The sequence below is a fragment of the Rhinoderma darwinii genome, chromosome 1 (genome assembly GCF_050947455.1).
Source record: "Rhinoderma darwinii isolate aRhiDar2 chromosome 1, aRhiDar2.hap1, whole genome shotgun sequence".
In the NCBI taxonomy this organism is placed as follows: domain Eukaryota; kingdom Metazoa; phylum Chordata; class Amphibia; order Anura; family Rhinodermatidae; genus Rhinoderma; species Rhinoderma darwinii.
In genome coordinates this window covers 73,246,816-73,318,904 of record NC_134687.1, presented here as the reverse complement: position 1 = coordinate 73,318,904, position 72,089 = coordinate 73,246,816, and the positions used below count along the sequence as shown (strand labels likewise).

At 46.0% G+C, this 72,089-nt stretch overlaps 1 long non-coding RNA gene and 2 other non-coding genes across 6 annotated transcripts; all 3 read left to right on the top strand.

Annotated features, from left to right (window-relative positions):
- The first annotated feature begins 34,914 nt into the window (after nucleotides 1–34,914).
- On the top strand, nucleotides 34,915–42,249 carry LOC142750720 (uncharacterized). Of its 4 annotated transcripts, none has more exons than XR_012882602.1 (3): nucleotides 34,915–34,999; nucleotides 40,279–40,638; nucleotides 42,002–42,249. It is a non-coding gene; the product is annotated as an uncharacterized LOC142750720 (long non-coding RNA). The 4 variants fall into 4 exon arrangements; XR_012882604.1 differs by lacking the exon at nucleotides 34,915–34,999 and adding an exon at nucleotides 35,328–35,350; XR_012882605.1 differs by lacking the exon at nucleotides 34,915–34,999 and adding an exon at nucleotides 35,399–35,440.
- LOC142722909 (small nucleolar RNA SNORA26) lies at nucleotides 35,240–35,358 on the top strand. The gene has a single exon (XR_012875191.1). It is a non-coding gene; the product is annotated as a small nucleolar RNA SNORA26 (small nucleolar RNA).
- LOC142722897 (small nucleolar RNA SNORA26) lies at nucleotides 41,415–41,527 on the top strand. Its single transcript, XR_012875187.1, has one exon. It is a non-coding gene; the product is annotated as a small nucleolar RNA SNORA26 (small nucleolar RNA).
- Nucleotides 42,250–72,089: the final 29,840 nt, after the last annotated feature.

Here is a 72,089-nt window from a genome sequence, read left to right as displayed (position 1 = left end):
ACCGCTCGCAGGAGAAAACCGCCCCTGCCTCCCATTGAAATCAAAGGGAGGTATTTTCGGCCGGTTTTTGACGAGTTTTGCAGAGCGGTTTCCGCTCCAAACAGCACGTCAAAATACTCTGTGTAAACAGGCCATTAGGGTATGTTCACACGCTTAGCAAAAAACGTCAAAATACGGAGCTGTTTTCAGAGAAAACAGCCTCTCATTTTCAGGCTGGGTTCACACGACCTATTTTCAGACGTAAACGAGGCGTATTATGCCTCGTTTTACGCCTGAAAATAGGGCTACAATACGTCGGCAAACATCTGCCCATTAATTTGAATGGGTTTGCGGACGTATTGTGCAGACGACCTGTAATTTATGCGTCGTCGTTTGAAAGCTGTCAAACGACGACGCGTAAATTGACTGCCTCGGCAAAGAAGTGCAGGGCACTTCTTTGCAACGTAATTTGATTCGTTCTTCATTGAATTCAATGAAGAGCAGCTCAAGATATACGAGCGTCACAGACGCCTCGTATATTACGAGGAGCATTTACGGCTGAAACGACGCAGCTGTTTTCTTCTGAAAACAGTCTGTCATTTCAGCCGTAAATGACAGCTAGCGTGTGCACATACCCTCAGACCTTTTTGAAGCTGAAAATTAAGTGACATGCTACTTCTTTTTACGGAGCTTCTTTTTAAGCTTCGTTTTTTAAACAGAGGCGTAAAAAGACGCCACTTATGAACTAAATGCTGTTTTTCCCATTGATTTAAATGGGCAGATGTTTGTAGGCGTTCAGTTTCCGTTTTTTCAGGCGTAAACGCCCCAAAATACGCCTAAAACCACTACGTGTGAACATACCCTAACAATACATTTTGGTAAATAACTACTTTAGCCCCCCCTTCCTTTATAATCTGATTGCTGCCTCTGGATTGTAATCACAGAGGTAGTAATAGCAATGCTTAGGCCTCATGCAGACGACCGTAAAAACTCCCGTTATTAGGGGTCGTAATTACGACCCGTAATAACGGGCTCATAGACTTCTATTGGCCACGGGTACCTTCCCGTTTTCTTACGGGAAGGTGCCCGTGCCATGGAAAAAGATAGAACATGTCCTTTTTCAGGACGTAATAACGGCACGGGCAGCCCATAGAAGTCTATGGAGCTCCCGTAATGACGGGTGGCTACGTGTGCACCCGTCATTACGGCAGCGTTGCTAGGCGATGTCAGTAAATAGTCACTGTCCAGGGTGCTGAAAGAGTTAACTGATCGGCAGTAACTCTTTCAGCACCCAGGACAGTGAATTCAGATCAGAATATAGAGCAACCTGTAAAAAAAAAAAGACGTTCATACTTTCCGAGAACTTCCTGCTTCTTCCTCCAGTCCGGTCTCCCGGCCGTTGCCTTGGTGACGCGTCCCTCTCGACATCCGGCCCAACATCCCTGGATGACGTTTCAGCCCATATGACTGCTGCAGCCAATCACAGGCCAATCACATGCTGCAGCGGTCACATGGACTGCCGCGTCATCCAGGGATGTCGGGCTGGATGTCAAGAGAGGGACGCGTCACCAAGGCAACGGCCGGGTAAGTATGAATTTCTTTTACTTTTACCTCGGAAAGGGCTGCCCCTTCTCTCTATCCTGCACTGATAGAGAGAAGGGGCTGCCGATTAGTGCAGCGCAATTTTGCATCGAAAACGTGACCGTAAATACGGGTGGAATACTGGTGACACCGGAACCGTATTTACGGGCACGGGTCCGTAAATACTGGTGCAAAACGGGTGGAATACGTGTGACACCGGACCCGTATTTACGCCAGTACTTACGGGAGGGAAAAAATACGTTCGTGTGCATGAGGCCTAAGGCTGTGTTCACATCACCATCGCTTTCCACTGAGGGGTTCCATCGGAGGTTTCCGTCGGGTTAATCCCTCAGCGGAAAGGCAAACGAAAGCTTCCGTTTCACTCACCATTGAACTCAATGGAGATGGAAAACAAGCTAATGGTTTCCGTCTGTCACCGTTGTGACAGGGTTCCGTGATTTGTACGGAATCAATAGCGCAGTCGACTGCGCTATTGGTTCCGTCAAGAACAATGGAACCCTGTCACAACGGTGACAGACGGAACCATTAGCTAGTGATACTGTAAATCGCCACTACGAGTTTGTTGGCGATTCCAGTGAGAGGGAAGAAGGAGAAGTAGCGCTCGCACAAGCGCCTCGGCCCCTTCAAATTGGTGTAAGTGCCGATAGTCAGACCCCCACTAATCAGATATTGATGGCCTATCTTGTTGATAGGCCTTCAATTTTATCTTCCGGATAACCTCTCTAACTCACCCTAGACTTCCGGGGACATTAGGCATAAACCTATAACCACCCAAGAAACCATGGATATTAACCCCTTCCCGACATCCGCCGTATATATACGGCACTGTCGGCAAGGTGTTCCCGCAAACCGCAGTACAGTTACGTCGCGGTGATGGTGCGGGCTCAGAAACAGAGCCGGCATCATCACCGCAGGGTGACAGCTGTATTATACAGCTGGCACCCTCCTGTAACTGCCAGGACCGGATCTATTCTCCGATCCGGCTGATTAACCCCTCAGATGCTGCCCTCAATAGAGCGCAGCATCTGATGGGTTTTAACCCGACCGGCAACCTAGCAATGCAATCGCTGGGTTGCTATGGGAATCGGACGCCAAATAATGGCGTCCGAGTCTGCCTTGTACGGGAGTCCCCATAGGCTTGCTGTCAGTGAATAACTGACAGCGTTAATACACTGCACTACGTATGTAGTGCAGTGTATTAGAGTAGCGATCGGGGCATCAGGCCCTCATGTCCCCTAGTGGGACAAGTCAAAAAAGTTAATAAAAATGTCGTAAAACAAAAAAAACACAAGTTTCAAGTTAAAAAAAAAAGCTAAACTGCCTTTTTCCCATAGTAAGTCTTTTACTATGGGAAAAAACATAAAAAATTAAAAAACTATACATAATTGGTATCGCCGCGTCCGTAACGACCCAAACTACAAAACTATTATGTAAATTATCCCGCACGGTGAACGTTGTAAAAAAAAACATCTCCTTCCAAAAAATGCTATAAAAAATTATCAAAAAGTAACATTTACTCCAAAATAGTACCAATAAAAACGACAATCCGTGCCGCAAAAAATAATCCCTGACACAACTTTGTCCACGCAAAAATAAAAAAGTTATGGGTCTTAGAATATGGCGACACAGAAAACAAATGATTTAATAAAAAAAGTGATTTTATTGTGCGAAAGCTGCAATACATAAAAAAAACAATATAAATTTGGTATCGCCGTAATCGTATCGACCCGCAGAATAAAGCTAATATGTAATTTAGGGCGCACTGTGGATGCCGAAAAAAAAAACAATAAAAAACTATTCCAGAATTGCTTGTTTTTGGTAATTTCCTTTACCAAAAAATGAAATAAAAGGTGATCAAAAAGTCATATGTGTTCTAAAACGGTACCAATAAAATCGACAGCCCGTCTCGCAAAAAACAAGCCCGCACACCGCTCAATCAACTGAAAAATAAAAAAGTTATGGCACTAGTAATGCGGTGATGAAAAATCATCTCAATGCGCAGGCAGGAGGGGAACATTCCTTCAGTTTCAGGGCCCTAGTATTTAGGAACTAGGAAGGGAAGGGAGATAGCACATCCGCTGGAAGCGAGGGTGCCCGTATTATACCAGCGCAAAACTTTCCCAGCAATATTTCCCAAACTACGAAGGAGAAAACGTCCCCAAAAGGTGCAGAGCGTTACAAAAGGGGGATAAGAAAGAAAACCGTTTATCAGTGTGACACCGGCCTGTGCATAACGGATTTCTTCACAGCGTACCACACATCTATGGATAATTGTATTATTTACCCAATTATTCTACCCTCTTATTATGCCCTGATGAACTCCGCACAGATTACATATAGCCCCACATTATAAACTGAAATACCAGCAAAACCTCAAACAGAACTACTACCAAGCAAAATCCATGCTCAAAATGGCGGTCTTTCCCTTCTTAGCCATACAGTGTGCCCAAACAGCAATTTATGGCCCCAAGTAAGGCATTACCATACCCGGGAGAACCCGCTTAACAATTTATGGGGTAAGATTTTCTATGGGCACAACATATTGTGCGGTGAATAGGCAGATCAGTGGAAAAATTGCAATTTTCACTTTGCACCATCCACTGCGTATTGATTTCTGAAAAACACCTGTGGAGTCTAAATTCTCACTACACCCCTTGATAAATGCCTTTAGGGGTGTAGTTTCTAAAACGGGGTCACTTTTGTTTTGTACATCAGTGGTTTTGCAAATGCAACATGGCGTCCGCAAACCATTCCAGAGAAATCTACGCTAAAAAAGATAAATACCGCTCCTTTTCTTCTGAATGCTCCCATATATGTAAACAGCTGATTATAACCACATATGGGATGTTACCGTACTCGGGAGAAATTTCTTTACAAATGTTGGCATGCTTTTTCTTCTCTATTCCTTGTAAAAATGAAAAATGTTGATCTAAAACCACATCTTGTTGGAAAAAAAATATATTTTTCATTTTCATGGCTTAATTCTAATTAATTCAGCAAAAAACCTATCGGATCAAAATTTTCACTATACCCCTAGATGATTCCTCAGGGGGTGCAGTTTCCCAAATGGAGTCACTTTTGGGGTGTTTCCACTGTACTAGTACTACAGGAGCTCAGCAAATGTGACATGGCGCCCAGAAACCATTCCAAAATCCAAATGGTACTCCTTCCATTCTGAGCCCTACCGTGAGTCCAAACAGATGTTTATGACCATATGTGGGGCATTGTTTTACTCGGGAGAAATTGCTTTACAAATGTTGCGGTGCTTTTTCTCCTTCAGTACTTGTGGAAATGAAAATAAATACCTAAACCTACATTTTCTTTGAAAAAATGTAGATTTTCATTTTTACGGCCTACTTCCAATAAGTTCTGTAAAACACCTGTGGGGTCAAACTGCTCACTGTACCCCTAGATAATTTCCTCATGGGGTGTAGTTTCCAAAATGGGGTCACTTGTTGGGCGTTTCCACTGTTTTGTCCCCTCAGGGGCTTTGCAAATGCGACATCGCCACCGCAAACCATTCCTGCTAAATTTGAGTTCCAAAAGCCAAATGGCGCTCTTTCCCTTCTAAGCCCTGCCGTGTGTCCAAACAGCCATTTATTACCACATGTCGGGAGAAATTTCTTTACAAATTTTATGGTGCTTTTTCTCCTTTTAGTCCTTGTGGAAATGAAAAAAAATTAGCTAAACCTACATTTTATTTGAAAAAAAAAACAATTTTCAATTTCACAGTCTACTTCCAAAAATTTCTGCAAAAAACCTGTTGGGTCAAAATGCTCACTATACTGCTAGATAATTTCCTCAAGGGGTATAGTTTCCAAAATGAGGTCACGTGTTGGGGGTTTCCACTGTTTTGTCCCCTCAGGGGCTTTTCAAATGTGACATGGCCTCCGCAAACCATTCCTGCTAAATTTGAGTTCCAAAAGCCAAATGGCGCTCTTTCCCTTCTAAGCCCTGCCGTGTGTAAAGGATTTGCCTGACACAGCTTCTGCGTCGACGCCCATGGTTAATCAGTCTGCATCTGCTCCTAGGTCTGATAGAGTGACTCGATCTGCTACCACTCAGGCTGGTAGGCTAAGGAGTGGGAGAACCTATCACAGCCTGGCCAGACGGAGCTAGCTCCCGCCCTCGGTCTATTTATACCTTCATTTCCTGCTCTTCCTTTGCCTGTGATTCTATCTTGTTTCCTGGCTCTGCTGTCACAGCTATTACTATTGACCTATGCTTCATTTTGACCCTGGCTTTACTGACTACGCTCCTGCTCTGCGTTTGTTACCTCGTACACTCAGTGTTTGACTCGGCTCGTTCACTGCTCTTGTTGCTCACGGTGTTGCCGTGGGCAACTGCCCCATTTCCCTTAGCTTCTGTGTACCCTTGTCTGTTTGTTTGTCGTGCACGTATTAAGCGTAGTGAACGTCGCCCAGTTTTACGCCGTCGCCTAGGACGGGTCGTGCAAGTAGGCAGAGACTGAGTGGCGGGTAGATTAGGGCTCACCTGTCTGTCTCCCTACCCCGTCATTACATAATCACAGGCCCATATACCTAGTCTACCCTGGTCCCTGACTCTACTATGGACACCCTTGAGACCCTTGCTCAGCAAATGCAGGGTCTCTCCCTACAGGTCCAAGCCCTGGCTCAGAGTTGCGACCAGCGTGATGCTAACCAGCTAGTGCCCTCCACCTCACCTCTTGAACCCCATCTCAAGTTGCCTGACCGGTTCTCAGGGGACCGGAAGACTTTTTTCTCCTTTCGGGAGAGTTGTAGACTCTATTTCTGTCTAAGGCCCCACTCCTCAGGTTCTGAGAGCCAGCGAGAGGGTATTATCGTCTCCCGGCTCCAGGACGACCCCCAAGAATGGGCCTTCTCCTTGGCTCCTGACGCCCCTGAACTTTCCTCTGTTGACTTTTTTTTTTCCGCTCTCGGGCTCATCTATGACGAGACTGACAAGACTGCCTTTGCCGAGAATCAGCTGGTGACCTTACGTCAGGGTAAGAGACCCGTTGAAGAGTACTGTTCTGACTTTAGGAAGTGGTGTGTAGCTTCTCGCTGGAATGACCCTGCCTTGAGGTGCCAGTTTAGATTGGGTCTGTCGAACGCCCTGAAAGACCTGTTATTTAGCTATCCCTCTTCTGTGTAATGACGGGATAGGGAGACGGACAAGTGAGCCCTAATCTACCCGCAACACAGTCCCTGCCTACTTGCACGGCCCTTCCTAGGCGACGGCGTACAACTGGGCGACGGTCCCTACACTCAATATGTGCACGACAGACAACACAGAAGGGTACACAGAAGAGAGGGAAGTGGGACAGTTGCCCACGGCAACTCCGTGAGCAACAGGAGTAGTGAACGAGCCGAGTCAAACCAGGCGAGTACGTGGTAACAAAAGCAGAGCAGAAGAATAGTCAGTCAATCAAGCCTGGGTCGATATGAAGCAGGTCAATTGTAAGTAGCAGGAACAGCAGAGCCAGGAACCAGAGAGAATCACAGGCACAGGACAAGCAGCAAATGCAGGTATACATAGACCAAGGGTGGGAGCTAGAACCGTCTGGCCAGGCTGTGATAGGTTCTCCCACTTCTCAGCCTCCTAGCCAGAGTGGTAGCAGAACGAGTCATTCTAGCAGAGCTAGGCACAGATGCAGGCTGATTAACCACGGGCGTCGACACAGAAGCTGTGTCAGGCAAATTCTTTACAGTACCCCATCCCTTTATGAGGGGCTACTGGACCCGTCCTAGGTGGACCTGGCTTGTTGGGGAACCGAAGATGGAACTTCCTGAGCAATAACCCGGCGTGAACATCCCGGGCGGGTACCCAAGTCCTCTCCTCAGGTCCGTATCCTCTCCAATGGACCAGGTACTGGAGGGAGCCTTGGACCATCCTGCTGTTCACAATCTTGGCCACCTCGAATTCTACCCCTTCAGGGGTAAGAACAGGGACCGGAGGTTTCCTCGAGGTAGCCAAGGACGGGGAGCAGCGTTTCAGGAGGGGGTCATGGAACACGTTGTGTATTTGAAAAGACGGGGGTAACTCTAGCCGGAAGGAGACAGGGTTAAGGACCTCAATGACCTTGTATGGCCCTATATACCGGGGAGCAAATTTTTTGGACGGAACTTTAAGGCGCAAATTTTTTGAAGACAGCCACACCAGATCCCTGACCACAAACAGATAAAAGACGTTCTGCTAACCCCTTGTTAGCAGAACGTCTTTTATCTGCCTGAGTCTTTTGTATGCTCTGGGACGCCTCAAGGTTCTTTTGAACCTAGGCCCAGACTGTGCACGGTTCCCGATGAACGACATCTACCTCGGGATTGTTGGAACCACCAGGTGAAACGGAGGAGAACCGTGGATTAAATCCAAAATTACAGAAAAAGGTGGAGACCCCTGACGAGTTACTGACCCGGTTATTGAGGGAAAATTCGACGAGGGGAATGAAGGAGACCCAATCATCTTGGCAGTCAGAGATAAAACACCTTAAATATTGTTCTAGAGACTGATTAGTCCTCTCAGTTTGGCCATTAGTTTCAGGATGGAAGGCCGAGGAGAAGGACATATCAATCTCCAACTTCTTACAGAAAGCCCTCCAAAACAATGAAACAAACTGTACCCCTCTGTCAGAAACAATATTGACAGGAACCCCATGGAGACGCAGGATGTGTTTGACAAACAAGGTAGCTAACGTCATGGCATTGGGTAGTTTCTTGAGGGGCACAAAGCGGCACATCTTACTGAAGCGGTCTACTACAACCCACACCACAGTCTTGCCTTGGGATGGAGGCAGATTGGTGATAAAATCCATGGAGATATGGGTCCAAGGTCTCTGGGGAATGGTCAAAGACCATAGTAAGCCCGCTGGTCGGGACCTGGGAGTCTTGGACCTAGCACAAATTTCACAAGCGGCGACGTAGGCCTTAACGTCTTTAAGCAACCCAGGCCACCAATAGGTTCTAAAAATGAGGTGCTTGGTACCCAGGATGCCTGGATGGCCAGATAGTGCAGAGTCATGATTCGCCCTGAGTACGCTTAGCCGGAATTGCAGGGGAACAAACAGCTTGTTCTCAGGAAGGTTCTCGGGAGCTGTACCTTGATCAGCCGCACTTTCAGAGACTAAGTCAGAATCAATAGAGGATATGATTATACCTGGGGGCAAACACAAGCAGGATCCTCCTCCGGAGGAGGGCTGGCAATGAAGCTACGCGACAGCGCATCAGCTTTAATACTTTTAGACCCAGCCCTATAGGTGACCACAAAGTTGAATCTAGTAAAAAACAACGCCCATCGAGTTTGTCTCGGGTTTAACCTCCGGGCAGATTCTAGAAAAACCAGATTCTTGTGGTCAGTAAGGGCCGTTACCTGGTGCCTAGCCCCCTCCAGGAAGTTGCGCCACTTTTCAAATGCCCATTTAATGGCTAAGAGTTTGCGGTTGCCAACGTCATAGTTACTCTCAGTGGGGGAGAACTTCCTGGAGAAGTAGGCACAGGGACGGAGATGGGTGAGAGACGGCATCCACTCCCACCTCGGAGGCGTCAGCCTCCATGATGAATGGCTCCATCTGGTTAGGCTGAATCAGCACAGGGGCAGAGATAAAGCACCTCTTAAAGGCATGGTGTTGCCAGAAAAACATGTTTTTTTTTTTAAAAATTAAACATTTAGTGTGTGGGTGATTAAACATGGTTCAAATTTTTTTTATTTTTTTCACGAGTCAGGAAATAGTCAGGAAATATTATAAATTAATTCTAATTTATAATACTACCCATTTTTGGTCACTAGATGGAGCTAGTTCCCAAAATTGCAGCATTGCAACATTGGGTTAAAAGCCCTCGCTCTAGTGAGCTCTCAGCATCCCCCCTCCTTTATCCTGGCTAGTGCCGGGATAAACGAGGGGTTTGAAAGGTTTAACCTCCTACACTGTGTGTCGCCATTTTTTGAGGTAACCCACAGTGTAGTAGGTTTACATACAGTAGTAAACACACACAAACACTAACATACATTGAAATGTCTTACCTGCTCCTGCCGCCGCGGCTCCCTCCGGCCCGTCCGCTCCCTTTGCTGCCGCTGTTCCATGTGCACAAGTCCGGAAGCCGCGACCGGAAGTAGTAATATTACAGTCCGGCCGCGACTTCCGGTCCACAGGAAAATGGCGCCGGACGGCGCCAATTTCGAATAGGACTGTGTGGGAGCGGCGCATGCGCAGTTCCCACACAGACGCCGTACACGGACGTGAATGGGACGGGAGCCGTTCACAGTCCCTATGGGACTGTGGCTGCCGTACTCCATGTCTGTGTGTGTCGTTAATCGACACACACAGAAATGGAACAAAAAATGGCAGCCCCCATAGGGAAGAAAAAGTGTAAAAATAAGAAAAAGTAACACAAACACAAACACACAAATGAATAAAAACGTTTTTATTAAAGCACTAACATCTTTAACATATAAAAAAAATTATTTGCCATGACACTGTTCCTTTAAGGACCTCAAAAGCCTGGACCGCCTCCGGAGGCTACTGGAGGAGATCGGCACCTTTGCGAGTAAGGTCCGTAAGAGGCTTAGCGATGACCGAGAAGTTAGCAATAAATCTCCTATAATAATTAGCAAACCCCAGGAAGCACTGTAAAGCCTTCAGGGAGGGTCCATGCGGAATTCGTTAGGAGTGAGGATTTGACCCAAAAATGGTATCTCCTGCACCCCAAACACACGTTTTTCGGTTTTAGCAAAGAGTTTGTTTTCCCGAAGGGCCTGGAGCACCTTCCTGACATGCTCAATGTGGGAGGACCAGTCTTTGGAAAACACAAGTATATCATCAAGGTACACTACAAGAAATACCCCCAGGTAGTCTCTTAAAATCTCATTTATGAAATTCTGGAAGACCGCGGGAGCATTACACAACCCAAAGGGCATGACGAGGTATTCGAAATGACCTTCGGGCGTGTTAAACGCAGTCTTCCACTCATCCCCTTCTCTGATTCGGATAAGGTTGTAAGCCCCCCGAAAATCTAACTTAGAGAACCATTGGACCCCCTGAACCTGATTGAAGAGATCAGGAATCAGAGGAAGGGGATATTGGTTCCTTACAGCGACCTTATTCAAGTTTCGGTAATCGATGCACGGCCTAAGAGCACCACCTTTCTTCCCTACGAAGAAGAAGCCAGTACCTACCGGAGAAGTAGAGGGACGAATGTAACCATTGGCCAGGCTTTCCTGGATATATTCTCGCATGGCTTCACGTTCGGGACAAGAGAGATTAAATATCCTCCCTACCTTAGGGAGCTTAGCTCATGGTACCAAATCGATTGCGCAATCGTACTCTCTATGAGGAGGTAACTCTTCGGAAGCTTTTTTAGAAAAAACATCAGCAAAATCCTGAATAAACTCAGGTAGAGTGTTCATCTCCTCAGCGAGAGAAAGCAAATTAATAGAAAAACAGGACGTCATGCATTCATTACCCCATTTAGTAAGATCCCCGGTATTCCAGTTAAACGTGGGATTATGCATCTGCAACCAAGGAAGGCCTAAAACCAAATCGGACGATAATCCCTGCATCGCCAACACAGAACATTGCTCCGAATAAATGGAGCCCACAATGAGTTCAAATATAGGGGTATGCTGCGTAAAATAACCATTAGCAAGTGGGGTGGAGTCGATACCCACTACCGGGACAGGTTTAGGCAAATCAATCAATGGCATGGCTAGAGACATAGCAAATTCCACAGACATAATATTAGCAGAAGACCCTGAATCCACGAAGGCACTGCCGGTGGCAGACCTACAGTAAAAAGAGACCTGAAAGGGAAGCAAGATCTTATTAGGTTTCATGTATACGGGAAATACCTGTGCGCCCAAGCGACCTCCCCGATGGTCACTTAGGCGCGGAAGTTTTCCGGCTGCTTATTCTTACGTCTAGGACAGTCGTTCACTTGATGCTTGCCATCCCCACAGTAGAAGTAGAGACCATTCTTCCTGCGGAACTCTCTACGTTGTTGGGGAGACACGGAGGCCCCGAGTTGCATTGGTTCATCCAAGTTTTCCGTGGAAGAACGAAGCAACGGAACCTCGGGGGCCATCATAGGGGAGCCAGAGGAGAATGCACAAAAACGTTTAAGTCGTCGTTCCCTGAGACGTCGGTCAAGACGTACCGCTAAAGCCATAACCTGATCTAGAGAGTCAGAAGAGGGATAACTAACTAACAAGTCTTTCAGAGCGTTCGACAGACCCAATCTAAACTGGCACCTCAAGGCAGGGTCATTCCACCGAGAAGCTACACACCACTTCCTAAAGTCAGAACAGTACTCCTCAATGGGTATCTTACCCTGACGTAAGGTCACCAGCTGACTCTCGGCAAAGGCAGTCTTGTCAGTCTCGTCATAGATGAGTCCGAGAGCCGAAAAAAAAAGGTCAACAGAAGAGAGTTCAGGGAGCGTCAGGGGCCAAGGAGAAGGCCCATTCCTGGGCACCGTCCTGGAGCCGGGACATAATTATACCCACTCGCTGGCTCTCAGAACCTGAGGAGTGGGGCCTTAAACGGAAATAGAGCCTACAACTTTCCCAGAAGGAGAAAAAAGTCTTCCGGTCCCCTGAGAACCAGTCAGGCATCTTGAGGTGGGGTTCAAGAGGTGGGGTGGAGGGCACTACCTGGGTAGCATCACGCTGGTTGCACCTCTAAGCCAGGTCTTGGACCTGTAGGGAGAGACCCTGCATTTGCTGAGCCAGGGCCTCAAGGGGGTCCATAGTGTGTCAGGGACCAGAGTAGAAAAGGTATATGGGCCTGTATTTATGTAATGTCAGGGAAGGGGAGAAGACAGCTGAGCCCTAATCTACCCGCCACTCAGTCCCTGCCTACTTGCACAGCCCGCCCTAGGCGACGGCGTACAACTGGGCAACGGTCCCTACGCTCAATATGTGCACGACAGACAAACAAGACAAGGGTACACAAAAGCAAAGGGAAGTGGGGCAGTTGCCCACGGGAACACTGTGAGAAAAAGAGTAGTGGAGTCAAACCAGGAGTGTACGTGGTAACAAAATGCAGAGAAGGAGAATAGTCAGTCAAGCCAGGGTCAATATGAAGCAGAGGTCAATGGTAACAGCAGGAACAGCAGAGCCAGGAAACAGGAGAAGCACAGGCAAAGGACAAGCAGCAAATGAAGGTATAAGTAGACCAAGGGCGGGAGCTAGAACCATCTGGCCAGGCTGCGATAGGCTCTTACACTCCTCAGCCTACCAGCCTGAGTGGTAGCAGATCGAGTCACTCTAGCAGACCTAGGAACAGATGCAGGCTGATTAACCATGGGCGTCGACACAGAAGCTGTGTCAGGCAAATCCTTTACAGTAGGGGCCCGCTATGGGGGAAATGCTTTATGAGGAGCAATATGCTGTGTGAGGCAGCTATTAGGGGCATTATACTGTATGGGGCCTGCTATGGGGGCATTATACTGTATGGAGCAGCTATAGGGAGCATTATTCTGTGTGGGGTGAGCTATGGAGGGCATTATACTGTGTGGGGGCAGCTATGGGGGCATTATACTGTGTGAGGGCCAGCTATGTGGAACATTATACTGTGTGGGGGCAGCTATCAGGAGCATTATACTGTTTGGGGGCAGCTATGGGTGTATTATACTGTGTGGCAGCAACTATGGGGGGGCATTATACTGTGGGGCAGCTATGGGGGCATTATACTGTGTGGGGGCAGATATGGAGGGCATTATACTGTATGGGGGCAGCAATAAGGGCATTATACTATGTGGGGCAGCTATGGAGGCATTATACTGTGTTAGGCAGCTGTGTTAGGGGCGTTTTATTGTATGGGGGAAGCTATGGGAGCCATTATACTGTGTGGGGGCAGCTGTGGAGGGCATTATACTGTGTACTGATATTATGATGATCTATCGTAAGGGTAGCCGATCAATTTTTCAGTCCCAGAAACCCCCTTTAATTTCATTCTGTGGCTTTGCCAGAAATATCTGAGTTGGGAATAGCTCTCTCAGGGTATGTTCACACGATAGCAGGCATTTACGGCTGAAATGACAGCCTGTTTTCAGAAGAAAACAGCTGCGTTGTTTCAGCCGTAAATGCTCCTCCTCATAATATACGAGGCGTCTGTTACACTCGTATATCTTGAGCTGCTCTTCATTGAGTTCAATGAAGAACGGCTCAAATTACGTTGCAAAGAAGTGCCCGGCACTTCTTTGCCGAGGCAGTCAATTTACGCGTCGTCGTTTGACAGCTGTCAAACGACGACGCGTAAATTACTGGTCGTCTGCACAGTACGTCGGCAAACCCATTCAGATGAATGGGCAGATGTTTGCCGACGTATTGTAGCCGTATTTTCAGACATAAAACGAGGCATAATACGCCTCGTTTACGTCTGAAAATAGGTCGTGTGAACCCAGCCTAAGTGTCAATCATCATATTAGATGTTATCCCTATTATTATTATTATGATAATGCACTTATAGGATTAAAATATATTCCCCTGATAAGATTTTGGTCCTGCCGTTGGGCAAGGCGGCTGGGCAGAGGCGCGCGCAGGGGTTTGGTGGTGTTGGCGAGGGGTAGGGGTGTCCAAGCAGAATTCTTGCACCAGGGCCCATGAGCCTTTAGCTATGCCCCTGGCAACAACTTAATATAAATGTTATTTCTGTATTCGATACCCCATAGCAGCATGAGAAATAAAAAAAATTTGTGGTTTGTAAGGGTAATTGAAATGGCAAGCACAACAGTTGTATGAATTAAGACAAAAAAAAGTCTGTTCTATTTTTACAGAAACAGTGCCAAACTTGTCCATGGGATGCTTGTTGTCTTGCACTTAAATGAGGCTCAGTTTCAATACCAGACACAACCTACGAACAAGAGTGCCACTGTTTCTGTAAATAAAAAAAGCAGACCCTCTTTTCTAATCCAATACAACCCCTTTAACTGTCCATCTATGAGCAGGCTTATGATTTAATTCCTATTTATTTATTTATATGATTTTAATGAGAGTGCTGTATCCACTGGTCATACATAGTTTGTCGCTGGCAGCAGCTCCATATGCTCGACCATTCAAGAGTATTTCTACTTCTACTTCTCACGGCCCTATCCTTGGAAGTTCCAGCCAATGAAAAAGTTCTTCACTCACAGTCGCTTGCCAAAGATGATGATTAGACAGGCAGCTGATTGGTTATTTTGAGCGCGCTGCAGGACTGACTGCTTGTGAACCGTGTGGCGCTCCCTGCATAGTTTTCTCTGTGCAGCAGACTCCAGTTATTTGGCCTAATTCAGTATTTTGCTTCAGTATAGGGTCCATAACAGAAAATAGTTACACATATTTCCATTTTATTTCTCTGTGTAGATTCCACTCCTGGTTTTGGCTTCCAAATACTGAAACAAAATACTGACCAAAATACTGCCGTGTGAATGATACCTAGGCAGAGAACATCACAGTTTTATTCCTGTGTCAGTGTCCCCAGGAGACAGCTAAGGCAGGGGCCACTTCTTGCTATGCCAAGATAACCAGAGGGCAGAGGACAGTCAGGAGGATGAAGCGCCATCAGCAATTGGTGTGAAACCTGATCCGGTCCTTAACTGTCTGCTCCATGAAACTACATGTATTATATATGGGTATATACTGTGCCTATGTGTAATATATGTCATATATATATATGCATATACACCCACATACGGCATATACCCATACATATATGGGTATATGCCGTATATCACGGACCGAACACGCCAGTTTGTGGGAGGCCTAAGAAAGATAAAACCTCACTTTTACTTTCTTAAATAGTCAGGTTTGAGGTTTATTAACATTTTTGATTGACCGACATCACTGTAGTTGTCCAATAATAAAATTAATCCTCAAAAATACAACTTGCCTAATAATTGTGCACACGGTATATGGGTATACGCCGTAGGTGTGTGTATATGCATATACAGTGAGGCTGGGTTCACACGACCATATTACGTCCGTAATGTACGGAACGTATTTCGGCCGGAAGACCCGGACCGAACACACTGCAGGGAGCCGGGCTCCCAGCATCATAGTGATGTACGACGCTAGGAGTCCCTGCCTCTGCGTGGAACTACTGTCCCGTACTGTAATCATGATTTACAGTACGGGACAGTTGTCCTGCAGCGAGGCAGGGACTTCTAGCATCGTACATCACTATGATGCTAGGAGCCCGGCTCCCTGCACTGTGTTCGGTCCGGGTCTTCCGGCCGAAATACGTTCCGTACATTACGGACGTAACATGGTCGTGTGAACCCAGCCTGAAGGAAATAAGTATTTGATCCCTTGCTGATTTTGTAAGTTTGCCCACTGTCAAAGACATGAACAGTCTAGAATTTTTAGGCTAGGTTAATTTTACCAGTGAGAGATAGATTATATTTAAAAAAAAACCAGAAAATCATATAGTCAAAATTATATATATTTATTTGCATTGTGCACTGAGAAGTAAGTATTTGATCCCCTACCAACCATTAAGAGTTCAGCCTCCTCCAGACCAGTTACACGCTCCAAATCAACTTGGTGCCTGCATTAAAGACAGCTGTCTTAAATGGTCACCTGTATAAAAGACTCCTGTCCACAGACTCAATTAATCAGTCTGACTCTAACCTCTACAACATGGGCAAGGCCAAAGAGCTTTCTAAGGATGTCAGGGACAAGATCATAGACCTGCACAAGGTTGGAATGGGCTACAAAACCATAAGTAAGACGCTGGGTGAGAAGGAGACAACTGTTGGTGCAATAGTAAGAAAATGGAAGACATACAAAATGACTGTCAATCGACATCGATCTGGGGCTCCATGCAAAATCTCACCTCGTGGGGTATCCTTGATCCTGAGGAAGGTGAGAGCTCAGCCGAAAACTACACGGGGGGAACTTGTAAATGATCTCAAGGCAGCTGGGACCACAGTCACCAAGAAAACCATTGGTAACACATTACGCCGTAATGGATTAAAATCCTGCAGTGGCCGCAAGGTCCCCCTGCTCAAGAAGGGACATGTACAGGCCCGTCTGAAGTTTGCAAATGAACATCTGGATGATTCTGAGAGTGATTGGGAGAAGGTGCTGTGGTCAGATGAGACTAAAATTGAGCTCTTTGGCATTAACTCAACTGGAGGAAGAGAAATGCTGCCTATGACCCAAAGAACACCGTCCCCACTGTCAAGCATGGAGGTGGAAACATTATGTTTTGGGGGTGTCTCTCTGCTAAGGGCACAGGACTACTTCACCGCATCAATGGGAGAATGGATGGAGCCATGTACCGTCAAATCCTGAGTGGCAACCTCCTTCCCTCCACCAGGTCTTCCAGCACGACAATGACCCGAAACATACAGCCAAGGCAACAAAGGAGTGGCTCAAAAAGAAGCACATTAAGGTCATGGAGGGGCCTAGCCAGTCTCCAGACCTTAATCCCATCGAAAACTTATGGAGGGAGCTGAAGATCCGAGTTGCCAAGCGACAGCCTGGAAATCTTAATGATTTACAGATGATCTGCAAAGAGGAGTGGGCCAAAATTCCATCTAACATGTGTGCAAACCTCATAATCAACTACAAAAAACGTCTGACTGCTGTGCTTGCCAACCAGGGTTTTGCCACCAAGTATTAAGTCTTGTTTGCCAAAATGATCAAATACTTATTTCTCTGTGCAAAATGCAAATAAATATAATCTATCTCTCACTGGTAAAATTAAACTAGCCTAAGAATTCTAGACTGTTCATGTCTTTGACAGTGGGCAAACTTACAAAATCAGCAAGGGATCAAATACTTATTTCCTTCACTGTATATATCTATCTATATATATATATATATATATATATATATATATATGACATATATATATGGCTTTTCTGTCAGTGGAACCCATGAATGGAATCCACACTGAAACAAATGGAAACCATAGGTTTCCGTTTGCATCACCATTGATTTCATTGGTGCAAATGGTTTCCGTTTGTCACTGTTGTGTAAAGGTTCCGTTGTTTTGATGGAATCAATAGCGCAGTAACGGTGACAAACGGAAACCATTTGCACCGGTTCCCTCACCATTGAAATAAATCTTTATGCAAACGGAAACGTATGGTTTCCGTTTGTTTCAGTTTGAATTCCGTTCATGGGTTCCCCTGACGGAACGGTTCCACGGAACCCATGAACGGAGTCCTGACGCAGATGTGAACGAAGCCTAAATGAAAAAAGAAAATTTTCCCATCTCACTTATTTATTTTCATCTGTTAGGCCCCATGCACACGACCGTATTTTTGTCCACCCGTAAATACTGGCGTAAATACGGGTCCTTGGTCACACGTATTCGACCCGTATTGCACCAGTATTTACGGGCACGTTTTTGGCTGCAAAATTGCACTGCACTAATCGGCAGCCCTTCTCTCTATCAGTGCAGGATAGAGAGAAGGGACAGTCCTTTCCGTAATAAAAGTAAAATAAATTCATACTTACCCGGCCGTTGTCTTGGTGATGCGTCCCTCTCTTGACATCCAGTCCGACCTCCCTGGATGACGCGGCAGTCCATGTGACCGCTGCAGCCAGTGATTGGCCTGTGATTGGCTGCAGCGGTCACATGGGCTGTAACGTCATCCCAGGAGGCCGGACTAGAGAAAGAAGCAGGCAGTTCTGGGTAAGTATGAACGTCTTTTTTTTTTTTTACAGCTTTATCTATATTGTGATCGGTAGCCACTGTCCAGGGTGCTGAAACAGTTACTGCCGATTGTTTAACTCTTTCAGCACCCTGGACAGTGACTATTTACTGACGTCGCCTAGCAACGCTCCCGTAATTACGGGTGCACACACGTAGTCACCCGTAATTACGGGAGCACCATAAACTTCTATGGGCCTGCCCGTGCCGTAATTACAACCTGAAATAGGACATGTTCTATCTTTTTCAACGGCACGGGCACCTTCCGGTAAGCATACGGGGAGGTACCCGTGGCCAATAGAAGTCTATTGTAATTACTAATTACGGGAGTTTTTATGGTCGTGTGCATGGGGCCTTAAAGTGAGAATAATAGGGTGGGCGGAGCTTGCCAAGCTCAGTGATGGAAGCATAAATTCGGTGCTCCTTGCGTTACCGCTGTGTTCTCTTACTTACTGGGCATGGATTTCACCCAAAATAGTCCAATCTGCTAAGGACAGATCCAGAGGCACCCTGGGGACCACCCAACAATTGAAAAATCAATTTGAAAAGGATAAATACCTCCACAGAAAGCATTCCTTCCAGGCAATATATACACTACCGTTCAAAAGTTTGGGGTCACCCAGACAATTTTGTGTTTTCCATGAAAACTCACACTTATATTTATCAAATGAGTTGCAAAATGACTAGAAAATATAGTTAAGACATTGACAAGGTTAGAAATAATGATTTTTATTTGAAATAATAATTTTCTCCTTCAAACTTTGCTTTCGTCAAAGAATGCTCCATTTACAGCAATTACAGCATTGCAGATCTTTGGCATTCTAGCTGTTAATTTGCTGAGGTAATCGGGAGAGATTTCATGCTTCCAGAAGCCCCTCCCACAAGTTGGATTGGCTTGATGGGCACTTCTTGCATACCATACGGTCAAGCTGCTCCCACAACAGCTCTATGGGGTTGAGATCTGGTGACTGTGCTGGCCACTCCATTACAGATAGAATACCAGCTGCCTGCTTCTTCCCTAAATAGTTCTTGCATAATTTGGAGGTGTGCTTTGGGTCATTGTCTTGTTGTAGGATGAAATTGGCTCCAATCAAGTGCTGTCCACAGGGTATGGCATGGCATTGCAAAATGGAGTGATAGCCTTCCTAATTCAAAATCCCTTTTACCTTGTACAAATCTCCCACTTTACCAGCACCAAAGCAACCCCAGACCATCACATTACCTCCACCATGCTTGACAGATTGCGTCAGGCACTCTTCCAGCATCTTTTCAGTTGTTCTGCGTCTCACAAATGTTCTTCTGTGTGATCCAAACATCTCAAACTTCGATTCGTCTGTCCATAACACTTTTTTCCAATCTTCCTCTGTCCAATGTCTGTGTGCTTTGCCCATATTAATCTTTTCCTTTTATTAGTCAGTCTCAGATATGGCTATTTCTCAAACTAGAGACTCTAATGTACTTGTCTTGTTGCTCAGTTGTGCAGCGGGACCTCCCACTTCTCTTTCTACTCTGGTTAGAGCCTGTTTGTGCTGTCCTCTGAAGGGAGTAGTACACACCGTTGTAGGAAATCTTCAGTCTCTTTGCAATTTCTCGCATGGAATAGCCTTCATTTCTAAGAACAAGAATAGACTGTCGAGTTTCACATGAAAGCTCTCTTTTTCTAGCCATTTGGAGAGTTTAATCGAACCCACAAATGTAATGCTCCAGATTCTCAACTAGCTCAAAGGAAGGTCAGTTTTACAGCTCCTCTAAACAGCAAAACTGTTTACAGCGGTGCTAACATAATTGCACAAGGGTTTTCAAGTGTTTTCTAATCATCCATTAGCCTTCTAACACAGTTAGAAAACACAATGTACCATTAGAACACTGGAGTGATGGTTGCTGGAAATGGGCCTCTATACACCTATGTAGATATTGCATTAAAAAACAGACGTTTGCAGCTAGAATAGTCATTTACCACATAAACAATGTATAGAGTGTATTTCTGATTAATTTAATGTTATCTTCATTGAAAAAACTGTGCTTTTCTTTCAAAAATAAGGAAATTTCTAAACTTTTGAACGGTAGTGTAACAAGATGGAACAGGGTGACTGTCAGGAGGCCTCTAACACTGATGACTCAGGGGAAGAAAGTGATTCGGTCTGCTCAGACATGGCAAATAAGCGAGACACAAGCCTCATCTCCCGCTCCTTCATTAAGAAGCCACTCACCAAAGCTCTATCTCCGGTACTAAAAGAGCTGGCTGACATTAAAGCCGATATGAAGCATATTGGCCACAGAGTAGATTCACTGGAGGGCGCGCAGGCCGCCATTTTACAACACAGCGAAAACATGCAGTCGGTTCTAGCGTCACAACAGACACGTCTTAACAATGCTCACCTGATACTGGAGGACCAGGAGAAGGAAGAAAATCCGTATCAGAGGTGTTCCTGAGGTGGTGGCGGACATCTTGCTTCGAGTTGCACGCCAAATTTTCGCCTACCTCGTGGGCACAGAGGAAGCTGACAAAGTTATTATTGAGCGGGCTCACAGGGCTCTGCGGCCGAAACCTGCCTCATCAGAACCACCTAGGGAAAATATTTGTGGATTACTGAGATACCTAGACACGGCAGCTATCCTTAAGGCCGCCAGGGACACACCGGAGATCTTGTATGAGGGAAGAAAATCGCACTATATCAAGACCTCGCAGCCAGCGCATTGGCTAAGCAACGACTCTTGAAACCACTGATACTCTGAAAACGATAAAAATACCTTTTCGCTGGCTATTTCCCTTCGGCATTGCTATATCCAAAGATTGACGTCACTTGGTTGTACGCTCGCCTGATGACTTGTGTGTGGGATAAACTGGAGATTGCTCCGATTGATCTGCCTTTTTAGCTTCCAGTTCAGATGGAGACGGCTTTTCCAACTCTTCCTCCTCACCCGACTTGGCAGACATCCTCCAAGACCAAATGACCTAAGACCAGAAAGAATACGGCGACAGAGGCTATCACCTGAAGTTTTCTTTAGACTGTATACTGACAATCCCTTGTCTATTTTGCACATAACTGCCTTCCTGCGGATACGTGAGTGACTTTTTGTGTTGTGCCACCAAGAAGTTAGGGGGTACCCCCTCAGGTTTCTAACTACTTTCCATTTTTGAAGTGCCTTAATACTGATATCATGACGTATATACCTTGTAATAGCAGTTAACTTAACCCATTGCCATGTTTTGTTTTTCTCTCCATCATATTCCTATCCTTCCCTCTATTATTTTTATTTAAATTTATACCATTTCTCTTTACTTATTCCTTATTTTCTGTTTTCTTTACTTTTGACGCCCTTCTTTCTCCCTCCCATTTTTTTTTACTGTACTCTACTGCATCAATACATCTGCTTTTATTGCCCTTTAACGACATGTAATGTAACATTGCCATGAGAACCCAGTGAGTTTTCACAGATTAGCAGTAGTACCTTTGTCGTCGTCCCCTCCTTCCCTCCACTACCATCCGATTTGCTCCCATGACGATGGTTGTACTTCGATTTCTCACCATTCCGGGTTTATCGGGAGATATCCTATATAGATAGCACTTTACTTTTAGCGCTCTGTTTCCATTTTCTGATCTCTATGTCTCTAAGTAAGATGTCTATGACTACGTATGAATACAGATTTTGTTCGAGTTTAGTTTTTAAATGGCGTACGAGATGGATAACCGAAATGTTATATGTAATCCTTTACAGTTCTTTTCATGGCCTCACTTAGTTTTACAATGTTTAATGTCTGGGGTATGAATACGCCGCAGTAGAAAACACTCCTGGACGCGCTAGAAATCAGTGATGCAGTTTTCTGCACACCGCCTTATGAATTTAATGCATTATTGATACAGTAAGGGTGTGCTCACATCTGGATTCTGTTGATGGGTTCCGTCAGACCTTTCCGTCGGAGGAAGCCATCAACGAAAAGGCAAACGGAAACCAAAGCTTCCGTTTGCATTACCATTGATTTCAACCATAGTTTCCATATATCTCCGTTCCATGAGGTTTCCGTTTTTTCTGAAAAATCAATAGACTTTCTATGGAGACCATACACTGCTCGGAGGAATGTCGATCAGAAAGAAAGCGACACAGCACTAATCAAACCCTTTTCCCACTCCGGAGGGACGGAAGAGTCAACAGAACTCAGCCGGGACGTTTATCCGAATCTGCAGTGGCTGGAGGCGATGTCTGCTCAGTCTTCCATGGCTCCGCTGAAGACCTGTGGGAGGAAGTCCCGTCACAGCGTGATCTCGCGAGTTGTCCAAAAAACTTCTGAAAATCAGGAGCTGTTTTCCGTTGAAAACAGCTCAGTATTTTCAGACATTTTTGAGTTTGCGTGTGAACATACCCTTAGGTAGGAAGACTTTTTATGCAGGTTCCTGCGAATAAAAACACCTGGGCCAAATGGGGGTGGAGTGCTGGTAAATGTTTACTAAGAACCTCATGTTCGTACATTTTATTTTGCTGAGCCGCAATACATCAAGTATAGCAAGTGGATGTGCGGTCCAGGTTTTCTTTCTCCACTTGGATATAAAGAATAACCTAGAGGAATACTTCTGCTTTAATGATGATACTCAAATCTCACGTCCCATTTTATGGGAGGCTCATAAATCCTATGAAAGCGGGGAGTTTACTTCCTTAGGTATTCAATTTAAGAAATGTAGGACTGCACTTTTGAACTTTCTTCTGGCACAAATAGCAACACTGGAAAAATTACATAAACATTCTCAATTAGTTAGTACGTTGGGAGAGCTTACATCACTTAGGCAACAACTAAAGAATGGTTAAAATATTACATTTCAGTCCCAGAAGAATAAGTTTTACGCACATGGAGATAAGGGCTCTAAAATTGTATCTTGCCTTATTAAACAGCAAAATGATAAGGGCCTGTTCACATCACCGTTCATTTCCGTTCCGGGGTTCCGTCGGAGGGTTCCGTCGGGTGAACCCCGCAATGGAAAGTGAAACTGACAGCACAGCTTCCGTTTCAGTCACCATTGATCTCAATGGTGACGGAAACATCACTAATGCTTTCCGTTCATCACCATTCCATCTGGTTTCCGGTTTTCCGATGGAATCAATAGCGTAGTCGACTGCGTTATTGATTCCGTTGGAAAACCGGAAACCAGACAGAATGGTGACGAACGGAAAGCATTAGCGATGTTTCCGTCACAATTGAGATCAATGGTGACTGAAACGGAAGCTGTGCTGTCGGTTTCACTTTCCGTTGCGGGGTTCACCCGACGGAACCCTCCGACAGAACCCCGGAACGGAAATAAACGGTGATGTGAACAGGCCCTAAATCTTTCGTCACTGCTCTGAAAACAGAAGGGGGTCATAGGATCATCAATACTGCTCAAACTGCCAAGGAATTTCAGGATTTTTAATCCTCCCTATACAACTTACCCGGCCTTTCCCATTCCAACCGCACTCAATCGAATTCTGATTCTATTAGTACTTTTCTTGACTCTCTGAAGGTTTCCTCTTTGTCTTGCTTCAACCGTTTTCTTTATCAGAAATTGACAAAGGCCTCTCTTTCATACCATCAGGGAAGAGCCCGGGACCAGATGGGCTGCCTAGCTCGTACTACTGTTGCCACATTTTTTGCATTTGTGTAACGCACTGCTAAGTGGTGCTACTTTACCTGCACAGGCATTGGAGGCGCACATCACTATAATCCCCAAAGAGGGAAAAGATTTGGAGAAATCTGGGAGCTATAGGTCCATTTCCTTATTGAATGCTGATCTAAAGTGGTGGGCAAAGCTACTAGCCCAACGCATTAGCACTTTTCTTCCAGCTTTGATTGGAGAGGAACAAGTGGGTTTTGTCCCTCAAAGGGAGGGGAAACATTACACCATTAGGGTCATACATGCTATATAGTATGCAAGATCAAGGAAGATTCCTATGGTCCTTCTGGCAACTGATGCTGAAAAGGCCTTTCATAGGGTGAGCTGGCAATTCATGAGAGAAGTCCTCTTTAAGTTTAATTTTCCCTTTCCATTTATATTGGCTATTTTCTCTCTTTATTCTTCCCCATCAGCCAGAGTAAGGGTAAATGGCTCCCTGTCCGACCCTTTCGCAATATTTAACGGTACCAGACAGAGTTGTCCATTATCAGCCTACACTATTTGTATTGGTGATGGAAACCCTTCTATTCAAATTTAGAAATACCCCTCAAATTACAGGACTTAAAATAGGTCGGCACACGCATTCCACTGCTGCCTTTGCAGATGACTTCTTACTTTTTATCACCAACCCAGCTGTCGCCTTCCCAGATATCACAAATATTTTTGAAGAATTTGGACGCCGTCTCCAACTTTAAGATTAATTACCATAAATCTGAGGCTCTTAGTATCTCGGTACCCCCGGATCAACTCAAATCTATCATAGCTGGAACACCCTTCAAATGGCCTTCTCGGGCAATAAAATATTTGGGGATTATGATCCTTTCTGACCCCAAGTTACTCTACCAACTTAACTATACGACCCTATTTGAAAAAATGAAGGACTACTTATCGAAGCTCAAAATCACTTTTGTGTCTTGGATAGGAAGGAAAAATCTGCTCTCAACTTGTGTTCTACCCCAGATATTATGTTTTTCAGACACTCCCTCTAGATGTACGTAGGGTTTTTCTTCACTAAATTCAGGTCACTATTTATCCAGTTCTTATGGAATGGGAAACACTCGAGGTTGGCTTATACAAAATTGATCCAGAAGAGAGGACAAGGTGGTTTTGGTTTGCAAGGCCTGTATACATATTATAGGGCTATTCAACTTTCTAGGTGGTTTCAGCTTGCAGATATTAATTTAACTACACCACACGTGGATATTGAGAGATGCCTGATGGGGAAGCACCCATGGTTCTTTCCCTGGGTTAAAGCTACACTGAGTTTGAGATCTAATCTCCCAAGCGATCTGACCAAGGGCCCTGTGAAGGTTTGTTATAAGACAAAGGCCTTGAACATAGAAAGAGATATTTTATCCCCCCTGAGTTTTCTACCATCTCATTTAGATAAATCCTTATTAGATGTTCCTACATATTGGCTGAAACTTTCTCTGCTGCGGGTATTCAGGCTTCTTGACTCTAGACTGACCCCCAACTTATCTACTCTATGTGTCATCACCTTCCAATCTTCACACTTTTGATTTTAACGCCACATGTAAGAAATTACTGAAAAATTGTTCTCAAGCTAGAGGTGTTCCCATATTGGTTGTAGAATTATCTCCTATTACCATATCCACCAAAGCAAATTATGTCCGGAATATATTCTGGTTTGTTGTTGGACCAATCTATTGACTGCCCAGAATTTATTCTAGATTGGGAGAAAGAACTAAGCACTGGCTTCATAGCCTCAGAAATGGCTTTTGTCCTGGCACACTCCCATGGCTTTTCCAGATGTGTACGTTTTCAGGAAAACTCGTACAAATCTCTGGTTAGATGGTATAGAACCCCTGAAAACCTGCATAGGATTGGTTTGATCCCTTGTAATGCCTGCTGGAGATGCAAAGTAGAAGTAGGTAGTTTATCACATATTTGGTGGTCTTGCTCTCTCATTAGAGCCTTCTGGGTTGCAATTGAACAGCTTATCAATACAATTTTCTCCTCTTCCTACACACTGAGTGCGAGCGGACCTGGTCCTTTTATGGCGCCCACAATCTAATTTTACACCGTCAACTAAAAATCTACCTACCTTCGTGATTTCGGCCGCAAAATTGTTAATTCCTATAAAATGGAGGGATACGTCTTCCCCGACTGTCTAAAATGCACCAATTGTGCCGCATGGAAGAATTGGCATTATTGGAACATAATTCTAGATCCTCCTTGTCCATTTAGGGGCCATGGTTGGACTATGTTCGCACCTCCTGCATCTAGCTTATTGACCACGCATTCCATCACCTCCCATACTTCTATTCTTATTCTGGAACTCCTCTTTCATGTAGATGAGAACAATGACATCCCAGGCTCCTTTAACTTACCCCACCATTGCATTTGTAACTTAATATAACAACTCAGGCCTTAGGCTGTGTTCACTTCAGTATTGCTTTTCGTTGAGGGGTTCCGTCTGATCTTTCCGTCGGGGAAACCCTAAACGGAAAGGCAAAGGGAAACCTTAGATTCCATTTGCATCACCATTGATCTCAATGGTGACGGAAACTTTGCTAATGGTTTCCGTTTGTCACCGTTGTGAAAGGGTTCCGTTGTTTTGACAGAATCATATAGCGCAGTTGACTGCATAAAAGTCATGGCTTTCTTGAAAGAAACAGACTTTCCTGTACCACTGCTTGATGGAAGTGTCTTCTAAAAACTGGCAGTAGGTTTGGGAGTTGCTTTTTAGTCCATCTTCAACGTGAAAAGGTCCAACTAGCTCATCTTTAATAATACCAGCCCATAGCGGTACCCCACCTCCACCTTGCTGGTGTCTGAGTTGAAGTGGAGCTCTGTGCCCGTTACTGATCCAGCCACGGGCCTATCCATCCGATCTGTCAAGAGTCACTCTCATCTCATCAGTCCATAAAACCTTTCAAAAATCTGTCTTCAGATATTTCTTGGCCCAGTCTTGACGCTTCAACTTATGTGTCTTGTTCCGTGGTGGTCGGGTTTCAGGCTTCCTTACCTTGGCCATGTCTCTGAGCACTGAACACCTTGTACTTGTGGGCACTCCAGGGAGGTTGCAGTTCTTGAATATGACAGCACTGGAGGATAATGGGTTCTCGTTCGCTTCACGTTTGATTCTTCTCAAATCTTTTGGCAGTTAATTTGCGTTTCTTTTTTATCAACACGTTTCTTGCAACCCTGTTGACTATTTACAAGAAAACGTTTGATGGTTCTGTGATCACACCCCAATATCTTAGCAATTTCAAGAGTTCTGCATTCCTCTGAAAGACTTTTAACAATTTTGGACTTTTCAGAGTCAGTTAAATCTCTTTTATGGACCATTTTGCCAGAGTAAAACAAGCTGCCTAATAATTCTGCACACCTTGATATAGGGTCTTGATCTCCTTAGGCAACACCCTCCCCCATTACACAAATACACATCACCTGATATGCTTTATCCAGTAAGCAGTCAAGTTTATACAACTTGGAGTTGGAAAATATGCATAAAAATTATGATATGGTCAAAATACTCACTTGCGTAATAATTGTTCACACAATGTATATTGGGTGTACACTGATACATTACTATGGGCAACTATGCCACTTTATCCTTGCACCAGTCTTGAAAAATCTCCTCCATAATGTCTAAGGCCCCTTTCAGACGAGCGCTGTAAAACTAGTCCGTGTTTCATTAGGAAAAAAATTTACGATTTTCCATCCGTGTTGAATGAGTATTGTGTCTGAGTGCGTTCCGTTCGTCTAATTTTTACGTCCAAATAGCATCAGTTATCAGTTTTTCATGTCTGTTTCTGCTTTTCAGAGTCTCTCAGAAGCCCATCACTAACAGCATCCATGTGCTGTATGACTTTTTCACAGAACCATTGACTTGAATTGGAGAGTCTAGTGCAAGAATCCGATCAAGCCAGTGCATGGTGCGATTTTCCCTGCAGATAATCGGACATGTGAATTGCTCCATTGACTTTAATTTGTCAGTGTTCAACCTGTGTGCTGTCCGTTCTACGTTCAGACAGTACCAGGGTTGCCAACCATCCGTAAATTTACGGACAGTCCGCAAAAAATTTATGTTTCTTTCTGCCGTCTGTAGTTTCCGCCAGGAAAAAATAACGTCTGGGATTATTTCTCCTTCTCCCGAAAGTTTGCACTGCGCATGGACCAAAATTGAAATGTGCAGTGCAAACAAGACAAGGGAAGCGTAGGCCGCAGCATTTAAGCGAAGGAAGAGTGATGACGGAGTCTGTCTGACTGAGGTGGGGACCAGTCATCTCATGAGACCAGGCAGGGCGGTGGTGGTGGAGTGAGTCGGAATCACAGCCCCGCTTGTAGCTTTGTCACGCTAAGTTAGTGTGGGAAAGCTACACGTAATTGGTGAGCCCCAGCACAGGCAGCAGTGCCCCCGATCCCTAACCACACAGAAGACGCATTTGTGGCACCAGCTCACTCTGAGAGTCCGTGGCCGGCAGTCCTCCTGAGTCTCTCCAGTGTGGTATCCACTCCTCCTGAGTTTACCTTCTCTGAGAAACTGTCTGAGCCCTCCTTCTCCTGCACTTGCTGGCCTGGCTCCAGACAACTAAGGATGGTTCTGAACTTTTGTTCTGACCATGGGTTTATAGCTCAGTAGCCTGTCTTAGTTGGAACTTGCCTTGTTACTAAGTGTGCATTATAGTTTAGTTGCCTTTCTTGGATCCAGGTAATACAACACACCTACACTGACTGAGATTTACGATCACCACATTGTGTTTCTCCAACAACCAGTAACAATGAGCCACTGTCCCAGTCCCTTACATGCAATGTACTGGGTTCCTGTGCAGCTGCACGGTTTGCACATGTGGTGTACCTGCCCTTGGCCATAACATCTGTAAATGGGGGAGCTTTAAGCCTTGTCATCAGTGGATTCGTACACCAGATTTCTACATAACATGCTCTTGGTAAGGCTACTGCCAGACTTCACTCCCAAAGTTCCCTCATTTGTAACCTGTAATCAGGTCAGCTCCCTTCCTGTGTTCTGGCACGAGTCTTCCTATCATAAGAAATATTATCTCTATTCCTAGATCTGTCCAGTTGTCTTGAGATCTATTTGGCTTTGAGTAAGGGCCCTTTTACATAGGCCAATTATCGGGCAAACGAGTGTTCACAGAACGCTCGTTCCTGATAATTGCCCTATGCAAACAGGGCAAATGCTCGTTCATCGGCTGTTTGTATAGTTTTAAATGCCCAAAATATTACCGTTGTAGGCAGCACATCTCCCTGTGTACACAGGGAGACGTGCTGCCGACATGATAGAAATGTATGGGGACGAACGATCGCTCATCCCCTTACTAGCTCCTTGTGAAAGGAGCAAACGGGCGCCGATCAATGAGCTGTCTTGTTGATTGGTGCTCATTGTACCGGCCAAAATGGACCTGTGTAAATAGAAATCAGGAAGGTTGAGAAATTATTGTTTCCGAAAAGAAACAAAGGCTTAAAATCCACCAAACCTACCCTGGTTATAGTGAAGAGGCCATTAGACTGGCTTACATTGTTAGAACTCTGATCCACCTCATTTTTCTGGAGACCACTCCACTAGAGCAGAGTCCACCTTTTGGGTCGAATAAAGTCTGATCCAACTGGATCAGATTTGCCTAGCAGCTTGGAGCTCACGTGCCGAGCTGAGCTGCAGTAACCCAGCACGGCCGCTATACAATGGTCGGAGCCTTCTGCTTCCAACACTGACCCCTGCATAACTACCGATGCCCGGAGGCAGCCAGAACAACTGATCAGCCGGGGTCCGGGTGTCGGACCCCCACCACTCATGACTTAGGCCTTATTCAGACGAACGTGTATTACGTCCGTGCTACGCGCGTGGAAATCACGCACGTCGCACGGACTTATGTAAGTCAATGGGGCCGTTCTGACAGGTCATGATTTTCACGCAGGATATGTCCATTGCGTAAAACTCACGACATGTTCTATACTTGCCCGTGTTTCGTGCAGCACGCACCCATTGAAGTCAATGGGTGCGTGCAAATCGCACACGGAAGCACTTCCGGGTGATTCGCGCTTCGCACTACAGTTGTTAAAGAAGTGAAGGGAAACATAAAAGCCCCTCCTTCTTTATTATGTTGTAACATAAAAACAGTGTGTCATAATGATGCCGGCTGCGCGAAAATCACGCAGCCACGCACCATATACATATGCCACACTGAACTTTTGCGCGCGAAACGCAGCGTTTTTCGCTCGTGTGAATCCGGCCTTATACTGTGGATATGTCACCAGTACGAGAAACCGCCCCCTGCTTGGACAACCCCTTTAAGTCTCTTAAACAGTGCACAATTTGGACTTGGGAAGCAAAAATTATTTAGATAAAACTATTATTTTCTATTGTCAGACTTGTTTTCAATTCCATTCAATTATTTCTAGTTCTAGTGATAAATGCCTTAAAAATTACTATATTTTTAAGAATTTAAAATCAGTGAAATTAACTAAAATCCTGGTATTATACAAAGGCACTGATGCGACAAACCCATGAAAAACCGGATCCATGAAGCCAGGGCCGCCATCAGGGGGGTATTAAGGGTACTGATGTGAGGGGCCCGGCCAAACCTAATTGAAAGGGGGGCCCGGCAACTGGCGCGACTTGCCTTTGGTAGAAAAAAACAGGCCCCTACAATGGGGCCCGTTTTTTCCACCAAAAGAATGTCGTGAGCTGCGGGCCCCCCCCCCCTCTCGTCATGGGGGCCGTCAAACACCGCCCGCCCGCGCGACCGATCGCTCGCACCTGCAAACTCCCACGCGTGCGTACTCACGAGCGTCCGCGAGCGCGCACCCGCGAGCGCCCGCACTCGTGACAGCCCGCGCGCACCCGCGTAAGCACAGAAGCGCGCACACGCGACAGTCCGGGCGCGTACATCCGCGATCGCCCGCGCGCGCACCCGCGAACGAAGCGTGCGCAGCCGCGGACACACATGGACACAACTTACCTGGAGCCTGGCTGGAGGTGAAGGACTGGACGTCTGGACCGAAGACATCGCCTGGAAGACATCGCCTGACGACGACTGGAGTGGGAGCCAGCAGCTCTTCTGACACAGTGAGTAAAGTGTCTCAAAGTGCTGTTTAAGTATGGTCCTGTTCACACAGAGTATTTTGCAGGCAGAAAAAAAATCTGCCTCAAAATTCCTTAAAGAATTTTGAGGCAGATTTTGTCCTGCCCACACTATCTTGCCGCGTTTTTTTGCTGCGTTTTTTGCCCGCGGCGATTGAGGACAGCAGACAAAAAAAGCAGCGAAAAATGCATTTTCTTCCTCCCATTGATTTTGATGGAAGGTCAGAGGCGGAACCGCGGCAAGAAAGGACGTGCTGCTTTTTCTTTTTTCCGCGACTGGCTCCCATTGATTTCAGATTAAATCAATGGGAGGCGGTTTTGGAAGTTGTTTGGTGCTGATTCTGACGCAGTGTCCGAGTCAATATCAAGGCCCAAAAACTCTGTGAACTGGGCCTCATTGTTAGGGCTTTTTCAGACGAACGTGTAATACATCCGTGCAACGCGCGTGACTTTCACGCGCCTCGCACGGACCTATGTTACTCTATGGGGCCGTGCAGACTGTCAGTGATTTTCACGCAGCGTGAGTGCGCTGCGTAAAACTCACATGTCCTATATTTGTGCGTTGTTCGCGCATCACGCACCCATTGAAGTCAATGGGTGCGTGAAAATCACGCCCAGCACGTCCGCAGCAGTATAAACTATGAATGAAAGCAGAAAAGCACCGCGTGCTACAAACATACAAACAGGGTGTCATAATGATGGCGGCTGCGCAAAAATCACGCAAAAAGCACACGCTTGTGTAAATCCGGCCTTAGGGTAGGAACACACTAGGCATGAACACTGCGGATTTTATGCAACACATTTTATTGTGGAAAACCCACAGCTTATTACAGTCGCAGCAGAGTGGATGAGATTTGAACAAATCTCATTCACACGCTGCAAAAAAAATTGACCTGCAGTGTGGCCGCAGCATGTCAATTTATTCTGTGTAATCGCCGCTCCTCTGTTGCGGAAATGCTACGGTTCTGCCGCAAAAATCACAAATGAGAAAAAAAAAGGAATTTTTTTAAATTTATAAAAAAGTTTGGACTTACCCCGGCCGTAGTCCTGGTGACGCGATCCTCTATTCTTAGCGCAGCCCGGCCTCCTGTCATGACGTTTCATCCCATGTGACTGCTGCAGCGGTCACATGGTCTACAGCGTCATCCCAGGAGGCGGGGCTACGTTCAGAAGAGAGTGATGCGTCACCTAAATTACGGCCGGGGCAAGTCTAAACTTTTTTTTCCCTGCAGGATTCCCGCAGCGGACATGCCTCACGAAACCTGCGCCACTATTTGGTGCGGTTTTGCTGGCGGAATTCCCTGCGGCTACCGGGGCGGATAAGTTGTGTAGTTTTACTCAGCATATCCGCCTAGTGTGTTCCTATCCTTATGATGTCGCTCTTGGAGCTGCTGCCTGTCTCTAAATAGGTAGTTGGTCCAGTAGAATTTGGAATTCTTTTTTTTTGTGAACCAGCTTAAAAAAATACAAAACTTTTGTGTTAGTCGACTACGCTATTGATTCCATCGGAAAACCGAAAACCAGCGGGAATGGTGACGAACGGAAACCATTAGCAATGTTTCCGTCACCATTGAGATCAATGGTGACTGAAACGGAAGCTGTGCTGTCACTTTCACTTTCCGTTGCGGGGTTCACCCGACGGAAACCTAAGACGGTAAACCAGAACGGAAGCGAACGGTGATGTGAACAGGCCCTAACACAAAAGTTTTGTATTTTTTTAAGCTGGTTCACAAAAAAAAATAATTCCAAATTCTACTGGACCAACTGCCTATTTAGAGACCGGCAGCAGCTCCAGGAGCGACATCATAAGGGTAGGGACAAACTAGGCGGATATGCTGAGTAAGACTACACAGTTTATCCGCCCCGGTAGCCGCAGGGAATTCCGCCAGCAAAACCGCACCAAATAGTGGCGCAGGTTTCGTGAGGCATGTCCGCTGCGGGAATCCTGCAGGGAAAAAAAGTTTCGACTTGCCCCGGCCGTAGTTTAGGTGACGCATCTCTCTCTTCTGAACGTAGCCCCGCCTCCTGGGATGACGCTGTAGACCATGTGACCGCTGCAGCAGTCACATGGGATGAAACGTCATGACAGGAGGCCGGGCTGCGCTAAGAATAGAGGATCGCGTCACCAGGCCGGGGTAAGTATAAACTTTTTTATAAATTTAAAAAAGTACCTTTTTTTTTTCTCATTTGTGATTTTTGCAGCAGAACCGCAGCATTTCCGCAACAGAGGAGCAGCAATTCCACAGAATACATTGACACGCTGCGACTTAAAAAGCCAAAAGCCACACTGCAGGTCAATTTTTTTTGCAGCGTGTGGATGAGATTTGTTCAAATCCCACCCACTCTGCTGCGACTGTGATACGCTAAGGATTTTCCGCAATAAAATGTGTTGCATAAAATCCACAGTGTTCATGCCTAGTGTGTTCCTACCCTAAGGCCGGATTTACACAAGCGTGTGCTTTTTGCACGCGCAAAAAACATGGCGTTTTGCGCATGCAAAAGGTCCATAACAGCTCCGTGTGTCAGCAGCGTATGATGCGCGGCTGAGTGATTTTCGTGCAGCCGCCATCATTATGACACTCTGTTTGTATGTTTGTAGCACGTGGTGCTTTTCTGTTTTCATTCATAGTTTATACGGCTGCGGAAGTGCTGGGCGTGATTTTCACGCACCCATTGACTTCAATGGGTGCGTGATGCGCGAACAACGCACAAATATCGGACATGTCGTGAGTTTTACGCAGCGGACACACGCTGCATGAAAATCACTGACAGTCTGCACGGCCCCATAGACTAACATAGGTCCGTGCGAGGCGCGTGAAAATCACACGCGTTGCACGGACGTATTACACGTTCGTCTGAATAAGCCCTAACAATAAGGCCCAGTTCACAGAGTTTTTGGGCCTTGATATTGACTCGGACACTTCGTCAGAATCAGCACCAAACAACTTCCAAAACCGCCTCCCATTGATTTATTCTGAAATCAATGGGAGCCAGTCGCGGAAAAAAGAAAAAGCAGCACGTCCTTTCTTGCCGCGGTTCCGCCTCTGACCTCCCATCGAAATCAATGGGAGGCAGAAAATGCATTTTTCGCTGCGTTTTTTGTCTGTTGTCCTCACTCGCCGCGGGCAAAAAACTCGGCAAGATAGTGTGGGCAGGTCAAAATCTGCCTCAAAATTCTGTGCGCGGTTCTAGCCAGTCGCGGGTGTGCGGACGGACGCGGGTGCGTGCGGTCGCTGGTGCGCACGCGCAGGAGTTTGCGGGTGCTCGCGATCGGTCGCACTGGCGGTGTTTGACGGCCCCCAGCTCACGACATTCTTTTGGTCAAAAAAACGGGCCCCATTGCAGGGGCCTGTTTTTTTTTCTACCAAAGGCAAGTCGCGGCAGTTGCCGGGCCCCCCTTTCAATTAGGTTTGGCCGGGCCCCTCACATTAGTACCCCTAATACTCCCCTGATGGCGGCCCTGGGTAGCATGATATAGTGCTGGACGGAGTACCGTTAAAAGGCGGTGCCACGGTAGGGGGCCCCAGAAAATTTAGCTGTATGGGGCCCTGAAATTCCTGATGGCGGCCCTGCATGAAGCTAATGACAGCGTCTTATACTGTGAACACTATTTGTCGCTCCAACTCCAGGAATTACATTAACTGGTGAGATTTGGCGATTTTATGGATATTTCTCTGCTTTTACAAGTCTAAAATTGTGCTGCTTTTCAGGTTACTGAATTAATTTACTATTTATGTAGATTAAACCACTTCTCTTTTGCACGGTCGTCTGACAACCGGCTGAGCACAACTTGGGGTACAGAACCGGAGAAAGAAACGTGACGAACCTCTACTAGTCACTTAGCAAGACTGCAAATACCAGCTGACTACATTTCCCAACATGCACGACAGTGTAATGAACAGTACAGCATGCTGGGAATTGTAGTCTAAAAAAAGCGTTACCGGTCGTACGCCATACAGTACAGCTCTAGAGTAAATACCAGTCACGTGGCGTCTCGTAACATCGCGTCAATAGACAACTCTCGCGTGGGTTCATTCCTTTATTAGCTTGTGGCCGGCGCCTCCTCTTTCTTTCTGGATTTGGTTGTAGGTAAGTGGCGGTCTGAGTTGAGGGTTGTGTGCGGAGTATTATACTAGTGCGGGTGGTCTCCGCCGTGCTCACGGTACCATTATTTGCCGTCTATAGAGACGTCAGTAGTGGCCGTGGTTATCGCGCTCTTTCTGCCGTCTAGTCATGGTTTGTCATATCCCGTGGTTCTATTTGCCGCAGCAGGCCTCAGTCGTCTTGTCATGCGTTGTCGTTGCGCCTGCCATCTGTATCGCCCCTTCGTTGCCTACTCAGAGCTGTGCGTGCCCTGCAGTGGTAAACACGGGGGCAGAGTGTTTCCTCTCTAAAACACAGTGTGGAGCGTCTCCCCTCCTCCCTGTATCCTGTCGTGAGGTACAGCTGATCACTGGCCATTGTCTGCGGTGCAGGGCATTTACACGAGTACACGGATAGGGGGCAGTCATGAGCAGTCACCGATCACGCGTACGATTGCCTTATTTTTATACAGGCGTTTGCTATAATTTTTCTATGATAAACTTGCTTGTGTAGACGTTTTATATGGGGTTGGTTCTTGCCACGACGCTCTAATTACACGGTTGCCTTTTCTTATGAATGGCTGCCATGTTACCTCCGTACTGCGTGCTAGTTAAGCTTTAGGCTGCGTTCACACGCTGCTTTGTGTGCATTTAATGCAGATTTCTTCCTCTGGCATTACAAAGGGTGGAATCTGACTTTTTAACTCTGCCTTATGGTTTTCCATTTAGACAAACCATACTATTAAACAAAAACAATTTAGGGGCACATGCTTTTCATGAGTGATGCAGGATCACATGAATGAGTGAGGGGCTGCAATAACTCATCTGCAGATATTGACTTCTGTAAGGGCATCTGCACTCTGTATTCAGTCTTGTATATTTCACACATGTGGCCTCTCTTTTCTTGCTGGGGGGGGGTCCCTGGCAGCTCAGTAAAAAATTTACAGGAAGGACAATTTGTTCTCATAATGACTTGTGTCCCTATTTCTGCTCTGCTACTGGATGCCAGTGGCATTAAAGAGGCTCTGTCACCAGATTTTGCAACCCCTATCTGCTATTGCAGCAGATCGGCGCTGCAATGTAGATTACAGTAACGTTTTTATTTTTTAAAAACGAGCATTTTTGGCCAAGTTATGACCATTTTTGTAGTTATGCAAAAGTCCAAGCGGGTGTGTTTAAAAGTAAAAGTCCAACTGGGCGTGTATTATGTGCGTACATCTGGGCGTTTTTACTACTTTTACTAGCTGGGCGTTCTGACGAGAAGTATCATCCACTTCTCTTCAGAACGCCCAGCTTCTGGCAGTGCAGATCTGTGACGTCACTCACAGGTCCTGCATCGTGTCGGCACCAGAGGCTACAGTTGATTCTGCAGCAGCATCTGTAGCTACATCGACTTACCTGCAAATGCCGATGCTGCTGCAGAATCAACTGTAGCCTCTGGTGCCGATGTGTCCTCGCTCGTCTGACACGATGCAGGACCTGTGTGACGTCACAGCGTGATCTCTCGAACACGCTGTGTCTGCACTGCCAGAAGCTGGGCGTTCTGACGAGAAGTATCATCCACTTCTCTTCAGAACGCCCAGCTAGTAAAAGTAGTAAAAACGCCCCGATGTACGCACATAATACACGCCCACTTGGACTTTTACTTTTAAACACGCCCACGTGGACTTTTGCAAGCCTCATTTGCATAACTACAAAAATGGTCATAACTTGGCCAAAAATGCTAGTTTTTAAAAAATAAAAACGTTACTGTAATCTACATTGCAGCGCCTATCTGCTGCAATAGCAGATAGGGGTTGCAAAATCTGGTGACAGAGCCTCTTTAAGTGTACATTGCATGAGCCCCTAGCTGCTGCATACTGCAGCCGCCCAGCAGTCCTGCACTGGCCGCTCAGTAGGAGAATATAAGTAGGTATGGAGACAGCGCCTCACTTCACAACCGGACAGCACTCCAGATTATAAAGATACAAAAAGTGGTGGTCTCCAATGCACCGATGTTTTAGCCCTCCATTTGAGCAGCCACAGTGAGGGCTGAAATACTGCTGCATGGGTGAGTAAACTTATTGTATCTTCATAATCTGGCGTACAATATTGGGGCTCATTCAGACGAGTGTTCTGCGTCCATGTGCTGCCTGTTGAAATAACGGACAGCACATGGCCCAATTAATTAATGGGGCTTTTCAGATATGTATGATTTTTCACACATCGGATGTCTGTTGTGTGGAACTCGCTGCATGTCCTATTTTGGTCCTTTTTTGTAGACCTTGTCACCCATTAGTCTATGGGGGCACGAAAAACAGCCGACATCCGTGTGCTGTCCATGTTTCAAGCATCAGTTGCTAAAGTGCTTGGGATTAAAAAAAAGTGCTTGTAGGGGATAATTACGGATGTGAAAACTGAATGGCAGACATGAAATGCGGTCTGTTTTTTTGCGCATGCAAATCGGACATGCTTGTGTGAATGTAGCCTTAAAGAGACTGTCACCACATTATAAGTGCCCTGTCTCCTATATAAGGAGATGGGCGCTGTAATGTAGGTCACAGTAATTCGTTTTATTTAAAAAAAACGATCTATTTTCTCAAAGTTAGGAGCTTTCTTAATGCCCAAGTGGGCGTACTTTTACTTTCGACCAACTGGGCGTTGTACTGAGGAGTGCATGACGCTGACCAATCAGCATCATGCACTCCTCCATTCATTTACACTGCACTAGTGATATTGATATATCACTATGTGCAGCCTCATACACAAGCCCTAACATTACTACAGTGTCCTGATAATGAATACACATGACCATCCAGCCTGGACGTCATGTGTACTCAGAATCCTGACACTTCTGAATCTTTTCTGTGAGATTCCAGCAATGGATACGAAATCTCGCGAGATCTCGGAGCTAAACGAGATTTCGTATCCGTTACTGGAATCTCACAGAAAAGAGTCAGAAGTGTCAGGATTCTGAGTACACATGATGTCCAGGCTGGATTTCATGTGTATTCATTATCAGGACACTAGTAATGTTAGGGCTTGTGTATGAGGCTGCACATAGCGATTTATCTAGTGCAGTGTAAATGAATGGAGAGGAGTGCATGATGCTCCTTATATAGGAGATAGGGCACTTATAATGTGGTGACAGTCTCTTTAAAGGCATGGTGTCGCCCCAAAAACATGTTTTTTTTTTAAAATTTAAACATTTAGTGTGTGGGTGATTAAACATTGTTCAAATTTTTTTTATTTTTTTCGCGAGTCAGGAAATATTATAAATTTTTTCAAATTTATAATACTACCCATTTTTGGTCACTAGATGGAGCTGTTTGGAGCTAGTTCCCAAAATTGCAGCATTGCAACATTGGGTTAAAAGCTATCGCTCTAGTGAGCTCTCAGCAATCCCCCCTCCTTTATCCTGGCTAGTGCCGGGATAAACGAGGGGTTTGAAAGGTTTAACCTCCTACACTGTGTGTCGCCATTTTTTGAGGTAACCCACAGTGTAGTAGGTTTACATGCAGTAGTAAACACACACAAACACTAACATACATTGAAATCGCTTACCTGCTCCTGCCGCCGCGGCCCGTCCGCTCCCTTTGCTGCCGCTGTTCCATGTGCACTTGTCCGGAAGCCGCGACCGGAAGTAGTAATATTACTGTCCAGCCGCGACTTCCGGTCCACAGGAAAATGGCGCCGGACGGCGCCAATTTCGAATAGGACTGTGTGGGAGCGGCGCATGCGCAGTTCCCACACAGACGCCGTACACGGCAGTCAATGGGACGGGAGCCGTTCGCAGTCCCTATGGGACTGTGGCTGCCGTATTCCATGTCTGTGTGTGTCGTTAATCGACACACACAGAAATGGAACAAAAAATGGCAGCCCCCATAGGGAAGAAAAAGTGTGAAAATAAGAAACAGTAAAACACAAACACACAAATGAAAATAAACGTTTATATTACAGCACTAACATCTTTAACATATAAACAAATTATTTGTGATGACACTGTTCCTTTAAACTTCATTTGTTTACATTACAAGTTGGAATCAGGATTCAATGAGTTGTTCACCCAAACTGTATCTTTACTCATTGGTCTTGTTGGACTTTTGTTTTATCGCTTCACAACAAGACCCCACCCCCCCCCCCCCCCCCCACACATAAAAACATGTCTTGGGGCTTTTTCACAAAGCGCTCAAAAATATGTATTCACGCATCAAATATGCTAACATTTCTTGTGAAGCACTTTAAAATACAGGTATTTTTGACTTATTCCATTTTTATTTTTTTTGCACGCAATTCGGACTTCCATTAGCTATGGGAACACTTGGTGTGTTTTACACCAAAGAATTGACCTGCTACTTTAACTGTTTTTAAAATATGCTTGTGTAATAGGATACTTATGTTCTATCTGCATGTCTTCCCTTTTGATTTGAATAGAAAGCTTAATTAGGTGCTTTGACATGTGTTTCAGCACGTAAAACGTGCCAAAATCCCAGGTGAACAGGGTCCAGCAACACTAGACTGGCTACACCTTTGGTACTTAAAGCCTCTAATGCAGATGTGAACAGGCCCAAAGAGCCTTAGTCACAGATCTGGCTGAGAACACCAGAAATAATAGCGCAGCAATAGTGTTTCAGGTAAAACTAGACACCCTGAGGAAACCCATCAGTTGTTGTGCAACAGAATCTGTGCCTCTGGTAACTTCGTTCTGCTCCTGACTTAGGGCTCATTCAGATGAGCGTAAAACTCCACCGTGTGCTGTGTGAAAATCACAGCACACTGACCCATTGATTTCAATGGGGTCATTCACACATGCAGCAGTTTTCACGCCCATTGAAGGCAATGGGTGCGTGAAAATCACACACAGCATGCGGATGCATATCCATGTGCTGTGCATGATTTGTGCATCAATTCAATTGAAAATAAAAAAAAATAACAGATACCACCCTGACACATTCATTTCCATAGGGCCATGCACACCCATTCTCTACGGAACAGTGTGGCCGTTCTGTCAAATAGGACAGGTCCTAATCTTGTCTGTTTTTGATGTAGCAGTCTCTGCCTTTTCATTGATTTGGCCTATGAAACAACGGACTGCGCGTGGCAGGGTCCGGTCTGTTTCATGGATCAGTCATCAACAGCCGTACGACGGCCAATGGAAGTGTGCATGAGGCCTAAGTAGAACAGAAGCACCAACGCAGGTGTGAATTGGGCATTAGCTGGAATATGCATTAACTTGCTGCTTGTTCAGGGTCTGTAGACTATACTGTATGTACTAAACTATTTATCAATGGTTTTTTTCTTTTTCAGGATTCCTGGAAATCTTTGGGCCAGTGACTGAAGTGAACTTTCTGATAGTGAAGCTTTTATTTTCACATCTGACTGTTGGGTGTCTTTGGATTGTGTGCGTATTAATCTGATTTAAAATGGGGAAAATGAAAGAGTTGAATGAATTTGAGCGTGGCATGATAATTGGCACAATTCTTTCGGGCAAGAGTGTAGCAGAAGCTGCAAAACTGCTTGGCTATTCGCGTGCAACAGTATCACGTGTGTATCGAGAGTGGTCCAATTCCCAAACAACTGAAGACCAACCGCAGGCCAGTGCCCAGAAACAGACGGCTGAGTAAATGGTGCCGTGTACCCGAAAATCCTCCATGCTGAAAAACACAGGTGTGTTTGTATTTTTGTACACTTGAAGTCTGCTTTCTGCAGTGATAAAGGTTGCAGCGCAGTTGTCGGTGCTCTACATATTTGTGGTGTTGGCTCTAAATAATAGTATGCCCAGTCCAACAGTGTTGCATACGGCTGCATATGTGCTTACATTGCTGCCGAACTGATGCCTGTGATTAAATCTTCCGCTACATGTTACTTTGACTTTACACTAAAATTAAAATGCCCCTGTTGAGCAGTGGCACTTTAATAAGGTACGGTTCTCTTGTAAGTTACTGGATAGGGGGTCTGTGCTTGTGTGCTACCATTATGCAGCCCCCCTGCTGGGGACAAAATGACATCTTAAACAATATAGAGCCTTGCAGTCAGCATAAAGTCCAATACTTCTGTAACGCTGACCCATGCTCTGCAGAAGCTCACTGCTACAGAATGTGAGCGCAGGCGGCTTCTAATTTGTATGTAAAGAGTGGTAATAACCTGGTGGCGCTGCTCTGGTTTCTTTATTGGTGAAGTTGACAATTTGAAGATAAATCCCATGCATCGAACATCAGATCATCTTGACTGGATTTTCACCTCTTGATTTAAATTATATACATTTTTGTGATTTTTTTTTTTTTTTTTTTTTTTTTTTAAGTAAAATCATGGGATTATATTCACTCTGCACATTGTAAATTCATTATATGGAAATTTACTACATGTAAAGTCACCTTATACATGTTTGTTTTATTTAAAGTATTGAGACTAGTCGTTGGTCTAAACTCATCCCCTTTATAGCTTTGCCCACTTTAAGACCTATTCTTTAAGTGGCCAACATAGGGGGGAATAATAAAGCTCTCTTAAACTCAAGGTAAAAACGTTTTTGCTTTGTATCCTGTCGGGAGCAACATTTTATTGTATGACTTGCACAATTGTTTGCATAAGGCTTCGTTCACATCTGCGATAGGGTCCTGATCCGTCCGCTTTCCGTCGGAACGGGATCCTGACCTGAAACGGAAACCTTTGGTTTCAGTTTGTGTCAATCACCGTTAATTTCAATGGTGAGTGATCCGGTGCCAATGGTTGCAGTGTCTCAGTTGTGCGGGGGTTCTGTTTTGACGGAATCAATAGCGTAGTACACTACGCTATTGATTCCCTCAAAACAGAACCCCTGCACAACTGAGACAAACTGAAGACATTGGCACCGGATCATTCACCATTGAAATCAATGGTGATGGAAATCTTAGGTTTGTGAGGGTCCCATTCCGACGGAAAGCTGTGTCGGAATGGGACTCTAGAGCAGATGTGAACGAAGCCGTATTGGTGTGAAACTGCTTGCATTTGCTTTCTACTTGTGTCTAACTTAGACTATCTTATCCTCTTACAGGGAACTTGAGAATCCTCTACCTAAGGTCCACTTCCTATTACTTCTGGCTTACAATATGCAATCTTACCAACCTGGTGGCAACTGTAATGAAGTCCTATCTAACTATGAAGTACTGATACATCTGAATTGGTGGACGCTCCTGTGGATGCCCTTCTCTCATCTTACACATGTTTCCTGGATAGCTTGGTAAAATGTGCTTGGTATAATACTATGCAGTGCATAATTTTTTTTTTTTAGGTAAGTCTGTTATTTTTCCTACCCCAAACTTTATCTGCCTAACTCATGGAGTTGAAGCACTTGTAACCTGAAAATTTCAGATTCAAGAGTGTGTGGCTTAGGGGTACCATATGTTTAGGTGTGCAAAATTATTAGTTGTTGTGGTTTTACTTCCCTCCAGGTAAAATAGCCCAAAAATGTCTTGCACAGGCCCTGAGGAACCCTTGTTTGCATCTAGTGCCAACGTTTTCTAGATCTTTAAACCTTCCTTGAATCTTGCAGTATATGGTATTCATGTTAGGAAACAAACCCTCGAGCTGAAATGTCAGGCTAGAGCAACACTGCAAGATGAAGTCTCAGTGGCAAAATATCAGTTGTGAATTCACTTACTCCCTATGGGAAAGGGTCTCTTCACTTTGAAGCCCTCCAGAAGTCTGACTCTTAACACAATCCACATGCTGCTTCATGTTGTGGTGTAGCCCTAGCCTAAATTTCCATTTTTTTTTTGGACAGGGGAGAGGAGTGATTCTAGGTGAACCAGTGGTAGTCTTGTAGCTGGAACACTAATGGTTTTGGGTCACTATTATGAGTTGGATGCCCTCTATTTTGGGGGGCAGTACTAATGGACTTATTAATGAGTGTCTGGTTTGACTTCATGTTTCATATGCAGTGAAAATAAACTCAACTGTTCTATTCTGTTGCATGTATCAAAGTACTCTGAAATCTAGTCACTCAAGCAGCAAAGATGTCACATTTATGACCTTCTCCCCAACCTCCAAGTCCTTGACAGGTGAGATTGACAATGGATAAAAATTAAGCACTTAATTGGTCAGTATCTGAATCCGGAGAAATTGCTATGATTTTGGGGGGGGGGGGGGGGAGAAGAGTGTTTGATCATTAAAAATCTGCAGCTATATTGTCAACTGACCATGAAACTCAATCAATTGATATTTATTGATTCTGCACACCTATTTGTGATAAAGGTGGTAATTTCACCTGACAAATGCTAAATGTCACCTTGGTGTGATGTCAAATGATTCTGGGTTTACAGACTTGTCCACTAACGAACTGCCTGCAGTGTTCTGTTTTTACCTTGGTGTACTCTTGACACTGGTCTTCAAGCTACAAGAGTTTAGGAAGACTTCTATGGAGAATCAGGCTAAAAGGTTCCATACTAACATACATGTTACAAAGTGTCCTATGTATGCGGTAGCAGCTTGCAGAGGCTGGATATTTTAACACTATGTATATTAGTATTGCCACTTTATTTCCTGACTCTAACATATAACTACATTAGGGCAGAACTCCTTTAATGCAAATGTGTGCTATCCAATAGAAGGTTACAGGTTTAGGCCTAGTTTTCTAGCCTACATAGGTTTTTGGATGCCCATGTCTATTGAAGATGACTTTCACTGGGTAGCAGACTTCTGCCCTCTAAAACATACTTATAATATTCCTATAGAACTCATCTTGGTGTGGATGGTAACTATGCACCTCTGGGGCAGTAACAAATGGAATTGTTTTTAGTAATTTGATAGTAACACAATGCTAGATCAATAGTTTTAGTTATGTGGTGTTTGAACCATTGTTTTGTTTGTGGACCAAATGCTCTTCTATGTACCATTGTAATGCTGAATATTCATATTTTGCTTGGCAAAAACTGTTTTTGTATTCTTAAACTGACATGAATAATAAAGAATATTAAGAAAAACTGCGTGATTTGTGACTAAAGCACATTATTTGTTATATGGACCAGCTCACTCCTGTATGTATAGTGAGATGTATGTGCTTTATAGCAATAACCTTTGATGGGGTTTGTATTTTAAATGTCAATGTGTAACTTTGCTTAGTCTTAAGTTCACTTTACTTTTTGAAATACAGCTGCTCTGTATAGAGAATACAGAGCAGTTGTATCTCAAAGTAAAACATTTGGCAACATCGCCATCTCATGATAGTGTTGCGGTGACCATGGCATCTTAGTGGTTAAACGGCCGTGAACTCTGGTCCTGGCCGTTAGTGCGAGGTGTCAGCTGAGTATGTCAAACCCCCACTAGGACGTCCTGATGCATCAAGGGTTTAAATAAAATCACTATTTTTTTTTAATATACATTTCCTGTAATAGCTTAGTCCTACTCTTTGTGAATGAGAACCTCAGCTTAGACTTTCTATTTGTCACATTTTGCAGCATGATACATACATAATCATATAATGGGTATCAAGTGAAGTTGCAACAATGACACATGAATGAAACGTCCTCTGCTCTAGCGCTGTTCTAATCAGCGATGCAGCTTTCACCCACACGTTTTCAAGTACCAATTTCTCGATGACACTTGCTTTGTGACGGCTTTTAAGTGCTTCATCCTTAAACGTCTCTTGTGGGTAGCCCCCTTTATGACACAGCCACAGGATATGTCAGATGCAGGTCCTACCTCTGGGCCCCTAAACCCCATTCTACCCCTGTGTTGGCTGAATTCTGCCAATGAAGGTGAAAACTGTTTCTCCCGGAGCGATGTTGGGTATTCACCATAGAACTGAATGGTTGTTATGGAAACTGTGTAGCTGGCATTCTGCGTTTTTTTCTGTAACTACTGTTCACTACTATGGGAGTTCGAAAAACAGCGTAGCAACACTGTTTCTGTAACTCCTGACCGTAAAGTCAGGAAGTGGCTGGGAGTCAACGATAGCAGGCAAAGCTAGAATGGGGTTTACGGGGCCCCGTTCTAGAGACAGAACGGTGGATGGGACCTGCATCGATCTGACATCTATGACCTGTGAATTTGTCATATAAAGATTAAGGGGGTTTTCCCACGAGTGTCATTTATAGCACCAACCTATTCCGCAACACTTTACCATTTAGAGGGAATGTGTACTTTGGAATATGACCTTACGTAATGACCAAAATAACAAAACCTGAAAAGTGAGATCCCTGCTCCCATGAACTTGCTATCTATGAGATAGGGGTGATTCTAAATGTAAAGAGTTTGTTCAGTACAATGGTCCAGCCATCTTTGATAAAAAAAAAATAGGATAGTACACATAGAGCTGTATAAACAGGTCACTAGCCAATATCTGAGACAGAGGTAAATGCATTAGGGTGCACGGAGTGTGGGGGATACTGTTAAATAAAAGTCAGGTTGTGATGACTAATGCAATAGGGAGACAAAGGTAAGGAGTCAGATTAGGGAATGTTATAGGCCTGTAAGAATGTTTTCAGGGCACGCTTAAAACTGGATGAGAACTAATCCGATTGTCCAAGGTAGCGCATTCCAGAGAACTGGTGCAGCATGAGAGAAGTCTTGAAGGTGGGATTCAGATTTACCCTTATGAGATGTGCATTAATAAAGATGATGCATCCCAATTTAAGTGTAAATCCATTAATTCCCAAATTGGCCTATGAATAGGAATTTATTACCTCTAATGTGTAGATATGGTCTTATAAATCCTTGACTCGCCTTTCTCTGCTTTCTGTTCATGGATGTTCAAGCTGCTCCTAAGGCAGGGGTATCAAGCACGCGGCCCGCGGGACACAGTGCCGCTAGTATTGGCTCTGCTCCGAGACTCTGGAATTCCCTGACATCGCTGTCAACATATCAACAGCGATGTCTGGGGCTTCACCAGAGCCGGAGTCCCGGGCAGAGCGCTAGTATCGGCTCTGCTCTGGAACTCTGTCAATATGTTGACAGCGATGTCGGGGAATTCCAGTGTCAGGGTCTTCCCCAGAGCGGAGTCCCGTGCAGAGCGCTAGTATCGGCTCTGCTCCAGGACTCTGTGGAATTCCCTTGACATCGCTGCCCATATATGGACAGTGTGTCAGGGTCTTCCCCCAGAGCGGAATCCCGGGCAGAGCGCTAGTACAGGCTCTGCTCCGGGACTCGAATTCCCTGACATCGCTGTCCATGTTTGGACACATGATGTCTGGGGTTTCCCCAGAGCCGTAGTCCCGGGCAGAGCGCTAGTATCGGCTCTGCTCCGGGACTCTGGGGAAGCCTCTGACATCGCTGTCCATACATCGACCATGATATCGGGCTTCCCCAGAACAGGCGTCCCAGTGATGTCAGGAGCACAGCTGGATTCCTAGGAAGAGCCTACTAGCGCTCTGCCCGGGACTCCAGCTCTGGGGTTGCCCCTGACATCTCTGTCCATATATGGACAGTGATGTCGGGAGCAGAGCTGGAATCCCAGGCAGATTGCCAGAAGCGGCTCTACTCCGGGACTCCAGCTCTGGGCAAGCCCCTGACATTACTGTGGTAGCATCTGCGAAGGGCACTGTGACAGCATCTGCGGAGGGCACTGTAGATGCTGACATGGAGGGCACTGTGGCATTATCTATGGGTGTGTTGCATTATCTACAAGTGGCAGTATCTGCAGAGGACACTGGCATTATCTAGGGGTGTGTTGCATTATCTGCAGAGGGCCCTGTGGCCTCATCTGCAGAGGGCCCTGTGGCCTCATCTGCAGAGGGCCCTGTGGCCTCATCTGCAGAGGGCCCTGTGGCCTCATCTGCAGAGGGCCCTGTGGCCTCATCTGCAGAGGGCCCTGTGGCCTCATCTGCAGAGGGCCCTGTGGCCTCATCTGCAGAGGGCCCTGTGGCCTCATCTGCAGAGGGCCCTGTGGCCTCATCTGCAGAGGGCCCTGTGGCCTCATCTGCAGAGGGCCCTGTGGCCTCATCTGCAGAGGGCCCTGTGGCCTCATCTGCAGAGGGCCCTGTGGCCTCATCTGCAGAGGGCCCTGTGGCCTCATCTGCAGAGGGCCCTGTGGCCTCATCTGCAGAGGGCCCTGTGGCCTCATCTGCAGAGGGCCCTGTGGCCTCATCTGCAGAGGGCCCGCCCAATCTTGATGTGTGTCTGCCAAACACTGCTAACTGAGCCGCCAGACTGCATTTAGCGACACTTAGGCTGGCTTCACACGACCTATTTTCAGGCGTAATGGAGGCGTTTTACGCCTGAAAAGACTGCTCCAATACGTCAGCAAACATCTGCCCATTGCTTTCAATGGGTTTGCCGATGTACCGTGCAGACGACCTGTCATTTTACGCGTCGCTGTCAAAAGACGCGTAAAATTACAGCCTCTTCAAAAGAAGTGCAGGACTCTTCTTGGGACGTTTTTGGAGCAGTTTTCTCAGACTATTGAAAACAGCTCAAATAACGCAGCGAAAAACGAGAGTTGCTCAAAAAACGTCTGAAAATCAGGTGCGGTTTTCCCTTGAAAACAGCTCCGTATTTTCAGACGTTTTTGGCTCAGCGTGTGAACATACCCTTAAACTGGAAAGCTGGATTGTTGAAATAAGAATGTGGAGAAATATCTCAAATTTTAAACCTAGCGCTATTATAGTAATGTAGTAGTAATAGTGTTATAGTAGTTCAAATAACTAATTGATTAACAATAATTTTGTATTGTATCAAATTTGAAAGTAATGCGACCCGTCAACTTCCCATTTCTTCTATATGCGGCCCACTTACCCGGCCGAGTTTGAGACCCCTGTCCTAAGGCCACTTTCACTCTTGTGTATTTTGCATCAGTATTTGCAAGCTAAAACCAGGAGTGGGTCTAAAATATGAAAGTTACAAATCTTTATTTTCTAGTTTTTCTCTTTCATTCATGGTTTTTGCTTAAAAATACTGATGCAAAGTGCTGATTGAAATATGCAAGAGTGCAAAAGGCCTAAATCCCAGTCTGATACCTTTAGACCTTACTCGCGGTTTTGTATATTTCATCAGTATTTGTAGGCCAAAATTAGGAGGGGCACCTAGAGAAAAACATGGAAATATTTGTACTTCTGGGTGTTGAGCTGATCCTCTCTTTGTAATATAATCTGGTAAGGTTTTACTATAAAGTAGCAGTATTGAAAGAGACTAAGAACTATAGGTGTAAAAGACTCAGCGCTTAACCCCTTAATGACCTTTTCACGGCGGTCATTAATGGGCTTTATTCTAGGCCGCCACCTTTCCATGGCGGCCTAATCAACGTCCTGCACAGGTCTCCCGTGCAGGCTGGAGCCGGGGCTTGGCTGTCTGACAGCCGGGCTCCTGCTCCAACATAGCGATCGTAGTTTACTTAAATAACGGACATTTAACCCCTCAAATGCTGCGGTCAATAGCGACCGCTGCATTTGACTTGTTTACAGAGGGATTGAGCTTTCTTTCACCCATCGGCGTGCCCGCAAATGCAATTGCGGGCATCCGATGGGGTGCCATGGCAACTGGGGGCCTAACAAAGGCCCCCATGTCTGCCCTGGATATATACCTATTAGGATGTGCCAGAGGCACTTCCTAATAGATGCCTGTCTGTTTAAGGGTATGTGCACACGAGAACTGGCTTTTACGTCTGAAAAGACACTGTTTTCAGGAAAAAACAGCTGCGTCGTTTCAGATGTAAAAGCTCCTCGCATTTTGCGAGGAGTCTTTGACGCCCGTAATCTTGAGCTGTTCTTCAATGAAAAATGGCTCAAATTACGTTTCAAAGAAGTGTCCTGCACTTCTTTGACGAGGCAGTTATTTTACGCGTCGTCGTTTGACAGCTGTAAATTACTGGTCGTCGGCACAGTACGTCGGCAAACCCATTCAAATGAATGGGCAGATGTTTGCATAATACACCTCGTTTACGCCTGAAAATAGATCGTGTGAACCCAGCCTTATACTGACCGACAATAATGCTCTGGTATACCAAAGCATTATATTTGCGATCTAAAGATCGCATAGTGAAATCTAGTGAGACTAAAAAAAATAACGTGAAATTAAAATAAAAAGGTACACATTACCATTTTTTTGCCATAAAAAAATGTTTTATTTTGTAAAAGTGTAAAAATAAAAACTATGCATTTTGTTTCCCCGCAATCGTAATGACCAAAAACATTATTATTTAAATCGCAAGGTGAACCCCATACAAAAATGCAAAAAACTGCAAAATTGCTGTTTTTCCCATCCCCCCCAAATTTTTTTTATAAAAGGTTAATCAATAAGTCCCATGTACCCCACAACGGTAGCAATGAAGTCCTGCAAAAAAAAAACAAGTCCTCATATGGCAACATTGAATGAAAAGTAAAAAAAAGTTATGGCTCTTGGAAAGTGGCGATGCAAAATAAAATTATTTTAATTCATAAGTGTTTTAATTTTGCAAAAGTAGTAAAACCTAAAAATAACTATACGGATTTGGTATCGCCCTAATCGTACCGACCCATAGAACAAAGATAGCATGTTATTTACCGCGCACAGTAATCGGCGTAAATGTAAAACGCATAGAACAATGACTAAATTGCTGGTTTTTTTATATTCTTCCCCCCCCCCCCCAAAAAAAAAAAAAGTTTAAAAAAAAACTGCCATTGAAAAATACAACTCCTGCAAAAAAATAAGTCTTCATACAGCCATGTCCACGTGAAAATAAAGTTATAGCTTGAATGTGACAATGGAAAAACTAAAAAAAATTTGCTTGGTCATTAGGGCCCAGAATGGGGAAGGGGTTAAAGGCTATGTAAACCTTTGCAGCCTTTCTTTGTCTTTTTTGTTTTGTTTTTTTTACACTGTGTATTTCGTTAACATCTCCGCAGCGGTACTGACAGGAGGGTTCCCTCGCCTCTGAGGACAGGAAACAATGAGGAAGTATTTCCATAAGAGGGTCCCTCCTCTTACCTGCTAGTTGTTTCCTATACATATGGGACAGTATGAAGATGCGGTGGGAGGGCTGCGTAGTCCTTTGGCATAAGACCTCACATAAGAGGCAGCTCGGACCTCTTTCACCGCTCTCCTATGGTGGAAGGTGGGCAAAGGTTTAGCACGTGGGGAGTGCGAAGTCCGGGTCTCCCAGAGCTGGGATTTCTTGCTCCTCCAGCGTGAAGGGTGGGGGCAAGGCTGCATGTGATCGTCGCTGCATGCTCTCCAGGGACTTCATGGGGTGTGGCTATAGCGAGATTCTCGGTTTTTGATGCCAAATTCTGAATAAAGGAAAGTGCCACCCACCTGCTGTAACACGCTGGTACTATCCTGCAGCAGTATAGGACCACGGCATATCTGCCCCTGCTGAGTCTATGGCGCCACGTAAGAACATGGACCATGGAAAAGCCATTAGCCCGGTAAGGACCTTGCTCTGTTCCTTCTACCTTGTACATGTTATGTCACTGGCTCAGTTGTGGGTATAAGAGATGCCTGTTTTATTTTATATTTATATACCTTAGGGGAAAGATGTATCCACCAGGAAGCCCTCTTCTAAAAAGTGTGTGATTTGCAGGAAATCTTTGTCTATCCCCTACAAAAAAATCTCTCTAAGAAATGCATTGAGAAGATTGTGACAGAAGTTGCGTCTTCCTTCGTGTATAAATTTAAAAACACTAATTAGAGAAGAGGTTTCTTCCGCTATTGCCTCACCGGTATCACCGACTGATCCTGCACATCTTTCCCTACCCTCTACTTCGGCCACGGTGGGTTCTTCCTACCAACAAGTGGAGAGTGTACCAGATGAAAGGGAGGTCATTAACTGATGATACCTCAGGCTGGCCATTTTGTCTTCCTGATGGCACAGAAATTCTGCCTAAAGCTATCCGTGCGATCATGGGTATGGAAAAAGTTAAGGAGCCTTTGTCTATTCAGGATCAATTATTTTGGGGTCTGGAAGAAAAGAGGAGTCTTTCTTATTCATAAAATAGTTAGTAAACTTATTGGCAATGAATGGAAGGATCCAGAAAAAAAGAGCATCTCCAAAATATTTAAACACCAGTAGCCTGTGTCAGAAGAAGAGGTTGAGCATTGGGACAACATCCCTAAAGTTGATGCACCAATGGCAACAATTTTAAGGGCATGACCACACATGGCGGAATTCCTCCGCAACTGTCCGCATCAATGCCGCACAGAATCTGCGTTGCAGATTCTGCAGCGGATCTGCACAAAATGTGCAGAAAATTGATGCGGACTGGCCGCTGCGGACTGCAGGAAAAGTGCTTCTCTTCTCCCTATTCAGTGCAGGATAGAGAGAAGGGACAGCACTTTCCCTAGTGAAAGTCAAAGAAATTCATACTTACCGCCCGTTGTCTTGGTGACGCGTCCCTCTTTCGGCATCCGGCCCGACCTCCCTGGATGACGCTCCAGTCCATGTGACCGCTGCAGCCTGTGCTTGGCCTGTGATTGGCTGCAGCCGTCACTTACACTGAAACGTCATCCTGGGAGGCCGGACTGGAGACAGACGCAGGGAGTTCTCGGTAAGTATGAACTTATATTTTTTTAAACAGATACATGTATATTGAGATCGGTAGTCACTGTCCCGGGTGCAGAAACAGTTACTGCCGATCGCGTAACTCTTTCAGCACCCTGGACAGTGACTATTTACAGACGTCTCCTAGCAACGCTCCCGTCATTACGGGAGCCCCATTGACTTCCTCAGTCTGGCTGTAGACCTAGAAATACATAGGTCCAGCCAGAATGAAGAAATGTCATGGTAGTAAAAACAATACGCTCCGCAGCACACATAAGATCTGCGGACTTCATTGCGGAATTTTGACTCTCCATTGAAGTCAATGGAGAAATTCCGCCATGAGTCCGCAACCAGTCCGCCACTGCTCCGCAACAGACAGAGCATGCTGCGGACACCAAATTCCGCTCCGCAGCCTATGCTCCGCAGCGGAATTGTACGCATCGTGTAAATGAACACTGCTAAATTAAAGTGAAAGTCAATGGAGAAACGGCTCCGCTGCGGATTAACGCTGCGGAGTGTCCGCAGCGGAATTTAAGTGAAATTCCGCTATGTGTGAACCCGCCCTAAAGATCCTCTCTTCTATTTGAAGATATGGCTATGCTTAGAGACCTTATGGATAAGAGAGCAGAAGGCTTTCTAAAACGTTCTTGAGAAACCACAACTGCCATGTCGAGGTCAGGAATTGCGGCCACCTCCACTGCCAGATCTCTGAGCCTATGGCTTAACCAGCTAGAAAATGATGTTGCAGCTGGTACTCCAAGAGAATATATCTTATTTCATCTATGCCTATGCTTACACAAGCAGTAAATTCTATGGCAGATGCTTCAGCAGACATAGTAAAAATGTCTGCAACATCTGCAGGCTTGGCCAATGCAACAAGAAGAACTGTCTGGCTCAGGAATTACAGAGAAGATGCCAGCTCAAAAAAGTAATTGTGTGCCATTCCCTGTGAAGATGATAGCCTGTACGGATCAGGTGTGGACAATATTTTGGAGAAAGCTTCAGACAACAACAAAAAAGTTTCCCATTGTAGCTTACATTTTTTCATCAACGCGAATCCTTTCGGAACCAAAGGAGAGGTACAGACAGATCCCATCACCAATTCAGGGGAAGAGTAAAGGGGTTCCTCTTTAATTTATCCTCTACTGAGCATCGCTCCCAGTGACACCAGGTATCTGGAAGGAGGCAGATTAAAAAATTGTCAACCTGTCTGGAAGGGCATCACATAGTCTCCGTCACAGTGCGGGGTGTTGACCCACTGGGACGTACTGCGTAGCAGGATAGCAGCTGGCCAAACAGGTACATATGCAATGTCTATAGTTCTGAAAGGGTACCTGAGGCAATGCAGACAGCAAAGGTAGTTTCAGGCTAAGATGAGGCTCCGGCAGTAGACAGACACCCGGTGGGGTGCGGCACAGTAGATACAGCAGAGGGCACAACACGACTCCAACTCTAGAAGGCACAGAGGTACGGGATACAGGCGGCAGGAATGGGAAATACTGGGAACTGGAAAACTCTTAGGAGACCATTTGCAAGGACAAACTAGGGTAACACAACAACGCTCAAGCAGTGATTGAGAGGGCAGAGCCCCTTTTATAGTCCAGAGGCATTCTGGGCTAATTGCAGCTATTCTGCAAATGTGGGCATACTGGCCCGTGGGAGACAGTGTCCGAAGGAGGCAGTGAATGCCGACATCTCCTAGGAGGGGGATGCCGCCCGGAACTCACTCGTCCATGGCGGTCAGAGGATAAGTCAGGACGACGGTCCTCGGCCATAGACGTTACAGTATCCCCCCTCTTACACCCCCTCTTCTTGGGGCCAGAGCGGGAGAGAAACTTCTTCACGAGGGCAGGAGCATTGATGTTCTCCTCTGGCTCCCAAGACCTCTCCTCTGGACCAAATCCCCTCCAATCCACCAAATAAAACGTTCTTCCTCCTACTCTCTTGGTGTGCAAGATCTCCCACACCTCGAAAGTCCCAGACGAACCGCTAGGAGCCACTGCGGAACTAGTAGTCTTGGAGTAGCGGTTCAGGACCACAGGCTTTAGCAGAGAGACGTGAAAGGAGTTTGGGATCTTGAGGGTGGAAGGCAGTCTAAGCTTGTAGGAGACATGATTGATCTGCAGCAGAATCTCGAAGGGTCTGTGGAACCTGGGAGCAAACTTGCAAGATGGCACCTTCAGTCGGATATTCTTAGAAGACAGCCAGACCTTAGTGCCTGGAAGAAACTGGAGAGGCTCTCGTCTTCTTGTGTCTGCCTTTCTCTTCATGCGGTCGACCGCCAGCAGAATAGAAGTTCGGGTCTGCTGCCATATCTTTAGAAAGTCCCTGAAAGTAGAGTCAGCTGCAGGCACCTGGGACATAGTAGAAATAGGAAGAGGTATTCGTGGATGTTGACCGTAGACAATGAAGAATGGGCTTGAGGTGGTGGACTCACTAGTATGGTTGTTGTAGGAGAACTGAGCTCAAGGAAGCAGCTGCACCCAGTCATCATGCTGCCTGGAGATAAACTGCCGCAGATTGTTCTCCATAATCTGATTAATCTGCTTGACTTCACCATTGGACTGGGGATGGTAGGCTGAGGAAAAGTCCAACTTCACACAGAGGAGACCGCAGAGGGCTCTCCAGAACTTTGAGGTGAACTGAACCCCCCGATCCAACACTATGCAGAGGCAAGCCGTGCAGACGGAAGATGTGTTGGATGAAGAGGCCAGCCAGTCGGGAAGCAGAAGGCAGACCAGTCAGTGGAACAAAATGAGCCATTTTGGAGAATCGATCCACCACCACCCAGACAGTACTGCATCCAGCAGTGGGAGGCAGGTCCATGACAAAGTCCATAGCAATATGTTGCCAGGGGGCATCGGGCACAGGTAGCGGCTGGAGCAGACCAGCTGGTCTGGAGTGGACAACTTTATTTGATGCGCACACCGTGCAGAAGAAGACAAAATCGGTGACGTCTTTGGGCAGCGTGGGCCACCAGAACTGACGGGCAATTAGGTCTCGGGTCTTACGGGCACCCGCGTAACCTGCCAGCTTGGAAATGTATCCCCAGCTGAGGATTCTTCCTCTGTCTGCCAGACGCACAAAGGTCATCCCTGGAGGAATGTCTCTAACTTGCAGAGGGTTGACAGAGATGATGCAGGAAGGGTCAATGATATTCTGTGGGGACTCCACAGTGTCTTCTGTCATTCTGAGACCCTGATCGGAGATGATGTAGCCCAGGAAGGGTAGAGACTTTCTCTTGAACACGCACTTTTCCAGCTTGGCATATAGGTGATTCTCCCTTAATCGAAGCAAAACTTGGCGGACATGTCACGTTATTTTTTTTAGTCTCACTAGATTTCACTATGCGATCTTTAGATCGCAAATATAATGCTTTGGTATACCAGAGCATTATTGTCGGTCAGTATAAGGCTGGGTTCACACGATCTATTTTCAGGCGTAAACGAGGTGTATTATGCAAACATTATGCAAACGCGAATCCTTTCGGAACCAAAGGAGAGGTACAGACAGATCCCATCACCAATTCAGGGGAAGAGTAAAGGGGTTCCTCTTTAATTTATCCTCTACTGAGCATCGCTCCCAGTGACACCAGATATCTGGAAGGAGGCAGATTAAAAAATTGTCAACCTGTCTGGAAGGGCATCACATAGTCTCCGTCACAGTGCGGGGTGTTGACCCACTGGGACGTACTGCGTAGCAGGATAGCAGCTGGCCAAACAGGTACATATGCAATGTCTATAGTTCTGAAAGGGTACCTGAGGCAATGCAGACAGCAAAGGTAGTTTCAGGCTAAGATGAGGCTCCGGCAGTAGACAGACACCCGGTGGGGTGCGGCACAGTAGATACAGCAGAGGGCACAACACGACTCCAACTCTAGAAGGCACAGAGGTACGGGATACAGGCGGCAGGAATGGGAAATACTGGGAACTGGAAAACTCTTAGGAGACCATTTGCAAGGACAAACTAGGGTAACACAACAACGCTCAAGCAGTGATTGAGAGGGCAGAGCCCCTTTTATAGTCCAGAGGCATTCTGGGCTAATTGCAGCTATTCTGCAAATGTGGGCATACTGGCCCGTGGGAGACAGTGTCCGAAGGAGGCAGTGAATGCCGACATCTCCTAGGAGGGGGATGCCGCCCGGAACTCACTCGTCCATGGCGGTCAGAGGATAAGTCAGGACGACGGTCCTCGGCCATAGACGTTACAGTATCCCCCCTCTTACACCCCCTCTTCTTGGGGCCAGAGCGGGAGAGAAACTTCTTCACGAGGGCAGGAGCATTGATGTTCTCCTCTGGCTCCCAAGACCTCTCCTCTGGACCAAATCCCCTCCAATCCACCAAATAAAACGTTCTTCCTCCTACTCTCTTGGTGTGCAAGATCTCCCACACCTCGAAAGTCCCAGACGAACCGCTAGGAGCCACTGCGGAACTAGTAGTCTTGGAGTAGCGGTTCAGGACCACAGGCTTTAGCAGAGAGACGTGAAAGGAGTTTGGGATCTTGAGGGTGGAAGGCAGTCTAAGCTTGTAGGAGACATGATTGATCTGCAGCAGAATCTCGAAGGGTCTGTGGAACCTGGGAGCAAACTTGCAAGATGGCACCTTCAGTCGGATATTCTTAGAAGACAGCCAGACCTTAGTGCCTGGAAGAAACTGGAGAGGCTCTCGTCTTCTTGTGTCTGCCTTTCTCTTCATGCGGTCGACCGCCAGCAGAATAGAAGTTCGGGTCTGCTGCCATATCTTTAGAAAGTCCCTGAAAGTAGAGTCAGCTGCAGGCACCTGGGACATAGTAGAAATAGGAAGAGGTATTCGTGGATGTTGACCGTAGACAATGAAGAATGGGCTTGAGGTGGTGGACTCACTAGTATGGTTGTTGTAGGAGAACTGAGCTCAAGGAAGCAGCTGCACCCAGTCATCATGCTGCCTGGAGATAAACTGCCGCAGATTGTTCTCCATAATCTGATTAATCTGCTTGACTTCACCATTGGACTGGGGATGGTAGGCTGAGGAAAAGTCCAACTTCACACAGAGGAGACCGCAGAGGGCTCTCCAGAACTTTGAGGTGAACTGAACCCCCCGATCCAACACTATGCAGAGGCAAGCCGTGCAGACGGAAGATGTGTTGGATGAAGAGGCCAGCCAGTCGGGAAGCAGAAGGCAGACCAGTCAGTGGAACAAAATGAGCCATTTTGGAGAATCGATCCACCACCACCCAGACAGTACTGCATCCAGCAGTGGGAGGCAGGTCCATGACAAAGTCCATAGCAATATGTTGCCAGGGGGCATCGGGCACAGGTAGCGGCTGGAGCAGACCAGCTGGTCTGGAGTGGACAACTTTATTTGATGCGCACACCGTGCAGAAGAAGACAAAATCGGTGACGTCTTTGGGCAGCGTGGGCCACCAGAACTGACGGGCAATTAGGTCTCGGGTCTTACGGGCACCCGCGTAACCTGCCAGCTTGGAAATGTATCCCCAGCTGAGGATTCTTCCTCTGTCTGCCAGACGCACAAAGGTCATCCCTGGAGGAATGTCTCTAACTTGCAGAGGGTTGACAGAGATGATGCAGGAAGGGTCAATGATATTCTGTGGGGACTCCACAGTGTCTTCTGTCATTCTGAGACCCTGATCGGAGATGATGTAGCCCAGGAAGGGTAGAGACTTTCTCTTGAACACGCACTTTTCCAGCTTGGCATATAGGTGATTCTCCCTTAATCGAAGCAAAACTTGGCGGACATGTCACGTTATTTTTTTTAGTCTCACTAGATTTCACTATGCGATCTTTAGATCGCAAATATAATGCTTTGGTATACCAGAGCATTATTGTCGGTCAGTATAAGGCTGGGTTCACACGATCTATTTTCAGGCGTAAACGAGGTGTATTATGCAAACATTATGCAAACGCGAATCCTTTCGGAACCAAAGGAGAGGTACAGACAGATCCCATCACCAATTCAGGGGAAGAGTAAAGGGGTTCCTCTTTAATTTATCCTCTACTGAGCATCGCTCCCAGTGACACCAGATATCTGGAAGGAGGCAGATTAAAAAATTGTCAACCTGTCTGGAAGGGCATCACATAGTCTCCGTCACAGTGCGGGGTGTTGACCCACTGGGACGTACTGCGTAGCAGGATAGCAGCTGGCCAAACAGGTACATATGCAATGTCTATAGTTCTGAAAGGGTACCTGAGGCAATGCAGACAGCAAAGGTAGTTTCAGGCTAAGATGAGGCTCCGGCAGTAGACAGACACCCGGTGGGGTGCGGCACAGTAGATACAGCAGAGGGCACAACACGACTCCAACTCTAGAAGGCACAGAGGTACGGGATACAGGCGGCAGGAATGGGAAATACTGGGAACTGGAAAACTCTTAGGAGACCATTTGCAAGGACAAACTAGGGTAACACAACAACGCTCAAGCAGTGATTGAGAGGGCAGAGCCCCTTTTATAGTCCAGAGGCATTCTGGGCTAATTGCAGCTATTCTGCAAATGTGGGCATACTGGCCCGTGGGAGACAGTGTCCGAAGGAGGCAGTGAATGCCGACATCTCCTAGGAGGGGGATGCCGCCCGGAACTCACTCGTCCATGGCGGTCAGAGGATAAGTCAGGACGACGGTCCTCGGCCATAGACGTTACAGTATCCCCCCTCTTACACCCCCTCTTCTTGGGGCCAGAGCGGGAGAGAAACTTCTTCACGAGGGCAGGAGCATTGATGTTCTCCTCTGGCTCCCAAGACCTCTCCTCTGGACCAAATCCCCTCCAATCCACCAAATAAAACGTTCTTCCTCCTACTCTCTTGGTGTGCAAGATCTCCCACACCTCGAAAGTCCCAGACGAACCGCTAGGAGCCACTGCGGAACTAGTAGTCTTGGAGTAGCGGTTCAGGACCACAGGCTTTAGCAGAGAGACGTGAAAGGAGTTTGGGATCTTGAGGGTGGAAGGCAGTCTAAGCTTGTAGGAGACATGATTGATCTGCAGCAGAATCTCGAAGGGTCTGTGGAACCTGGGAGCAAACTTGCAAGATGGCACCTTCAGTCGGATATTCTTAGAAGACAGCCAGACCTTAGTGCCTGGAAGAAACTGGAGAGGCTCTCGTCTTCTTGTGTCTGCCTTTCTCTTCATGCGGTCGACCGCCAGCAGAATAGAAGTTCGGGTCTGCTGCCATATCTTTAGAAAGTCCCTGAAAGTAGAGTCAGCTGCAGGCACCTGGGACATAGTAGAAATAGGAAGAGGTATTCGTGGATGTTGACCGTAGACAATGAAGAATGGGCTTGAGGTGGTGGACTCACTAGTATGGTTGTTGTAGGAGAACTGAGCTCAAGGAAGCAGCTGCACCCAGTCATCATGCTGCCTGGAGATAAACTGCCGCAGATTGTTCTCCATAATCTGATTAATCTGCTTGACTTCACCATTGGACTGGGGATGGTAGGCTGAGGAAAAGTCCAACTTCACACAGAGGAGACCGCAGAGGGCTCTCCAGAACTTTGAGGTGAACTGAACCCCCCGATCCAACACTATGCAGAGGCAAGCCGTGCAGACGGAAGATGTGTTGGATGAAGAGGCCAGCCAGTCGGGAAGCAGAAGGCAGACCAGTCAGTGGAACAAAATGAGCCATTTTGGAGAATCGATCCACCACCACCCAGACAGTACTGCATCCAGCAGTGGGAGGCAGGTCCATGACAAAGTCCATAGCAATATGTTGCCAGGGTGCATCGGGCACAGGTAGCGGCTGGAGCAGACCAGCTGGTCTGGAGTGGACAACTTTATTTGATGCGCACACCGTGCAGAAGAAGACAAAATCGGTGACGTCTTTGGGCAGCGTGGGCCACCAGAACTGACGGGCAATTAGGTCTCGGGTCTTACGGGCACCCGCGTAACCTGCCAGCTTGGAAATGTATCCCCAGCTGAGGATTCTTCCTCTGTCTGCCAGACGCACAAAGGTCATCCCTGGAGGAATGTCTCTAACTTGCAGAGGGTTGACAGAGATGATGCAGGAAGGGTCAATGATATTCTGTGGGGACTCCACAGTGTCTTCTGTCATTCTGAGACCCTGATCGGAGATGATGTAGCCCAGGAAGGGTAGAGACTTTCTCTTGAACACGCACTTTTCCAGCTTGGCATATAGGTGATTCTCCCTTAATCGAAGCAAAACTTGGCGGACATGTCTCTGATGAGTCGCTGGATCTGGGAAAAAAAAAATCAAAATGTCATCGAGATACACCACAACACAGACATAGAGGAGATCACGGAAGATGTCATTGACGAACTCTTGATAGACCGCGGGGGCGTTACACAGACCAAAGGGCATAACCAGGTAATCATAGTGCCTATCACCAGTATTAAATGCCGTCTTCCATTCGTCACCCTGACTAATCCGGATTAGATTGTAGGCCCCCAGCAGGTCTAGTTTTGAAAAAAAAATTGCTCTCCGTATGCAATCAAACAGTTCAGAGATTAAAGGCAATGGGTATCTGTTCTTTACCGTGATCTGGTTGAGACCTCGGTAGTCAATGCAGGGTCAGAGGGATCCGTCCTTTCTTAACAAAGAAAACCCCGGCCCCAGCCGGGGATGAGGATTTGCGTATGAAGCCCCTCTCTAAATTCTCCTTGATATAGGCAGACATCGACTGGGTCTCAGGTAAGGAGAGAGGGTATACTCTACCACGAGGAGGAGACGAGTCAGGGACCAAGTAAATAGGACAATCATACGCCCGGTGTGGCGGCAACGTCTCTGCCTCCTTCTTGGTGAAGACATCCGAGAACTGAGAGTAGCAAGAGGGCAACCCTGCCAATGACTGATGCAGAGGAGGTTGGATATGCCACACACAGCGGTTGACGTGCTTGTGACCCCACTGGAGAACCTCTCCGGAGTTCCAATCCAGGACTGGGGCGTGTAGACGGAGCCAAGGCAAACCCAGCAGCATGGGGTTGACGACCTTGGGCAGGACAAAAAAGGAGATGAGCTCAGAATGAAGGGCTCCCACCTGAAGCCTCAGCAGTTTGGTCACAGATAATATTGGGTCGAGCAGCGGCAGTCCATCTACTGAGGCAATGATAAACGGCTTATCCAGAAGGGTAGTGGGCAAGTGAAGAAGTTCCACAAGGTCTCCGCGTATAAAATTGGCTGCAGAGCCAGAGTCCAGATAGGCAGAGGCCAGGTGGATCCTCTCACCAGCGACAATAGTCACAGGGATGGACAGCTTGGAGGAGAGTTCTCTGTCAAATGCTGTGTCGCCCAGGGTTGTCTCCCCAGCCAATCCTAGGCGTTGGAGTTTTTTGGCTTCTGGGGACACAGACGTACGACATGGCCAGCGAGGCCGCAATATAGATAAAGTCCAGAATTGCGCCTGCGCTGTTTCTCCTGGACAGATAGTCTAAGCCAATCCACTTGCATCGGGACCTCGGACGGAGCAACAGATGATGACAAGAGGGGTTGCTGGAGGTTGGGAGCCAACCTAGGAAGCTATCTTTCTCTGAGCCTCATATCAACGCAGGTAGCAAGTAAAATTAGGTTGTCCAAGGTAGGTGGTAGATCACGAGCAGCCAGTCCGTCCTTGAGCTTCGATGACAGACCATGCCAGAAGGAAGCTACTAACGCCTCATTGTTCCAGGACAGCTCCCCTGCCAGGGTCCAGAACTGGATGGTGTACTCGCCCATGGAGGTGTCCTCCTGACGAAGGTTTAGTAGAGAAGTTGCTGCCGACGAGGCTCGTCCAGGCTCCTCAAACACAGTGCGGAATAACCGCAGGAACCCCTGGAAGTTTCGGGTTCCTGTCGTTCCCAGATAGGGTTCGCCCACGCCAGGGCTTGGCCGGCAAGCAGAGAAACAATGAAGGCGATCCTGGCGCCATCCGAGGGAAATGTTCTGGCATGCAGGGTGAAGTGGATATGACACTGGTTGAGAAATCCCCTGCATGCGCTTGCGTCTCCGTTAAAGCGTGGCAGCGAGAGCCGAGGATAAGTACTGGTGCTGACAGGAGGTGTAGCAGGAGGATCAGCCGGAGAAGCTGGAACCGGAGAGGAGGAAGCAGCTAGCGCCCCTAGCTGTAGTGCCATGGAGTTTACTGCCACAAGGAGTTGATCCTGTCATGTTCGCAGGTCCGCTTGCATGGCTTGAGAAGGTGACAGGCCCTTGAATTGACCAGTGGGGTACATGGCCTGAGCGTACTGTCACGACGTGGGGTGTGGACCCACTTGTCCGTACCGCGTAGCGGGATAGCAGCTTGCCAAACAGGTATATATGCAATGTCTATAGATCTGAATGGGTACCTGAGGAAATGTAGACAGTAGCGGTGGTTTCAGGCTAAGATGAGGCTCCAGCAGTAGACAGACACCCGGCGAGGTGCGGCATAGTAGATGCAGTGGAGGGCACAACACGGTTCCAACTCTTGAAGGCACAGTAGCACGGGATACAGGGTACAGGCGGAAGGAACGAGAAACACTGGGAACTGGAAAACACTTAGGGTATGTTCACACGATTAACAAAATACCTCTGAAAATACGGAGCTGTTTTCAAGGGAAAACAGCTCCTAATTTTCAGATGTTTTTTGAGCAACTCACGTTAATCGCAGCGTTTTCGCTGCGTTTTTTACGGCCGTTTTTGGAGCTGTTTTCAATAGAGAGTCTATGAGAAAACGGCTCCAAAAACGTCCCAAGAATTGTCCTGCACTTCTTTTGACGAGTCATCATTTTACGCGCCGTATTTTGACAGCGACGCGTAAAATGACAGCTCGTCTGCACAGAACATCGTAAGACCCATTACAAGCAATGTGTAGATGTTTGCCGACGTATTGGAGCCGTCTTTTCAGGTGTAATTCGAGGCGTAAAACGCCTACATTACGTCTGAAAAGAGGTTGTGTGCACATACCCTTAGGAGACCATTTGCAAGGACAAACTAGGGTAACACAACAATGCTCAGGCAATGATTGAGAGGGCAGAGCCCCTTTTATAGTCCAGAGGAATTCTGGGCTAATTGCAGCTATTCTGCAAATGTGCGCGCATTGGCCCTGCGGGAGACAGTGTCCGAAGGAGGAAGTGAGTGTCGGCGTCTCCCAGGAGGGGGATGCTGCCCGGAACTCACTCGTCCGCGGCCGTCAGAGGGTAAGTCAGGACGACGGTCCGCGGCCATAGACGTTACAGTCTCCTTGGACCCGAGGAGTGATCCATGCCGGCTACAGATTGGAGTTCAAAAATCATCCTCCATCAAGATTCATGACAATAAAAAAATCTATCCTCCTTGGATCAAGCAGCTCTGGTGAAGGAAATTTACATCCTCCTAACAAAATAGGTCCTAATTCCAGTCCCAACTTGTCATCAAAAAGAGGGCTTCTATTCTCCAATGTTCTTGGTGAAAAAAACAAATGGCTCAGTCAGGGCAATTATAAATATATAAAATACAAGAAATTCAAAATGGTGACTATTCGGTCGATGGTAAACATCTTATTTTAGGACTCCTTCATTGCATCGCTGGACCTGAACAATGCATATTACCACATGCCAATTTACCAAAACTCTCAAAACTTTCTCTGGATCGCAGTATTCAGCAATGGTGCTGGTCCCAGAGTATACCTCGAAGATCATGGCCAAAGTGACTGCCTACTTACATCTGAGAGCCATCCAGATTGTACCATACCTGGACAATTTCTTAATCATCTGTAGTTCTTCTACTATCTCATCTTCAGTTCGCTCAACAGACCTTCACCAACTTGGGATGGCTAATAAACGTAGAAAAACAAAGTCTGTCTCGGGAATATTATTAGACTCTCAGAAAATGATGTTATTTCTTCCAGAACAAAAGCGACAATCTCTGATCAACCAGATTTTACGTTTTCGCTCCATCTCTTCAGTTACCATCAGAGAGGTAATTAAAGCGTAACTAAACGTTCGATCAACTTTTTATTTTCTAGCAGCATGTGTAATATAAATATATGTTGTAATATACTTTATTAATGAATTTGGGCTCCTTTTTGTGTTATACAGTAAAGGAAATAAGTATTTGATCCCTTGCTGATTTTGTAAGTTTGCCCACTTTCAAAGTTATGAACAGTCTAGAATTTTTAGGCTAGGTTAATTTTACCAGTGAGAGATAGATTATATAAAAAAAAACACAGAAAATCACATAGTCAAAATTATATATATTTATTTGCATTGTGCACAGAGAAATAAGTATTTGATCCCCTACCAACCATTAAGAGTTCAGCCTCCTCCAGACCAGTTACACGCTCCAAATCAACTTGGTGCCTGCATTAAAGACAGCTGTCTTGAATGGTCACCTGTATAAAAGACTCCTGTCCACAGACTCAATTAATCAGTCTGACTCTAACCTCTACAACATGGGCAAGACCAAAGAGCTTTCTAAGGATGTCAGGGACAAGATCATAGACCTGCACAAGGCTGGAATGGGCTGCAAAACCATAAGTAAGACGCTGGGTGAGAAGGAGACAACTGTTGGTGCAATAGTAAGAAAATGGAAGGCATACAAAATGACTCAATCGACATCGATCTGGGGCTCCATGCAAAATCTCACCTCGTGAGGTATCCTTGATCCTGAGGAAGGTGAGAGCTCAGCCGAAAACTACACGGGGGGAACTTGTTAATGATCTCAAGGCATCTGGGACCACAGTCACCAAGAAAACCATTGGTAACACATTACGCGTTAATGGATTAAAATCCTGCAGTGCCCGCAAGGTCCCACTGCTCAAGAAGGCACATGTACAGGCCCGTCTGAAGTTTGCAAATGAACATCTGGATGATTCCGAGAGTGATTGGGAGAAGGTGCTGTGGTCAGATGAGACTAAAATTGAGCTCTTTGGCATTAACTCAACTCGCCGTGTTTGGAGGAAGAGAAATGTTGCCTATGACCCAAAGAACACCGTCCCCACTGTCAAGCATGGAGGGGGAAACATTATGTTTTGGGGGTGTTTCTCTGCTAAGGGCACAGGACTACTTCACCGCATCAATGGGAGAATGGATGGAGCCATGTACCGTCAAATCCTGAGTGACAACCTCCTTCCCTCCACCAGGACATTAAAAATGGCTCGTGGCTGGGTCTTCCAGCACGACAATGACCCGAAACATACAGACAAGGCAACAAAGGAGTGGCTCAAAAAGAAGCACATTAAGGTCATGGAGTGGCCTAGCCAGTCTCCAGACCTTAATCCCATCGAAAACTTATGGAGGGAGCTGAAGATCCGAGTTGCCAAGCGACAGCCTCGAAATCTTAATGATTTACAGATGATCTGCAAAGAGGAGTGGGCCAAAATTCCAACTAACATGTGTGCAAACCTCATCATCAACTACAACAAACGTCTGACTGTTGTGCTTGCCAACAAGGGTTTTGCCTCCAAGTATTAAGTCTTGTTTGCCAAAGGGATCAAATACTTATTCCTCTGTGCACAATGCAAATACATTTATATAATGTTGACAATGTGATTTTCTGTTTTTTTTTTAAATATAATCTATCTCTCACTGGTAAAATTAACCTAGCCTAAAAATTCTAGACTGTTCATGTCTTTGACAGTGGGCAAACTTACAAAATCAGCAAGGGATCAAATACTTATTTCCTTCACTGTATGTGTTTTAAATGGCCACTCTGACACTTTTTTACTACATTTTATCTCTTGTATTTCTCCTGTTGCTAGCAGAAATCCGTACACCGTTTGAATGTATCGGTGTACGGATTCTGCTGCCTATGAGTGCGGGTGGGTGGTGGCCCCATCCTGATGTCAGATGTGCACGCCCCCAACGTGACGTCAGGAAGGTCTCTCTGCCTCTATGTGCTATACAGTTCTTTATAGAGTAACCGACAGCAGCAGAGCGCAGGGAGGAGAATAACAGCTCTGCAGCTGTCCGGACTATAGTATGCGTGAGAGGCGCTTCCGTAGCTGAAGCGCAGGTCTGGCGTCCCCTCCCTGTCCTCTCTTTCCCCTGTCCACTGTACTGTAACCGGCAGGGAGGAGAATGACAGCTCTGCTACTGTCCGGTCTATGGTATGTGTGAGTGGCGCTTCTGTAGCAGAAGTGCAGGTCTAGCGGCGGCTCCCTCGCTAGGCCTGCACTTCTGCTACGGGAGCGCCTCTCACACATACCATAGACCGGACAGTAGCAGAGTGGTCATTCTCCTCCCTGCGCTCTGCTACTGCCGGTTACAGTATTGTGGTCAGGGGGAAGTGGGGACAGGGAGGGGGCGCCAGACCTGCACCTAGTGGCGTAGCTATAGGGGTCGCACTTGCGACCGGGCCCCTAAGCCACACTAACGCTGACTGGGCTGTACTAAGGAGGAGGAGGAGCCAGGATAATCACAGTGCCGCATTCTGCGCTGTATCAGGCTGCAGTGATGGACTTGCATGCACTGCTGTTCTCTTACTTCCCCATCATTAGGATGAATCTTGTGCGCGCATTGGTCTCTGTGCCTGGGTGATTCTCCCCCTTCCCTCCGGCAAAGAGTCTCAGGACACTGTAATCTGGGCTGCTAATTAGGATCAGATAAGAAGACTAGGACTGCTCTGTCTCCCCCCCCCCCCCCCGCAAGCACCGTGCTGTCCGGTCTTATCTTCCCTGCACTTGCCAGGGAAAGTGAAAAAGAAAAACTCTGATTCCTTTCTTCTGGAGTGTGCAGATATTTACATCTCTGTATATAATGTGTTGTGCTGCTGTGCATAGCTCTGTGCACGCTCAGAGTGTTGTAGTTATCACCTCAAAGTTAAAGAGGCTCTGTCACCAGATTCTGAAATCCCTATCTCCTATTGCATGTGATCGGCGCTGTAATGTGGATAACAGTAACGTTTTTTTTTTTTAAAAACCAATCAGTGACCAGTCAGCATCATACACTCATCTCCATTGATTTACACAGCAGCGATGTGCAGCCACATAAACAGAGATTAACGTTACTGCAGTGTCCTGATAATGAATACACATGATCATCCAGCCTGGACGTCATGTGTATTCAGAATCCTGACAGTTCTTAATCTTTTCTTTGAGATTTCTAGCAAGGGAAACAAAATCTCGCGAGATTACGGAGATAAACGAGATTTCGTTTCCCTTGCTTCAAATCTCACAGAAAAGATTCAGAAGTGTCCTAATAATGAATACACCTAACGTCCAGGCTGGATAATCATGTGTATTCATTATCAGGACACTGCAGTAACGTTAATCTCTGTTTATGTGGCTGCACATCGCTGCTGTGTAAATCAATGGAGATGAGTGTATGATGCTGACTGGTCACTGATTGGTCAGCGTCATACACGTAAACACGCCCAGTTAAAAACACAATACACGCCCAGTTGGACATAACGAAAAAAAAAACGCCCAGTTGTCCATTTCAAACCTCATTTGCATATATATAAAATAGCTCATAACTTGGCCAAAAATGAAAGTTTTAAAAAAAACAAAAAACGTTACTGTTCTCTACAGGGTGGGCCATTTATATGGATACACCTAAATAAAATGGGAATGGTTGGTGATATTAACTTCCTGTTTGTGGCACATTAGTATATGGGAGGGGGGAAACATCAATCTGGGTGTTGACCATGGCGGCCATTTTGAAGTCGGCCATTTTGTATCCAACTTTAGTTTTTTCAATGGGAAGAGGGTCATGTGACACATCAAACTTATCGAGAATTTCACAAGAAAAACAATGGTGTGCTTGGTTTTAACGTTACTTTATTCTTTCATGAGTTATTTACAAGTTTCTGACCACTTATAAAATGTGTTCAAAGTGCTGCCCATTGTGTTGGATTGTCAATGCAACCTTCTTCTCCCACTCTTCACACACTGATAGCAACACCGCAGAAGAAATGCCTCCCGATCTGACCCCCTTAGACTTTTATCTTTGGGGTCATCTGAAGGCAATTGTCTATGCTGTGAAAATACGAGATGTGCAGCAACTGAAACTACGGATACTGGAAGCCTGTGCTAGCATTTCTTCTGCGGTGTTGCTATCAGTTTGTGAAGAGTGGGAGAAGAGGGTTGCATTGACAATCCAACACAATGGGCAGCACTTTGAACACATTTTATAAGTGGTCAGAAACTTGTAAATAACCCATGAAAGAATAAAGTAACGTTAAAAACAAGCACACCATTGTTTTTCTTGTGAAATTCTCGATAAGTTTGATGTGTCACATGACCCTCTTCCCTTTGACAAAACTAAAGTTGGATACAAAATGGCCGACTTCAATATGGCCGCCATAGTCAACACCCAGCTTGAAAAGTTTCCCCCCTCTCATATACTAATGTGCCACAAACAGGAAGTTAATATCACCAACCATTCCCATTTTATTTAAATGTATCCATATAAATGGCCCACCCTGTACATTGCAGTGCCGATCACATGCAATAGGAGATAGGGATTTGAGAATCTGGTGACAGAGCCTCTTTAACTGCCCATGAAAGATACAGACAAATCGTAACATCACACACAGTAAGACACGCCCCTAGCAACTGGCCAGAATCAGGAAGTGTGAGAAAATAGATGTGGACGGTTTCACAAGAAAACAAGCTGCAAAAAAGGAACTTTGAAGTGAAAAAAATTGCTAGGAGTAATGTATTCACATAGAGGGACATAATAGCAGTTTAAATATTTTTTTTTTTTTGCAAAAGTTTAGCTACGCTTTAAGTTATTAGGAGTGCTGACATCCACAATACCAGCTGTATTGTGGGCCCAGGTCCACTCAAGAGTTCTCCAGAATTTTCTTCTTTCCTCTTGGAACAAAAAGCAGACCACCTTGGACAAAAAAAACTGATTCCATCAAGAGTGAAAAACTCTGAGCTGGTGGATAATCACAAAAAATATCTCCAGATGGGAGTACCATGGACATCCCAGATTTAAATGCTAATAACCACGAATGCCCGCAAGCGGGGTTGGGGAGCTTTTTAGTTGTATATAAATAAATTCTAAGATGTACCTTAGAACATAGAAAACGTTTTTAACATTCTCCAAGGACAAATGGGACTACTCTACCTTTTCAGATGTTTCACTTGTGTTAGCTTTTTAGCAGGCTGGTTTAGACAAAGGGTCTAAAACAAGCACTCTAAAAGGTTCATGTGGTTGCTCTTTAGTGTCTTTTCTGGACACTAAACTAGCTGATCTCCCTTTAGTAAAAAGATTTGTGAAAGGGGCTTTTAGACTTCGTCCATCTTTACACTTCTGTCACTCCATGGGACCTAAATTTGGTACTATCAGTACTTACCAGTTCTTCTTTTGAGCCCCTTGAATACATCAGGTTACTACAGAAGGTTAAAACAACCTTCTTACTGGCCCTAACTACTGCCAGATGTGTGGGAGAAATACAGGCCTTTTCTTGTAAGACCCCTTACCTCTTTATACTGGAGTACAGAATAATCTTAAAACATCATCCATCTTTCTTACCTAAGATGGTTTCGAAGTTCACTGTCATCAGGAGATATGTCTACCATCCCTTTGTCAAAACCCAGCTAATAAGAAGGAAGAAGAATTCCACATGTTGGATGTCCGGAGATGTGTGTTATCTTATCTACAGAGAACACAGGAATTTTGAAGGTCGGGTCATCTACTTCTTTAGTTCCAGGGGAAGAATAGAGGTTGTGGTGATAGTAAGATCACTATTGCACGATGGATACAATTGGCTATCTCAACTTGCAATCAGTGTAGATCTTCCTGTTTCTGAGGAACTCAAAGCCCATTCCACCAGGGCAATGGCAGCATCCTGGGCTCCCTTGAACAGATTTGTAAAGCAGTAACTTCAGTGAATCCATCCACCTTCTTTCACCACTATAAACTAGACGTTGGTGCTTACAGTGAACTTGCCTTTGGGTGTAAGCTTCTGTCTGCTGCTGTCTCACCCTAATGTTTTCTCTGTTAATCCTCCTGTCAGTGCCGCTGTGGAGGTGTAAGAGAAAGAGTATAATTACTCTTACCGGTAATTTGATTTCCCGTTAACCTCCTACGGTAATGCCCCCCTGTATTATTTGTTGCCTATGTTGCACTTAAAAATTTTCTTTTGCATGACGGTATGTGCATGATACATCTTCCATAAGGTTCTCGGTTATTAACTGAAGCAGGTAAGAGGAGGGACCCTTTTATGGAAATACTTCCTCGTTGTTTCCTGTCCCTGGGGGTTGGGGGAACCCTCCTGTCAGTGCCGCTGTAGAGGTTAACGGGAAATTAAATTACCACTAAACAGTGTTCCTATAAGGTGCATGGCCACGCACCTTTCGCAGTTCCCCCACTCCCTAATTTTTACTGCACGGGTGGCGGGCAGATGCAGTGCCATCGCTAGCACTGGTGGGAGCCCCGGTGAAAGGGACAGCCACATTCATTTGTATCTGCGTCCTCAGGACGCAGATACAAATGAATACTATAGGCTGCAGGCCACGTTAGGCCTGCAGCCTATAAGGTGCTGGGAAGACTCCCTGCGCATGCCGGCATGATGACATCACTGCATCACGCTGTTCAGCGCATGCGTCCTGCCCGCAAGACTGTGCAGCGCTCCGTCCGTTGCGGGAATGGGGCAAGGTCAGTAAAAAAAATTTTTTTGGGGGGGAGCTATGTGACACTATACACGGGGGGATTGCTGTGTAGCACTATATACTGGAGAGGGGGCTGTGTGGCACTATATACAAGAGAGGGGGCTCCGTGGCACTATATACAAAGGGTGGCAAGGGCACTATATACACGGGGGGAGCTGTGTGGCACTATATACACAGTGGAGCTGTGTGGCACTATATACACGAGGGAGCTGTGTGGCACTATATACAAGGGAGAGGGGCTGTGTGGCACTATATACAAGGGGGGCTGTGTGGCACTATGTCACGGGGGTCTGTGTGGCAGTATCTAAAGGGGGTCTGTGTGTGGCGCTATCTGCAGGGGGTCTGTGTGTGGCGCTCTCTACAGGGGGCCGTGTGTGGCGCCATATACAGGGTGTCTATGTGGCACTATCTACAGGGTGGGCTGTGTGGCGCTATCTACAGGTAGGGCTGTGTGTGATGCGTTCTACAGGGGGGCTATGTGGCGCTATCTATAGGTAGGGCTGTGTGTGATTCTATCTAGAGGGGGATGTGTGGCGCTATTTATAGGGGTGTATGTGACGCTATCTACAGGGGCTGTGTGTGACGCTAACTACAGGGGGTCTGTGGCACTATCTATAAGGACAGTGGTGTAAGAGAGGGATTCTTTCATTGATGCCTATAATTGGTGTTTATTACTGTCTACATCGTGTTCCAAATTATAATGCACATTGGATTTAAGTGTCATAAACGTTTAATTATTAGTTTTTCAATTAAACTCATGGATGGTATTGTGTCTTAGCGCTCTTTGGATCATTGTAATCAATCTCAGACACCTGTGATAATTAGTTTGCCAGGTGTGCCCAATCAAAGGAGAACTACTTAAGAAGGACGTTCCCCATTATTAAGCAGGCCACAGGTTTCAAGCAATATGGGAAAGAAAAAGGATCTCTCTGCTGCCGAAAAGCATGAAATAGGTATGAAAACATTGGATATTTCAAGCAAACAGGTATTTGAAGCCGCTGGTGCTTCTGGAGACCCGCGAACCTCTAGGTGTAGGATCCTCCAGAGGTTTGCAAGTGTGCATAAAGCTATTATTCGTCCACCCCTAAACAATGCTCACAAGCAGAAACGGTTGCAGTGGGCTCAGAAATACATGAAGACTAATTTTCAAACCGTGTTGTTTACTGATGAGTGCCGTGCAACCCTGGATGGTCCAGATGGATGGAGTAGTGCATGGTTGGTGAATGGCCACCATGTCCCAACAAGGCTGCGACGTCAGCAAGGAGGTGGCGGAGTCATGTTTTGGGCTGGAATCATGGGGAGAGAGCTGGTAGGCCCCTTTAGGGTCCCTGTCGGTGTGAAAATGACCTCTGCAAAGTACGTAGAGTTTCTGACTGACCACTTTCTTCTGTGGTACAAAAAGAAGAACCGTGCCTTCCGTAGCAAAATTATCTTCATGCATGACAATGCATCTCATGCTGCAAAGAATACCTCTGTGTCATTGGCTGCTATGGGCATAAAAGGAGAGAAACTCATGGTGTGGCCCCATGTTCCCCTGACCTCAACCCTATTGAGAACCTTTGGAGCATCCTCAAGCAAAATATCTATGAGGGTGGGTGGCAGTTCATATCAAAACAGATGCTCTGGGAGGCTATTCTGACATCCTGCAAAGATATTCAAGCTGAAACTGTCCAAATACTCACAAATTCAATGGATGCAAGACTTGTGAAGGTGATATCAAAGAAAGGGTCCTATGTTAACATGTAACTTCGCCTGTTTTTTTTTGATTGAAAGAGCTTTTGATTTCTGTAAATATGACCTCCTGATGCTGTTTTCCCTTGAAAACAGCTCCGTATTTTCAGACGTTTTTGGCTCAGCGTGTGAACATACCCTTAGGCCTCATGCCCACAACCGTAGATGTGTAAACAGGCTGTGATCATGGCAAGGAGGGGAAGCAGAGTGTCATCAGTGGGCTGTCCACAATCATGGACCGTGCACACACAAGATGTGCATTGACTTCAATGAGCCCGGACCGCAATTGTGGACCGTATAATGACATGTCCTATTTTTTATGCAGTCCAGGCTCCGGACAATGCACAGACCATGGAAACCACGGTCGTGTGCATTGGCCCATAAAATAGCATGTGTTCTATCCACAATTGCAGGTCCGCAATTGTGGATAGTATACGGCCGCAAAACTACAGTCGTGTGCATGAC